This window comes from Chlamydomonas reinhardtii, chromosome 5 (genome assembly GCF_000002595.2).
Source record: "Chlamydomonas reinhardtii strain CC-503 cw92 mt+ chromosome 5, whole genome shotgun sequence".
Classification (NCBI taxonomy): Eukaryota; Viridiplantae; Chlorophyta; class Chlorophyceae; order Chlamydomonadales; family Chlamydomonadaceae; genus Chlamydomonas; species Chlamydomonas reinhardtii.
Genome location: NC_057008.1, coordinates 1272783 through 1335046, shown reverse-complemented (window position 1 = coordinate 1335046; position 62264 = coordinate 1272783). Strand labels below are relative to the sequence as shown.

The window sequence follows — 62264 nt, the reverse complement described above, 5'->3', positions numbered from 1 at the left end:
TTTGCAGTATGTGTGCGATGCGGGTGTGTCGGGGGTGGGGGCTGCCCTGGCGGCGGGGGCCTTCGTGTGCACCTTGGCCCGCTTGTGGTCGCTGAAATGGGAGAATCATCATAAGGAAGCACTGTGGCGTGTGGCCGCCAACGCTTGCTGGGCGTTTCCACGGCATGCTAGCGAGCGGGCGCGAGGCGTTACTGTTGACCCGTGTTGGGCGTGTGGGGTGGACATGCAGGATGGGGACCGGCGTCACTGGTTTTGGGACTGCACTGTTGCGCTGTCACTGCGGGAAAGTATGGGGATGGCTATGGGTTTCCTGCCGGAGGAGGCTCTAAGTGCCTTCTCTCGTGAGGAGTTGTGGTTAGTGCGCCCGCCTGCGGGGCTTGCGCCACCTGTGTGGGATGTGGTGTGTCTCGCTGCTATGTCTGCCCTGGACTTTGGTCGGCAGCGTGTGGTTATGGCCGGGTTGGCGGCGCGAGCGAAGCTGCCGTCGGCCCGGGTGCTGAGCATTGGACTTGCCGTCGTAGCTGACTTCTGGGGTCGTCTCCAGACGTTTGTGACTTTGGGTATCAGGCCAAAGGGTTGGGACGCTGTGCCGTTTGCGCATCCCTTCATATCTCGGGCTGTTGGTGACGGCATGGTTTTGCGCTTGCCGTATGACGCTGATTCCCCGCCCCCCTCGCCGTGAGAGGTTGTGCGTGGTTGGTGGCTCTGTGTGTGGGCAGGATGCACGTGTGGGCGACCGTTCTAGTACCTGGACGCTTGCGCCCTGGTTAGTGCGTGCGCTGTGCGTGTGTCCTGCGGCCTAGACGTTTCCCGGCACTCCTGTGCCTAGGCTTGTGGCGTTGAGGCACAGCGGTGGGGCTCTGGCGGGTTGAGGCTTGGCTAGGACTCACTGTGCGCGGAGTCACACGGACTTTGCCCGCGGGAGGGTTTGCAGCAAAGTCGGGGTTGGGCCCTGATAGCATGGCTCGGCGTCTTCGGGAGCTGGGACTGTCCCCTCTGTAACATCCGCATCCATAACATGATGCTTGCGGTGCACGCCCGCTTGCATCTTCCAGGGTTGGGCCACCGCCGCAGGCGAGAAGGGCCCTAACCACGTTCTCGCCCACGTGCACCCGGGGGCCCAAAAATGCCTAGTTTTTAGCGTTTAGCCCCCCCCCCCCCAAAACCCCCCCGGAAACGGGTAGTTGGCGAGATTCGGGGACCGTATGTAGCCCCACGCGGCGAGAATGCACCCCCGGAATCGCCCAATCTTTCTTGCCCGAAGGCCTACATTGTGGAGTATTGTGGCCCGCTTCTTGCCGCTCCCCAAAGATGCAAGCCCTGGGCACGCCCAATGGATTGCCAGGCGTCCCGCAAGCCAAACGTTGTGTCATGACCATGGAATACCACCTCACTTTTCCTCAACTCACGGAAGCTACCTCCCTTAGAGCCTACCACAACGGACCAAATGCGGATAACCATTAATAGCTGCTCCGCCGACCAGAAGTCCCTATCTACCTGGCAAGGAACACGCAACTGAATTGACTAGTGTTGCGGAACGAATGCGTACGTAGACCAGAGCGGAAGGCGGAGTGGCTTACACCTGAAGTATGTAAGATGCCATATGAACATATGAATTGCTGCTGTCCCAGGAGGGGGCTCTGTCTGCTGTACACGACTACTTTTGATGGGTTACCCCAGCAGACTCGCACGTCCTTTCCTTGCCCCAACCCGGCCCAAACCCCGGCCCAAACACCACGCCCATGTAAAACACGCGCGGAGCCCCATCTTGGACAGTGCGACTCAGGTCACAATGCAAAATGTTGTGTTTGCTGGGAAATGCAAGGCTAATGATTATCTTGTAGGCAAGAGCTTGCCTACACAGCTCCTCGACGTGTGCGCTGCTTCTCTATATTTGCCTGGTCGCCTCGACGCGAGCTAAGCAAAGCATGCTATAATGTGACATGGTAATGCCTATGAATAGCAGTCATCCGGGGAGTGAAGTTAAGATGGATAGTTTGAGAGTGTCAAGACCCTCCCGAGCGCTGCGAACCCTCCTGACCCTGCTAGCATGGATATCCTTAACAGGAGCAATTGAAGGTGGGCTCGGTATTGGCAGTGGGACAGTGCCTTGCATCCTGACACGCGCCAGAACCCCGCTGTGAGACGGAGTTGTCGCGTGCTGCTATTGCCTTGGTACACAGACATGGAAACGGAGGAGCTGTTGGTCGGCTGGCGGGGTGAGACCTATAACGCAGGGGTGAGTCTGCCCATCCTCCCGCAGTGTCCCAGACCAGGGCTGTGTCCCAGACCAGGGCTGTTGCAGACGTGCGTTTTCGCCTGCATTTGCAGTCCTGGAGGGGAAGCCGTCGTCGTCGCGGTCTAAGCGAAGACTGGCAGCCGTGGACTGCACGTGTAGTAACAATTTCTCAGCCATGGTGCCGATTCCCAAAACTCCTATCCTTCAACCCGCGACCGTTTCCAACGCCCTGGCGCAGGCCCACACAAAAAGCACGACGGTGCCTGCTGACTCTGGTGACGTGGGTGCGCCCTGGATCGAAACTATATCATGGGTGCCCCGCGCTTTCATCTACCACGGCTTCCTGAGTCATGCGGAGTGCGATCACCTGATTGGCCTGGCCCTGCCCAAGGTGGGGGCGTTGCGATGGCGTCAGAACTGGCTTGAATCCTAGGGTTTGCTGCAGGACACCAAGGCCCGGACAGCGGCAGGGCCCACTTGCCGTACCGTATTTCACTGGCTGAGATCCGTAGTTGGCTGAGATCTTTGTTGTGCGCTACCTGTCTGAAGCCCACCTGCCCATCCCCATCTCACCTCCGTTTCGCCTTGTGTCGGAAACACCACAGCTGGAGCGCAGTCTGGTGGTTGGCAACAAGAGCGACGAGGTGGATCCCATCCGCACCTCGTATAGCGCCAGCATTGGGTAAGGCCCTGAGGCTCTGAGGCTGACGCTGAGACTCTGAGGCTGACTCTGAGGCTGACTCTAAGGCTGAGACTGAGGCTGAGGCTGAGGGCGTTACAAGGCATTGTCAGCTCCAAACCAGCACACTGCATTCCAAACCCAAATGCGTGGTCCGGTCTGCGATTGGGGCCTGGTGATCTTGGGCTGGGGGTTCTACTCGAATGCCGCAACAGAGGGGCCGGTGAACGTAGCTATGCCTAAGGCTGAGGCAGGCAAGTTAGGCAGTCAAACCCCTGGGGGGTTCGCGCGAGATGGATGCTGGGCCGACCGCGTGACCTATCACGGCAGTGCCCGAGCTTCAACGAAGTCGTGCTGTTGCCTTCTCCAGTACGCAAGTTTCTTTTATCGTCGTTAAGCTTGAATGCAATACTCTGCGTGTACTGCCCCGTGCAGGTACAATGAGACGGATGTGGTGGCTGACATAGAGGGCCGAATAGCGCGCTGGACGGTGGGTCGTGCGTGCGTGCGCGCGCGCGCGCGCGCGCGTATGTGTGTGTGTGTGTATGTGTGTGTGTTCGTTACGCACAAGGAATGCGGGATGACGCGGTGCACGTGTGTCGTATCACCGGCACCGCGGTTGCTCAGGTCCGCGATTGGATACTGTCTGGGAGTACATTAGGGCTGTGTTATGCGTGTGCATGTGTGAGCATTTGCTGGAGTATCGGTGGCCAATGCTGGACATTGCACGAACCAAGTCCCGGCGTGCCCTTGCCTATCGCCCCGCAGCATCTCCCACGGAGCCATCAAGAGCCTATGGAGGTGGGCCGTGGGTGCGGGTGATATGGCAGTAGCCGGGAAGGCAGGGAGCACGTACGCATTGCTTGGCGATGGTGTGTGTTTAGGGCCAGGCTGGCCAATTCAGATGGGAGCCTGCTATCAGTCATACACCGTTCATGTTCTTCCCAATGCACAGGTGCTTCGGTACATCAATGGTCAGAAGTACGACGCACAGTTGAGTCACATGCACGCCGCAAAGACACGCTGTGGCCACCGCAACACACTGCGTGGTACCGCACTGTCTGCTACTTACAATGCCTTTATCATGCGGCCTCCGCCCGCAGCTGGGACTGGTTTGATGAAACTGAGACGGGGGGCACGGGCGGCGGCAACCGCATGGCCACTGCATTGATGTACCTGTCAGGTAGCCACGGGTCCGGGGGGGCAGGGGGCAGAGGGCTGGGTGGCAGGGAGTTGGAAGCGGTTGCGGGTCCAAGGAGGGGCCGGGCCGGGGGAAAGAGACGGGAAGGGGAGGGGAGGGACGGGTTGGGGAACCTGGCTTCCCAAGCCAGCCACATATGAGGGCGCGGTTGGGATCTCCCGCATAGGTTCGAATCCTGAGGGTGGGCTCAGGAAAGGTGGGCAGCAGCAGGGGCACGCAGCTGGGTGAAGGGGCTGAGCGGCGGTGGCTGTCAGAATGTACACGTCTTGGAAATGAATGCCCACCTGCAAGCCCATCCCGCCACTCCCTTGCTGCAGACATGGAGCCGGCGGCGGGCGGTGAGACGGCGCTGCCGCTGGCGCAGCCCCTGGACTGGGAGGTGCAGGTGGGCGCGTGTGCGCAGGCATTGAGGCGTTTGCAAAGCCGTGTGTGAAAACACGGGCAGAGGCATGGGTGTGTCGAGGGCGCGGGTGCGGGGGTCGAGCGTTGGAGTGCGTGAGCAGGAGGGCAGCTGAGACGGGATGTGTGCGGATGCTTGTGCTCTGTTGGGTGCGCACGCACGTAGGTGCTAGGATGCTGTGCCGAGCTCAGTGGAGGGGGCTGCTGAGAGGGGGTGGCTTGGCCTCTCTGTTGCATTGCCGATTATGTTTCATGGATGCATGGGGCCTCTGCCGCTGCTCGCTGCCACCTCCACGATGACTTCACACTTCACAGGGGGTGGAGGGACGCGGCTACAGCGAGTGCGCATCCAAAATGGGCATCAGCGTACGTCCGAAAAAGGGTAGGTGACAGGGAGGAGGGCATGCTTTAGGGAAAAGCGACGAAATAACGGGCGAAGTCGGTGGGCAAGCGGTCAGGGGAGAAGTGGCCGCCGGTAAGCTTGGGTAAAGAGGAAGGCGCCGTCGCCGACACTCTGCCCTCACTCCCCTCACTCCCCTCCCTCGCCCTGCCTCTCCCACAACCCTATTTACTCCGCGCACTCCCTTACCCTCGCCCCTCCCCTCTCCTCACCTGGCCCCGTCCCTCCTGCCCCTCCCCCCCCTTCTTAATTAATCATGAATGTAACCCACCCACCCCCCAAGCGCCTGCTATACTAATGTCCTGGCTATGCCTTCACTTCTTAAATAAGCATGAATGTAACCCCCCCCCCCAAAACAAAACCCACAGGCGACGTGCTGTTGTTCTGGGACATGGAACCGGGTGGCCGGGAGCCGGACCGGCACGCGCTGCACGCCTCCTGCCCCACCTTCTCCGGCACGAAGTGGACCGCCACCAAGTGGATCCACAACACGCCGTACGGTTGAGCGGTTGGCGCGGTTAATGCGGTGACTGGCGGCTGCTGGCTGGCATGATAGGGGGGAGTGAGCGTTAGTAATGGGGGCCGTGATTTACTGTCATGCTTGATAGCCCAACGCGAGTTTGGCCTGCGTGGTGGACAATTTGAGGAAACATTTGAGCCCCTGTGCGCAAGCCATGTAGTACCGTAGTGTGCGAAGACTTTGTTGCAGTAAGCACTGAGCCTAACATTGACATTCGGTGACGGTTTCACGGTTTCAGAGCGGGTAGCTGATGCACGTGCTGACGCCTTGGCCTCCCCATGCCGTGCCTGTGTGGCCCGACGACCACGGCGACGGTGTGACGTTGCGTTGACTGGGCGTGTACGTGTGTGCGCGGTGGTTTGTGGTTACGTGTTTAGCAGGGCCAGGGCCAGCGTAATGACGCATGGCGATTGCATGGCACAAAGGCTGACAGCCTGAGATAGACACGGCAGTGTACGGTAATAATGCGCGTGGGAACTGGCGGCTACTGCGTGCAGGGCCATGTACCGGCAGGCAAGCGGCCGGGGCTAGTCTCGGGACCCGGACATACCAGCAGGTCTGCCAGGCGTGCCCGGGTTCTTCACACCGATTCACCGAAGGTCCGAAGCTGCAGCTGCCTGCTCAGCCACTTTTAATTCAGATTGCAAAGCTTCACCACCGCGTGGTGCCACCATGCCTCCATCGGACATTCAGACCCAACACGGGTTCACTACAGTACTGGACTCCGTGTAAAATGCGCAATCCTCGCGCCCCACTCTTGTGGAGGAGCTGATTTAAACCCTACCCCCCACAATTCGCATCAGACCCAGGGATTCCTACAACGCATCGCCCCGGGTCCACAACAGCAGGCTTCCGTCCAAACCAACATGCCATCAAACAACAACTGACTATCAGCAGGTCCCTCTTGTAACCAATGCAATCTGACTGCCGGCATGCAAGCCCCGCCAGAGCAGCTGGCCGCACCCCACCTACCGGTATCGACGATGCTACACAATGCGAAAGCCAGCTGCAGTGCTCGTATCTTGTAGATGCCCTCAGGCACCCGGCATCTACACATGCGTAGATGACCCTGACCGCGGCATCTACAATTAAGCCCCCAAGCCCCCCAAAACGTCTACGCTTCCCCCATCTTTGCGCCAAAACCGGCCAAAAATGTCTACACCTGCGTAGATGCGCGGCACCCAAACCCAAAAATGTTTCTCCGCCTTCGGCGGATTTTGGGCAGATTTCTATGTAGATGGAAGATACGAGCACTGGCCAGCTACCTACAGCTCCACGCCCTCGGGCAGCTCAACCACCACCGGGGCGTACTCGTCATCCTCGTCCTCCCCCAGCAGCTGCGGCATCCGCGAGGTGGGGGAGAGGGGACAGGTGGGGTTTGGGGGCGAAGAGTGGATGGCATATGCGGTTAGGAGGGCAACTAACGATGAGAGGCCACGTAGATGTGGAGGCGGGGGTTGTGAATACCAGCCCAAACCCCAAACTAAACCAAACCAAGCGGGGGTTAGAAGGCCCCGGTCCCAATACAGCCACAAACATCGCGTAGCAGCCACTTGGTTGGCCCCAGGCAGAAACCCGTATTCCCCTGCACCTAGTCAGTTTCCCTCTGATCCCTTCTAATCCCATGTGTTCATGTCATACGGGCTGTTGCGGCACGTACCTCCAGCCCATCAAACTGCCAGCCCACCAGCCGCCCCAGGAGCGCCCGCAGCTCGGCCGCCTGTGAGCGCGCGCGTCACGTACCGGTTTGAGGGTGATCAGATCCATGAAATCACACGCCCGCATCCTTGCACAGCGCGGTATGTGTGTGCCACACGCCACGCCCCAGGCCACCATGCCCCCGGCACGCAGTGCGCAACCCCACCTGGCCCCTGCCTCACCGCTCCCCTCCCCGTCTCCCTCCTTCCGCAAGCCAGGCCCCGCCCCCGCCCCCGCCCCCGCCCCCGCTCCCCTCCCCGTCTCGCTCCTTCCGCGAATCCCGCCCCCGTGCCCCACCCCACCCCTCACCTCTGCCGCCAGCGCCGGCTCCACCTCGCCGGGCGCCGCCTCCCGCAGGACCGCCAGGAAGGTGGCCAGGTGGTGGCGCAGGAAACAGTCGCGCCCGCCGCCGCCCAGCAGCAACTCCTCCACAAGAGCCCCGTGGCCGGCGCCTGTGGGAGTTCGGAGGGAGGGGGCGGCGATGAGACGAGACGCAGGCCAAGGAGCTGCGCTGGCTCCGTGCAAGTTACGCGTATGCCGTATGCCCGCATCCAGAACAGCGTTCATTTGCACACGTCCACGTTGCAATGATATTACTGTGACATCTTGCTCCATGCTGTGAAACCTAAGGCGTACCTGCGAGCAGCGCATTCTCATCTGCCGACGCGCCGCCGGCGCCGCCCGTCGGCGCCGCTGCATCCGTGAGGGCGAGTGACAGCTGCGAGCGCAGTGCCGCCAGGAAGGCGGCGAAGGCGGGCGCGGACGGCGAGGGCGACAGCGCCGCAGACTCGCAATTGAGGAAGAGCGTGACCAGCGCGCGCCACTGCCGGAAGCCTGGGGCGGCGTGAAGCGAGCACGCGAATAGAGTTGGCGGGCGTGTATGTGGTGGTGGTTGGGAGCATTGGAGTTGGCAAAAGGGTCCCAAAGACCGAAGGCACATGCAGCCTGGGTACTATGTCCTGCCTTTGTCATTGCGTAGGCTGCTCGTCCGCCATCCCCTCGCTGTCCGCAATGCTCCTCTCCATCCACCCAGGCTCCCCTTCCCGCCTACTCAATCTTGCACACTTCCCTGGCCCCAGCCCCGCCCCGCTCTCCGCCCAGCCCCCCGCCCTGCCTCATGCCGCCTCTCCCCCCCCCCCTGCCTACGACTTCACTTCGTAAACTTAATGCATGTAACCCCCCCCCCCCCGCCCCTCCTCTCTTGGTCGCCCTCCCTCACCCTGAAGCGACTGCCCGAACACAAACGCCACGAACGCGAATTGCATCTCGCCCACCAGCCCCCGCACGTCGCCGCCCCAGTGCAGCGCCGCCGCCGCCACCAGCTGGTTGCTGCGGTCCATGTTGGCAGCCGTCAGCTGCGCCGGCGTCAGGCCTGCGGGGTAGAAGAAAAGCGGAAGTGCGGTGCAAGCTGGCAGGTTCCGAGCTGTCCGCGCACAGCAGCGCTGGTGCCACACACGCCCTTGGCGGCTTAGCGGCCAGCCCCAGGCGGCACGCGGCGCACACTGCTGCGGCCCCTGTGACCCGCAACATGAAACAAACTCGCCCATGCAGGCTCCCTCCTTGTACCGTTCTGGCGCGCACCTGCGGTCTTCACCAACCGGTGCAGCGGCGTGTAGAAGCATCGCCCAGAGGTGGAAGGTGCGGAGGCGGCAGCGGCGGGAGTGGCGGTGGCGGCTACGGTAGTTGCCGCCCCCGATAACGTTTCGAGAGCTGCTGCGGCTGTCGCTGTGGCTGTGGCGGCTGGAGGGCTGTCCACGTCCATGGCGCCTGCCGTGGGTGCTGCTGCTGCTGTTGCTGCTGCTGCTACCGCCGCAGAAGCAGCTGCTGCTGCTGCTACTGCCGCGGCAGCCGCGGCTCGCGCCGCGTGCCCCTCCTGCCGCGATGAAGGACAGGGGCGTGGAGGGCAAGGGCGTGTAAATGCTGAGGCGAATGTGTCTGAGGTATATTGTGTGGGAGGTGCTGTTGGCGGAGTTGCGCATGCGGCCAGCTGGAGCGCGGCGCCCGAGCGGCTGCTCGCCCCCTACCAAGACCAAGTGTCCCCGCGTTCAGCTCCCCGCGGGCACCCCTGCTGGCAGCCCTCGCCGCCCCAAACTCCCCAGCTGCCCCCAGCTCTGACACACCCAGCCCTCGTTGGCATCTTGCCTTCACCCCGTCTTCATATGCGTGACCGACACCACACGACGCCAAGCCCACCACACAGTTTACACAAGCTCACCGCCAGCTGGAGCCGCAGCCGTCCCTCCGCCTCGCTCTCTGGCCCCTCCTCCTCCTCCAGGCCTCCCACATCCACCTCCCCTGCCGATCCTGCCGCTCCCGCCGCCGCCACGCCGTCTGCTCCAGCTGCCGCCGCACTGCCGCCAGTGGCGGGCGCCGCCTCCGCCGCCGTACAAATGTTGCCGCCCACCGGCTGCAGCTCAGACACGTGCCGTACGTCGAGGTAGTTGGTCAACTGCCGCCACTGGCGCCAGGCGGTTAGGTTGTACGGCGCCAGGCCGGAGTCAAAGTCAAAGCGCCGGACGCCGCCCGCGTAGCGCTCCGCCTGTTCGAGGGCAAGCATTTGGTTTGAGTGCGTGCGGTAAAATATCGTTGGCATAATGTTTCTTGGCACAACTTCTGGCCTTTGGGTTGCATCCCGCCCGGCTGTCGGTGATACGGTGCGGCTTTCAAAGTCGGCCGCATAGTAGCAAACCGCAGGGCTGAGTGAGCTGATAAGGGTGCCGCCAAAGCAGCTCCCCTCCAACAACACCGCCCCACCCCACCCCAGCTGGTGCACGCGGCAACACGTCCGCCAGCCCGAGCTCACCCCTCCTCGGGCCGAGTTCCTCCCTCACCCACCCACCCGCCAACCCCAACTTCCCGCCAAACCACCCGCCCACCCACCTCCTCCTCCGGCATCTCCACGAGCAGCTCCTGCTGGCGGTCGTAGCGCCGTACCACCACCGTGCCGTGTGTGTGGCTGCTGCTGCCGCCGCCCCGACCTCCGCCCCCGGCGATCCCCGTGCCCTTGTCCACGCTGAAGAAGAACCCTGTGAGCGGCCCCATTCCGCCTCCATGGCGGGCAGAGCCCGGGACGCTGTAAGCCGCGAAATGGACTCCAGGCGGCAGCATTTTTACGCCCTGGAAGCGGGGCCCGACGTGGAAGGCCTGCGCAGCATGGATGGTGGGACTTGACTCGTGGGCATGTTGCCGACTTGCGAATACGCTTTCGTTTGCGAAATATATACATATGCGGTAGTGTTTGCCGAAATCACGAGGCCCCGCCCGCAGAGAGTTTTGCGGCATCCGGTTTTCCTCAGCGCCCGCGAGCTTCGCGACACTGCTTACCATGTGGTCTATCCCAAAGTATGAGCCTTCAGGCAGACCAAGCACCAGCAGCGCCCCGCCTTGCTCCGCCAGCTGCTGCGCGACATCCGCATCTAGATGCACCGTGTAGGGCGGCGGCCTCGTCATATTAAACACGTCTGCGAAGTATGCAACCGCTTGTCTGAAGGTAGATTGGGAAGTGAGGTAGGACCGCAGGTGGATCAAGGTTGGCGCCAATCAAGGATCGAGCTGGCACGAACCCCATGCGGACTCACGCGCGGACCTCCGCCCACAAGCCAGGGGACCGCGGACTACGCTTCGATAATAGACGTGAAGGCTTTACAGCAAAGTGACGTTCAAGGAGCATCGTAAGGCATATCCCAAAGCAGATGTTTCCACAACCGTCCTCCACTGCATTACAACGCAAACGCAAGTCTCTCGTCTATCCCGACAACCTCACGCCTCCTCTACGCGTCGTCCCCTCCACGCACACCGTATCCTCTCCGACATACGACAGACCAGACGCATGATATCAAATACTTAAGCAGTACATGAAAGAAATTGGATGTTGCAGATTTAGTAGTGGCGCGCACGGGCGCGAATCCAGGAGGGCTGACTGGTGAGGGTGCCTCCAGTCGACATCAAATTGCGCCCGCTTCCTCGACCCCTAGCCTTCTACTGCACGCGTTGCTTATGGCATGACACCACTCCGAACTCCAGCGCCAAAAAATATGGGCATTCCATTGTGTGCCATGGCACACCGAATATCATTTGCCTATCTACGTGCGATACCATAGTCCACTGCGGATGCATACCGGTATGCTACGGCATGACATCCAGCTCGGGCGCCCCACAGCGCCACTGAGCAACACACAGACGTTGATGCAGAAATGCATGGAACGGCACTCAAGCCGCCGCGGTGGCTGTGGGCTTGGAGGCGGCATCCGACGTGCTCACGCCCGCGGCCTGCAGAGGGAGAGTCGGGCCAGGTGGCCGGGGGAAGCGGGTCACAAACACGCTGCGTAAGCCTCCCCTCCCCTTCCCTTCCCTTCCCTGCCCTCCTAACTAGTCATGAATGTAGCCCTCCCGTGCCACATCCCCTACCTTTCCGCTATCCTCTCCACTCGCTCTTCCCCCTCCCCCTCCCACGCCGCCCCGTCCCCGTCCCCGTCTCCGTCCCCGTCCCCGTGCCCATCCGCGTCCCCGTCCCCGTCCCCGTCCCCGTCCCCGTCCCCGTCCCCGTCCCCGTCCCCGTCCCCGTCCCCGTCCCCCCTCACCGCCAGCGCCTCCACCTCGGTCTTGCGCCCCGTGTACACGCCCAGCACGGTGCGGCCCGTGACGCCCGGCCGCAGCCGCGCCTGGTTCAACGTGGCGAACCAGTCGCGGCGGGGGGCGCTGGGCTCAGGGCCGGTCCAGGGCTGGGAGAAGGGCACCGTGGACTTGACCTGGCGAGGGAGGGAGGGCGGGGATGCAGCAGGGCAGATAGAGGAGCAAGGAGGGGTTGCAAGATGTAAACATTGGAGGGGCGTGGGACGTGAGCGGCGGAAGGGGACCCATCAAGGAAATGCTGCCCCATGCTTGCGTGGCGGCCGTGTGCAGAACACGGTACCCACCGTGCCTCCCGACACCTAGTGCGACACGCCCGCCTGCCCCCCGCCTGCCCCCCGCTTGCCTCCCCGCTAGCCCCCGCTTGCCGCCTGCCTTGCCCAACTTCCAACATCCCAGTCATCCCACCAAACACCATCGCCGACACAAACACCGAAACCGGCATCGCCACCACCATAACCCTCTTCCTGCCCCGCCCCTTCCATCCCCCCTGAACGGTCGCATGTGGGTTGGCTTTCTAATGATGTTGGGGTGCATTCTTTGGGCACGGGCATGTACCCCCTTCCAACTTCTCCAAGTTCTCGATTCCATCCTCCATTCCCCATCCTCCATTGTCCATCCTCACCTCGAATGTGGTGTTGGTGGCGGCGGGGCAGCCCAGCAGCGCCACACACAGGTCCGCTACATCGTCGCGGCTAATCTTGCCCTGCGTGCGCGGTGGGGAGTGGAGTGGTGCGGGGCGGGTGGGTGAGGCGGGTAGGGTAAGATGCCGTGGGCCGAGGTAAACAACGGGTGACTGAGGAAGGGTGTCAGGGTGGCGGCGCAGGACCGGGTGGCTTGCCGCTGCAGCTCCGTGCGTGTGGGCATGGAGCCAGGGACGGCTTGGGGCAGCCAGGGGCGCTCGCGGCCGTTCCTCTCTACGCCGCCGTCAGGGTGCCGTCACCACCAGGCCCCGTGCATCAAGCCCCCGTCAGTCCGTACGCATACACACACGCACCCATGCACTCTCGCGTCTCCGCACGCTCCCCCCTTCCCCCTCCCCTCCTTCCTTCCACCTTGACTGTTGCTGTGCCCCACAAACGCCCACCCGCTTCCCTCCCCCCCACCCCCACCTTGACTGTGTCCCCCTGGTCCAGCTCCAGCGGCATGCCGCCCGGCTCCTCCGTCAGGGCCGTGGGGCGAACCACCGCAAACGGCACGCCGCTGTCCCGCAGGGAGTCCTCGCCTGAGGGGGCGGGGGTTACATTCATCATGCTTAATTAAGAAGTGAAGGCCTAGCCAGGTACAGTAGCATAGGGGGCGGGGGTTAAGATTCATCACGCTTATTTAAGAAGAAGCGGGCGGTCGAGCGGGGGAGCGGGCATACACACACAACACATGTCGTTTTTCCCCAGCGTTGCGCCGAACGGCATGCACGGCTCGCCCGGTGTTTCTGTCCCGTGTGCTCGCTGCACCCGCGCCCGACGCCTAGCCCTCCGGACCCACGCACCTACCCACCCACCCCTTCAAGCGCCCACCCACCCCTTCAACAAGCCCACCCCCACTGCCTACCCGCCAGCTTCCAGGTGAGGATGCCGCCCAGCGTGTCGTTCAGCTTCACGGCAGGCGGCTCCTGGTTCACGTCAATGCCGGGCCGGTTGGGCCGGGTCACGCCTGGAGGCGCAGGGGGGTAGCCGTTCATGTAAAAGAACGGATTGATTTAACCTACAAGTATGAAATGCCGACGTCATCCAGCGGGGGGAAATCAAGCGTGGGCGCAAATGGGCGGGTCCGGACCCGGGGGCAGGGCCGTGGAAACGAGGCAGAAGCAGCCGGCCGGCGCGAAAGGAGCCACACACCGTCCTAACGCTCTAGCGGGTCGCGGCCGCTGGCCATTGGAATGCCCGTGATGGCAATGTCACCGCCGAACCATAATTCCGCAAACGCCCCCTGGTCGCCACCGTCACCATTTCTGATCATGCTCAGCGCCCGATTGCGAACCGCGCCCACCAGCATCTTCATCGCAAGTTCCAGCCCACAAACCCCATCGGACCTCTCACCCGCGCTGCTGACGTGCACGAAGCGCGGCGGCACGCCCGCGGGCAGGTAGGCGGCGATGGAGGTGAAGGGCAGGCGGAAGGGGCCGCGCCGGAAGGCCGGGTTGAGGTCGCCGTCGTACTCGAACTTGGACAGCATGATCTGTTTCACCCCGGGGAGTAGCGGTTTGGTTGGGTTGGGGAAGAGCGGTCGGGGAGAGAAGGGGAGGAGAGGAGGTAGCGGCGGTGGTTAGTGAGGAATGGGGAGCAGCTTGAAGCTTGAAGTCCATGTGGCCACCTTCCAGCTCGTCACAACTTGTCCTGCATCCCGTGCCTCGTCCTGCCTACCGGCTAACCCCCTTCACACCCAATGGAACGCGCACGCCCCGCCCCGCCCCGCCCCGCACACGCGCACGCCCCGTCCCGCCCCGCCCCGCACACGCTCGCCGCCGTAGCCCCAGCCCTACCCCACCCCCGTCATCAGTACGCCTTGCAACGCCTGATACTTTTACTTGGTGTTCAATGTCAAACCCTTGCAACCCCCACCCATTCACCCCCTTCATCTTCAGTGCATTCTGTTCGCCGCTTTTCCAAACATCCCTGCAACACCCCCACCCCCACCCCACACACCCCACACACACTGGCGTCCGCACCTGGATGGAGCTGATGGCGGACGGGTCTAGCGGCGTGGCGGTGGGGCCGCTGAGGCGCTTGGCGCGGAACACCGGGAAGAAGTCGGCAAAGGGCAGGCGGATGGTCTGGAGGGCACGCAGGGGGGGGCAGGGGGAGGGGGTGGTTGGTACGGTATGCGAGTGACCGCGATTGGTGAGGGACAGCGGCAGGGGGCCGGCAGCGGCAGCAGGGCTGGCCCGGGACTGTCTTTTGCGCTACACGCGCAAAAGCACACACGTGCGAGGACTGAAGGGCAAAGCCCTAATCGTATTGTAACCAGCACCTGCCCCGCCCTCCCCCCGCTGCCCTTTGCCCACTCTTCCACGATCTTGGCGGGCTTGGTACGGCACTGCACCAATCCCTAACTCACCACTCGCGCCCTCCCCATCATGGCTACCCCCAACCAGCCACTCCCGAATCCCAATACACTCCCCCTCCCACCATTTCCTTAACTAATCATGAATGTAACCCACACACACAACCACAACCACTCCCGCCATGCGCTTGCCCCCACACACACCCGCACACACGCGCACCTGCCAGGTGCTGGGGGTGGTGTCGAAGGAGTTGCAGTAGGCAATGCCGTCCCAGTTGGAGTCGGGCCGGATGATAAACTTGTAGCGCTGCAGGGGGTGGCGTGGAGGAGGAGGCGGGGAGGGGAGGGGAGGGGGCGAGGATGGGCGTGGAGGGGCGCAGAAGAATGGCTGGTGAGGCGCCGGTGCGGAGCACGGTGCCAATGCTGGCCGCTGTCTCCTACCATCCAATCCCCCACTCCCACGGTCCCACCGTTCCTCGCCCGTCCACCACCACCCTTCCCCACCTCCTTCCCACCACCACCCCTTCCCTACCACCTCCTTCCCACCACCACCCCTTACCCACCGCCCCACCCCATCACCCACCGCCCCACGCCCCCACCTGGCCGTCTCCAAACAGGCGCAGCTGGATGCCCTCGTAGGGGCTCAGGTCCAACGGCGGATCCAGGTTGCGCGTGCGCACAGAGGCGAAGCCGCCGAAGTTGTCCGTGGACACGTTGCCGCTGTGTGGGTGGTGTGTGGGGGGAAGGTGTGTGTCCGTGTGTGGTTGTGTGCGTGTGTGTGGTGTGGGGGAAACGTGTTTGTTTGAGTATGTGGGCGTGGGCGTGGGTGAGTGGCTGGGTGGTGGAGGGTGGAGAGGTGGCAACGGAGGTGAAATGGCACGGAGAGGAGAGAGGGGAGGGGGGTAGCCATACAGCCATGCCAGTCAGGGGGGCACAGGCTGGCCTCATCGCCTTCCGCCCCCTGGCGTTGCATTGATGGTGCGGAGACCTCCCACTCGCTGGGGCGGCCCCCTAACCCCTCCCCCGACACTCGCATCTCAGTCCTGCAGCCCGCACCGACCCGCCCCTTCGCCTCCCCAAATCCGCACAGACCCCATACCCGCCGCCCTTCGCCGCCCTTCCCTCCCCTCCCCTCTCATCCCTCTTCTCCCGCTCATTGCCCACCGCAAGGCGCAGCCGCGCTCCTTCCACATGCCCTCCCACGTGCCCTCCGACATGCCCTCCCAGCCCCCCTGGTCTTTACATCCCCCCCCCACGCCCCCCCCCGAGCCCCCTCCCCCCTCCAGGCCACCTCCCTCCCCAAACCAACCGCCACCGCCCCCCTCCCGCCCGCCTCCCACCGCCCCCCTCCGCTTCCCCACCGCTCCCGCTCCCCTCCTCGCCGCCCTCACCTGAACACCCAGGCGGCGCCGCCCGCCTCGCCCGCCCCCGTGACCAGCTCGATGCCGCTGCTGCTCACGCCGCCCATCACCACGTCATCCAGCGGCCCCCACCGAGCCACCGCGCCGCCGCCCGCGCCCAGACCCGCCACGCCGCTGCCGGCACCAGCACCGGCGCTGCTGCCGCTGCTGCTGCTGGCGCTGGCGGCGTCCAGGAGCCGCACGCCACCTAGGGTGGGGGGCGGCGGATTACCGCATGGGTCAGCGGGGTTTAGATCATGGGTTAGGCAACGGTTGGCAGCAGTGAGTTCTGGAACCACCAGCGGTCCAGCAACGGTCAGGTTGCTTGTCCTGTCGCCCGGCCCGTATGATTCTGTTCGGGGTCGGGGTATGGACTGCTTGGACGTTTCAAACGACGGTCGCTGACCTCTATCCCGAAACCCTTCACCCCTCCCACCCCCGGCCCTCCCAACCCACCCTCCAACCCCCCAGCCCTCCCACCCACCCTCCAACCCCTTCATCCCTCCAACCCCCCGGCCCTCCCAACCCACCCTCCACGCCGAGCGAGTCCGCCACCGCGTCCAGCAGGTTTTCCATGCCCACGTACTCCACAGCCTGCGAGCAGAGGTTGCAGACGGCGTCGGCAGAGGAGCGAATCAGCGCTTTGCAGCGAATACCCGCAAGAGTAGCCATTACAACAACCGCCTCTTTGCGCGCGTCAGGTAAACCGCTTCACAGCGAGAATGTGGGGGTAAGGCGCTAACGACTGGGGTCCCCCGGGGTGGGGGCGTGGCGATAACCGAGTATCGGTTCCCGCCCGGCGACTGCCACCCCCCGTTCTATGAGCCAAGCGGTTTCTGCTGGCCGCCAGAACTCCGTGTACGACGTGTAATCCATCCGGCTCATCATGGCCGGCGCACCCCCACCTACCCCATCCGCATCCATCCAGAATCTCACCTCGGGGGTATCGCCCTGAATCTCAGGGTCGTAGAACTTGATCCCCTGTGTGTGTTGTGTGTGTGGGCAGTGTCATGTCAAATGTGCGTAATGGTCTACCCATCACGGCCAATACCTAGCCAAGCCATGTGCGCAAACCCTGTCTACTTACTACAGGCCTAGTGAAACACCTCGTCCACCGCCGCCCTAACCCCCCCCCAAAAAACCCACCACCTCCAACACCCCTGACCTCCACAGCTCCACCTCAACCCCGTGCCCCAACCCCCAACCCCCAACCCAACCCCCAAACCCATCCCTCCAACCCTTTACCTGGTAGTATTTGGATCGGTCCACAGTGTCGCCCTCCTTGGGAACCACCTTGACGGCCGTGCAGCACACAACCGCCCGCACACCCTGGGAAGGAGCGGGAAGGTGGTCGGTTGGATCCAGGGAGCGGGTTGGGGGCGGAATGGGGTGCAGTTTTGTTTGCGTCCATGTTTGCGCCTCTGCGTGTGGGCTTGCGCTGATGAAGGGCTTTTCCGCTGCCGCCCAAAGTGGTCGCTACAAGAGCACGTTTGTCAAGCCCTAGAGCCCACCCCTCATTAGCCATGTCCCGGCCATTGCCCCCGGGCGGTGACATTTATCGCCGGCGCCGCTCGCCCTGCTGCTCCACGACGCCTCGGCCCACATCCTCGGCCCAAATCCCGTTTTCGTTGGTTTTAGTTTAGTTTGGGCTGGTGTTTACAACCCCCCAAAAGAAATAGCACGCACCATCCACACCCCCTCGCCCCACCGCGCTCACCTCGAACATCTCTGGCAGCAGGGTCTGCCGCTGCGTCACGTCCGCCGCCGCCAGCTCCAGCTTGCCACCGGGCGCCACAGGCAGGTCGGACTGCGGGTGAGAGGGGCAGTGAGGATCGGCGCGTGTGTGTGCAATGCAGCAGCACGCAGGAAAGCGCCACGAAGAGAGGATGAGCAGCGTGCGTGTGAGCTGCGCAACCTATTACGGTAGTGCGCCTGCACTGGTTATACGTGCCCCCAGCCCCATCCACCCGCCCATTCCCGCCCATTCTCGCCCATTCCCGCCCAGTGCAACCGCCCGCCCCCTGACACCGACACCGGCACTTCCACTGCCACCCCTGCAACCCCTACCACCCTCTACCAGCACTGCCACCCCTGCCACCCCTGCCACCCCAACCCCTGCCACCCCTGCCACCCCAACCCCCGCCGCCACCGCCACCGCCCCCACAGCCGCCCCCACGACGCTCTCACCGCCCCCCCCCCCTGCGGCTCTCACCAGCATGCCCCTCGCCTTCTCCAGGTCGCGCACCAGCGCCCGCACGTGCTTGCCCGCGGCCAACAGCCGGGCCACCACCCGCCGCCCCACGCCGCCCGTGGCGCCTGGTGTATGGCGGGTTGGGAGGTTGGGAGGTGAGCAACACGTGTCGGGAGGTGAGCGCTGGGCCAAGCTTGAGCTTGAAGTAACGTTGGGCCCAACTCCCCGGCTTAACCCACGCCTACCCTGCCCCGCTATGGTCTAGTCCTCTATCCGAACCCACCAGCCCAGATCAATGCTAAACCCTGTCTCATTTCGCTATTCAGTCTGCAATTTGCGTTCGTCACAATTGCCTTCACATTGCAAACCCCCCCTCTCTCCCCTAACCGGTCCCCATGCCGCCCACAGCTACCTCTTAACCCTTGCCTCACGCCCTCTCTGCCTCTTTCGCCGCCTGGGCTGTGTGTAGTCTTGTCTTTGTTATCCCTTCTTTATCCTCTGCCGACACGCCTCGGCCCTTTCATTGTGCCCTGCCCTTCCGATTTTTGCCTTGCCCCTTTCCCACATGTCGTGCTCCTGGCCCGACGCTCCCTGCCTGGCGTCGGGGCTGCTTTCCTGGTCGCCAGGTAAGTCGTGGGTTTTGCTTGTCGCGTCCGCGTGCCTGTCTTGTGCTGTTGTGCGCGTCACCGAGCCCGGGCGGCGACATTTATCGCCGGCGCCGCTCGCCCTGCTACTCCGCGACGCCTCGGCCCACATCCCATACGTATTATCGCTCGCAACTAACGCCTTTGCCTGCACTCCCGTTTTCGTTGGTTTTGGTTTAGTTTGGGCTGGTATTTACAACCCCCCCCCCACACACACACACACACCCTTACCTGTGACCATGACGATGCCGGTGATGGGCACCTCCACTGCCCCGCTGCTGGACGCCTGAGGTAGCTCCACCGGCACGACACTGTCCCCCGCCCCCTGCGACCGATGGCGCCCAGCCGCACGGCAGCACACGCGTGTGTGTATACGCAATGGACATATGGTACGGTATACAGCCCCAGCCCCGTGCATGCGTGCGCATCGTGCGAAACGTCATCGCAAAGCAAACGGCCACCAACCGCCCTTGCATATCTGAGACGACACCCTTGAGCCGCCGCTCAGCCGCCGCCGCGAGCCCCTCCAACTCATGCCGCACTCCTGCCCACTCTACCCGCGCGACTGTTTCCTTACGGGATTGGTTCAGAGTTAAAACCCACTCTGCCCCTTTGGCTCGACCACGCGACATCACGGCCCCACCTGCGGACTCAGCTGCTTAACCAACCCCTGCAGCAGCTTGTCGGGCGAGGGCAGCTCATTGAAGTAGGCCACCGTCTTCACGAAGCGGAAGAAGTCCCACGGCTGGCGGCCGCCTGGGGAAGCGGGGGGTTGCAAGGGGGGTTTGCAAGTTGCAAGGGGGGTGCAGAAGGGGGGGGTGCAAAGAAGGGGCGGGAGGCCCCGCGGCCGTTTTTGGGGCAGGGCCAGCAAGTAGGTACCGTGCTCGAGAGCCGCAGTTCAATTGTGCCCCCGTGCGTGTGTGTGGCGGTATGCAAGGCCGAAGGGACGTGCCCGGTGCAAGGGTCTGTTGCTCGGGGGCCGCGATGCCACACGCGCGTGCGAGGTGTGAGGGTGTGTATGTGTTCTTCGACTTTCGCCCGCAGTGAACATACGAGCATCCCGTTGTCGTGTCACGTGTCGGGAGAGCAAGTCCAGAAACTGGAGATCGTAGCTTCCACGCCCGTGGGCGTTTGGTCCCCAGAGCTGCACGTCATAAACGCATGCGCAGAGCGCCGAGGCCCGAGCCGCGCGCATAGCCCACCGCGCGCCTCACCGTCTGCGCCATCAGCACGAGCTGTAAGCCTTGACTTTGATGCCGACCTCCGAGTGGCCACCCATTGCGCGGGGCAAGGCTGCAAGCTGGGAGGCCGGGATGTCGACACTCCTGCATCGCGTGTTTGAGCGTCAGATCATTTGGGCTGTTACTCTTGACTACTTTGTGATGCCAATGAACTATCCAGTAATGGGACTAAGCTCTATTCGAGCACGCACCCGCTGCGACGCCCTTGTGCAACGCGCGCATTTTAAACGAGCGCGACGAACGCTCTTGTTATCACTACTTATAGCTCGCAAATGGCGTCGCGGCGGCAACACGGGCAAAGCGTTGCGGAGTCTCGCAAGCAGTCGCGACTTTGGAGGATGGTGTCAACGGGTAATGATGGTTATACTCAAAATGGATTATAATATAAAACTATATTGCGCGCCGTGGGTGAGGGACGAATGAGAGTATGCCGACCCGCCCAAACGCTTGCCCTGGGACTCATTCCTACGTCAACAAAGATACTCGTGCCGTTCGCAGTATGAGCTGTCATTCAAGCACATATGCACGCCTACTGCCAGTTGACTAGAAGAGAAGACTGTGCCTTACTGTGACACGGTGGTGTGTTTCGCAATTCGCGCGTCACTGAGCAGCCGGCTTGTATTCGACCCAGCCTCTATGGCTATTTCAGGCTCGTTACAAAGTACAGAAACGCGGGAGCTATGGGGCGGCGCGGTGACGTGCTCACTGCCGGCAAGGTAAGGAGTCGCGCTATCGAATTCCCGCCTTGCGCATGGGTCCCCCCACCCCACCCCAAGGCCGCCTGCCGCCACGGCTGTGGCGCAAACACTTACACCGGCAACACGAATAGTATTTGTAATTGTATCTCTCATCGGAGAACTCGCTGCGCACAGCATCTGCGTATGCTGCGGCAAAGGGTCATCGTGAATGGCAGTTTGGCACACCATGACTCATACGCCCCAGAACCCGCGCCAGAACTTGCGCCGACAACTTGCAAACATAACAACAGGATGCTGGACGTGAGTGACATGAGGCCTGTGCCAGACCACCAGGAGATATGGGCGGACACGGGCGTCGACCAGGCAGTCATCTTCGAAATTGTGGTGCGTGTCCGACTGACTGCGGCCTGGGAGGCAGAATTTGTCGACGCTGTCGGGCTCCTGCCCCCACTCGCAACGGGAGACAACCCGCAATACATCGGGCACTTACCATATGGTCAAGTTGCCTGCCGCCCATTCTACAAATACGCTTCCCAAGGCGCAAACCAACGCACGCCCCGGTGCGTCTCTTGTTTCTGTACGTCGCCAGGAGCATGACGCTGCAGTGCCAGACGGCGAGGCAGGGCGGCACATGTTTGAAGACGCCGCGGTGGGCAATGAAGCCGTCGCGGCGGCCGTTGAGTCGGTGGCGGCATTGGGTAAGCAGGACATGACTGCAAGTGTTGCTGTGGGCATTCATCAATTCCACACATAGAGTGCACTTGGGCGTGGCGCTTCACACACAGTCTTTCAATCGTAGCCGATACGAAGTGCCAAGGTACCAACGGCATTCCATGACTCTTTTACAATACCGCACAGGCGTGCAGGACGTGCCGGGTGTGCCGGAAGCGAGCTACCGCTGTGTGGTGCGGGGGCGGCAGACCATGCGGCGGGGGCAGCAGGCGGCCGACACGTGTGTGCTGCTAGCCGTATTGCGCCTGCCGCACGTGAGCTCGGACCTGCTGATCACGCTGAGCACGCCTAGCGCACCGCAGACGCCAGTTGCGGGTGCGGTGGTGTCGGCGCCGGCGCTTGGGGAAGGCGAGCAGCAGGAATTGATGGCGGCCGTGCTGCGGTCACTGCGGGTGCAGTCGTGGGAGCTCTTCGGGTAGCGGCGGTAGTCGCGGTACGTATGAGGGTTGACCTTGACGTCTAACATTGTTACTAGGAAAGATACATGAATGAAAGTTATTGCGTGCCCGGGCGTAGTGCGGAGGTGGAGGTCAAGTGGAGCTTGGGAGGCTGACGAGAGGCGAAGTGTGGGGGAAACTGGTGCATGCGCCAGAAGCCCCGGGGAATGCTGCCGTAGTTTGGAACCCACTTCCCGAGGAGTGCAGCAGGGGTAGTGAGATGCAGGAAGATGGGCTGGACAGTGTCGGATGCGGCGGAGCGAAGAGACGTTGCCACTGCTGTTGCTCGGCCAGCGCTCGTATCTTACGAAGGCAGGGGCGGCGTCAGTGGCCGAATTCCTTAAAATGGCTTCGTTTAGTTGACGAAACAGGCTGCCGCCGGTTCGTTCACCCCAAAATTTTTACCGGGGGCTCCGCCCCCGACCCGCACGATGTCGACACCGACACGACACGCCCACTCCTCCCCTGCTTCCCGCCGACCCAACCTCACTCTCCCGCCAGGGGAACCCTGTCTCCCGCCGTCAACACCCATAGATACAGCCCTTTGAGACTTCTTACCATATGCCACGCAGGTTTCGGCCGTGGAGTAGCCGCTGGAACCCCCTGTCCTTGGCCAAAAGTGGCCGAAATACCAAAAATGTCTTCGTCTGTTTGCCGAAAGACCCCCCAAGATCCCGTGCGTTTTGGCCGAAATTCCAAGTCAAGATCAAAAACTTTTCGTCCGCCAGAGGCCTTTTTGGGCAAATTTCGTTCCGAACGAAGGAAGATACGAGCGCTGTGCTCGGCCCGCGCTATTGACGTGCGTTGCGGAACTAACGCGTACGTAGACCAGAGCGGAAGGCGGAGTGGGCTTGCAGGCGGCAGTGCAGCGCTGTTGTCATTCCGACCGCATTCTCCTCGGACTCGGGCAAGGCCACGCCACACAGACTTCAGGCCACGCGTGCGTTAGGGAGCAACGCGACGTTGCGACCGCGGTGCCCCTGTGACGCAGTCCCGCCAGGCCTGAGAGCTAGAGCGTGGGGCGTTGGCGTGCCGACTGCTGGAAGCCGAAACGTGTATGAACTCACTGCAGATTGCCACATGAATGCCGCACAAGCGCCGTGCATTGTGTGGTGCATCTGTCAGCACCAGGCGGTAACGGAACGTCGGAAGGCCTGATGCCGCACGACCGCAGACGCCGGCATGCGCGGCGTGTTACTCTGGTAGGTACACTGGATATGGAAATCACAGCCGCACAGGCTGGTCAATGACTTAATGTGATGAAGGCGCTTGCAGCCGATAGCCCGAGCTGCCTGACCGCCCCGATGCCGTGACTCGGTAAGCTGTGGATTCACTTTACGGGGCAGTCCACTGCAACGGGCAGTCCACATTGATGTGCCACACCCCTAGACGCCCCATGTGCCATGGCTGTGCCGCTGCGGCGCCGTTTTCGTGTGTTGATCCAGCAAAGGGCTACATGATGTCCGAACAATGCTAGGGCATCAAGTCACCGAACTATCGTCTTCCCTTGCGACAACCTGGCGCCAGCCTGGGCTACCCGGCGCTTCCGTCAGCCTCTGCCCCAGCTGCCCACCCATTGCATTCGAAAGCGGCCTGGCTGCCGCCACAGCTCACCCATAAGCTGAGCTTCAAGCTGCAGTCCTGTGACGGCCGCCGCTGCTGCTGCTGTGCACATGCCCTGCTGGCCATCCCCGGCATGGGGAGACATTAACATGGTGAGGCTGTGCGGACTGGATGCGGTGCCCATACCCTGTTTGCGCAAGGTGCGTGTTGAGGCATCCATACCCGTTACATACTTCCGTGCGTGCACCAGCACAACAAGATGCCCCGCCAAAAACTCCGTAGGCCTGGACTGGCCGCTGCGCCCAGCAGCTGGTACCCACCAACAGGTTCATTGTCTGCCACCATCCTCCCCCACGACACGAGCGGGCCACCGTGGCCACGCGCACTCTACCGACATGCGGCGCCTCACCGTCAGTTTCTAATTATCTACACCATATATTAAGCCATGTGAGCTCCGGCTGCACCAAAGCTGCTTGTCCTCGAGCGTGCAGTTCCAGCATCACGTCTCTATTTTCAGCAGCTCCGCACACTGCACTTAGTGGTGGTCCTCCTTTGGCTGGCTCTTGTCGTATGCGACATAAGCCAGGAACGCAGCAAAGCCGATGCCCACGCCTGGGAAGGCGTTCCGCTTGTTGAACTGCAGCAGTGGGTGGTGACGCCAAGCCTCATAGCGCTCCCACTGGAAACCAACGACTTTAGGCATGGCTGTGTCTCGAGGGAGGAAAGGCAAATGTGAAATGAAATGCGATTATAGTTGGTCGATAATTGTCCTATATTGTGCTAAATGTATCCTGAAGGCAGCGTTGTTGAAGAACATAAGCCCGACAGGGGCCGAGGCACACCGGCAAGCGGCACTTGCATGGAGTACCGAGTGCCACTTTCCCCCCTCTCCGGCTCTCCCCCGCAGGTTTCCGAGCTGTTCCAAACACTCCCGCCACACGCGTGAAAACATTGTTACACCGCACAAACCAGTTTATTGAACGTGACAACGGTGCAGACGTGGATTGCCAGACTCGCTTTTATTCACGAGCAAGCCTAAGATAAGCGGGGGCTATTGAACGGGGCCAAAGCCCCATGGCAGGGCTTGCTGGCTGTCCTCGGCTTGGTGCAGTGCGGCCAAGCCGGTCGACGCAACCATGCTGCCCTCCGCTTTGCGCACCAAGGGCCCACCTAGCGACCCCCAGGTGCCGGCTTCAAAGCCGGCAGGCCTTGGGAGTACGATGTAGCTCAAAGAACAGCGCAAGCCCGTCACCGACGAGTTCGGTTGACGCGTCAGCGTCTCCGACTGCATCTGTCGACTTCGCGCCGGAGCTGCGGACGCTGATCAACGCGATTCCGTTCACGAAGCTAGCCATCTGGGGCTTTACAGCAGCCCTGGCGTATCAGCTGCATGATTTTGCAGGGGTGAGAGGCCCGCTAAACGCAAATTGCACACGTGCGGCGTGGGCATCCTCTGTTCGCTGGTCCGCAGCCCCCTCAGCTCTCGCCGGGCTGACCCTGACTTCCCACGCGCCTCCCGCTCCCTCGCAGATGGTGCTGGGCACCTTCATTGTGTCCTTTATCGGGAACTCGTTCGTGCAGAACGCGCAGGAGGCGCAGCTGGTGCAGTCGCTGCTGCCGACGCAGCCGATGCGCCGGCAGGTGCTGGTGCTCCTCTATTTCTTCATGATCCTGGGAATATTCACGCTGCTAGGCGTGCTGACGATACCAGACATTGCACGGGAGGGAGCGGACTTTGTGAACCGGCTACAAAGCGACAACATCTGGGTGAGAGCACGGACCGGGGCTGGGCTGGGCGCAGGGGTGGGGGCCGGTGGCGCGCCGCCGCCGCGGGGCCAGAGGATCGTGCTCTCACCAGAGACCAGCCGGACGTTATCTGGGCTACATGTCAGGCTTGGTTATGCTACACCCCAGAGAAGCCCGACGCTGAGCCACTGGAGCGCTTGCAGCTACGAAGAAAAGCAGCAGGGCGTTGCGTCAGGTTGACAGCGGCGGCATGTGTGGGCTGGCACCTGGGTGGAAATCGTTGCCAGCCAGTCAACAGCATCGGTGTAGCCGACTGGTTGCCGCTTTCTCGATTGACGCTTCACATGCACACCTCAATGACGCCACAGGTGATCCTGGTGGAGAAGATGCGGCGCGGCGTTGGGTGAGCCGAGCGTTGGGCGCCAGGCGTGGGAGCGGGGAGGTGCATTGCGGGCATGCAGGTTGAATTGGGTTGGCTAACTGGAGTCAGGGAACCGGACACAGGGCGGGATGTACCTGTGGCCATTTGCATGTACGAGTAACGTGGCGTGTGTAGGAGGCGCGAGTGTGATGCCAACATGTGAAGGGGAAGGGGAAGGGAGGCGAAGCGATCATGGCTTCGATGCGAGCATGCACCGTCTTTCCTCCCCGCCCGGCATTGTTCACGCGCTCGGCCTACCTCCACACGCCTGTTGCGTGCGGCCACGCGGCCCTCACATGCGTGCTTGTCCTTGCACGCCCGCCCCACCGTGCGCCCCTCAAACCAATTGCAACAACCTAAACAGCGACCAAGTGATGACCAGCCTGGAGAAGGCCGTGTACCTGGCCACCAGCAACGACATCGCGGCGGCGGCGCTGCAGGAGCCGCAGGTGCGAGCTGGGCGGGGCACGGCGGGGTGAGGGTGGCGGCGACGCTGATTACATGGGAGGCGTAGATTTGGGGGGGGGGCGAAGGCGATGCGGTGTGCAGAAACGCTGTTTTAGGTAGGCGGTCTCGGCACTCCGTGGCTTTGGTGGGATGGATGGAAGGATGATGAAGCACGAGGAATGCGGCGTCGGTGTTGCAAATAAGGATATGTGGGCCAACGGAAGCGCGGGGCACATGGAGAGGGGGTTGGCCTGTCATGGAGGGTTGTGTACGGCGTTATGCCCGTGTCAGCTGCCGAGGGTCGGCGGGGCCCCGTAGCTGCGTGCCATGCACACAGCGCTGAGGCTCCATTCTGCCGCGATCGTCGCTTGAGCCGCCCCCGCCTCAGACATGAGCCTCCCAACCTCTGTGCCCGGCCTCCGACTTCCATGGTCATGACTGAATCCATCCCTCCACCCCTCCACCCCTCTCATGGCCATACAGGTGTGGTCTGCGGAGCGCAGCACGCAGCTGGGCCTGGCTGTGAGCTCCATGCTCAAGGGCTACACCAACACCGCCGCCAAGTACACGGGGCTGTTCCTCAAGTCCGTGGCCAAGTTCAGCCTGCAGGTATGTGGGAGAGAGGGGGGCGAATCCCCGAATACATGCATCCGTATAGGGTAGTCGGTTGCTGTTGCTCCATCATCCTTGCAAAGTACCAACCCACCCACCCCGGGCGCCGCTGCCGCCCCCACAATCATGCCGTCACACCACCAGGCGCTGGTGTCGCTCATCCTGGGCTTCCTGTTCGTGTGGGACATGCCGCGCATCTCCCGCGGCATCTCCAGCCTGGCCACCTCCCGCCTGGCGCCCGTGTACAACGAGGTGGCGCCCATGCTGCTGGTGTTCGGGCAGCTGTTCGGGAAGGCGCTGCAGGTGCAGGTGAGAGGGGCGCGTGCGGCGCGCGGATGGTGGAGATGGTGGGGAAGGAGGAGGGATGGGTGCAACGGGTGTAGATGGAGACACGGGGGGCAGCTGACTTGACAAGGTGCACGGCGTTGGTTGCTGGCCGGGGAAGCTGCACTGGGAGGATCGGCACTCAACCCTGGAGACCTAAGTACGAGCAAGCATATTGCCCACGCCGCTTTTCCCCTGCTCGCCGCCCTCCATTCACCCACACCCCGCAGGCCCAGATCGCGGTGGTGAACACGGCGCTGACGGCGGCGGGCATGTGGCTGCTGGCCATTCCCGGCATCGGCCTGCTGAGCCTGTTTGTGTTCCTGTGCTCCTTCATCCCCATCATGGGCTGCATCATCTCCACCGTCCCCATTGGATTCGTGGCGCTGACCGAGTACGGCTTCGTGAAGCTGGCCATGGTCATCGTCATGGTGGCGATGGTGGGTAGGGCGCGGGGCAAAGGTGCCGCACCGCCATTGGGTTGGGACAAAGCTGCAACGGCCCGAATGGATGTGTACCGCACCACACAAGTCCTTTTTCCGAGCTGGGGCCTGAGTCTTAGGCTGCATCGGGTTTGAACCAGTACAGCAGTATGATAGTTGCTCGTTGCTTGACGCTTTCCGTGACCACGCGCGCAGGTGCACTTTGTGGAGGCGTACGCGCTCAACCCCGCCATATACTCGGCGCACCTGAAGCTGCACCCGCTCATGGTGCTGTCCGTGCTGCTGATCGCGGAGCACAACCTGGGCGTGTGGGGGCTGCTGCTGGCCGTGCCCTCCACCGTGTTCGCGCTGGACTACGTCATCCGCTACCCGGAGCACAGCATACGCGAGGTGGGCACCCGCAGCCGCCCGCTATAGGAAGTGGCCAAGGGGGCGGGGCGGGTTTCATGACCAAGCCCAGCGCGTTGGTCCCGGCACGCAGGGGGATAGCAGGGTGGGCAAGCACAAAGGGAATGCGAGGACTCATGGGCGACGCGGAAACATGTAGAAACGAGTTGCGCCCTGCCAGCAATGTGTAGCCTGTATGGCCAACCATAGGGCCGGCCGGTCTCCCGTGGGTCGTGTTTCGGAACTAGGCACTGTAGGGGTTGGGACACGGGCCAAGGGGGTATGGACACGCTCGTGATGGTGCCGGCATCGGGCCGGGACGCTGCTGCTCCGCGGGCAACGCATGATGCAAGTTAACGGCGATGCGTACATACCTCTATTGTTGCAGGTGGGCGAGCGGGAGCTCAGCGTTATCAAGAAGCAGCCCAAGGCAACGTCCTCGCAGGACGTGCCGGCATCGGATGACGGGCCAGGCGGCTCGCCCACTGCCCTGAAGCCCGCCCTGCAGGGCAGCTAGTCAGGCAGCGGCTAGTGGGGCGGCATAGCTCGGGATACGGGCGCGCCAGCTGGGCGGCCCTAGAACAGGCGTAGCATTTAGCATTAGAGGCTGGCATCGAGGGGCGGCCGAAGCGTCGACCAGCGATGCGAGGAGGCATCCGGAGCAGCAGCAATGGCTGCGAAGCAGATATACGGTACCGCTTCGGGTGGGCAATTACCGCAGGCAGTAGCTAACGGCGACGGATGGAGGCCGACCTTTCGTGGCAGCAGTAGCAACAGCAACGGCGGCGGTAGCTCAGGCTGCCAGTGGAGGACTGGCGCGCGCACGGATGCTGCGGCGGCAGCAGGCATGGTCATGTGCTGTGAAGCTCCATCCGCAGCCGCAGCAGCGAACGCAATGCGGGCACGGGCGCGGCTGTGTACAGCCGAGCAGGCTGGGAGACCCGTTGGCGCGCGCGCACGAGGTGCCTTCGCAGCGCTGGGTTAGGATAGGCGCTCTCTTGCTGACAGCGTGGATGCACCGCTGGGCTGGACAGAGGGTGGAGCTCGCAGCGATTGGGCAGGGAGCGAAGGCCTGGCGTAAAGCTATGCATGGCCAGCGTCCGCATTGAGTTATTGTTCCTGCGTGATGTGTGGACACGTACGCGCACTGTCTGTATAGTTTTTACGAAGGCGTGTGGGGGTACCTCAACAATGGACAGGCGGTTGCAGGCACGAGTTGGCAGGCGTACGTCCTTGCTTAGGGCGCTCTTGACAGGAGCTGGCAGGTAGCGGCGCGCGCGGACTGGTACATAGGGCTCTGGAGGAGAAGAAGTGCAAGTTCGCGGCAACGTGCATGTTGGATCGGGCTGTCGACAGTTTTGACGTGGAGCGCTGCCACTTTCTAGTAGGCGGCATCATGACAGCATCATCAGGCATCATGACAGCATGCTTGCTCGTTTCCTGAGGGCTATTCGTGCTGAACTTACGTGCTGAACGAACTTGCAATAGTTACGATGACTTCGGGGCTGTTCTTTCGCATCCTCCTTTCCCCCAGGTACGGAGCTGTGTTACGGACGGGCATGTGTGTGCGTGTGTGTTCACAAGAGAGCCAAAGAGAAGAAGAGTGATACAGCAAACCACGTGAGGATGTGCGCCCGTATGCCTCTTAAAGTAACTCTGGTTCTGTGGAGGCACAACTCAGGAGTGGAGTGCCTGGAGGCCAAGCAGCATGGGCCATAGCGCGGACGGCAACGCTGAGCAAGGCATCCCATTGCGCGCCAACTCTGCACCCACGCCACGTCAGCGTGAGAGAGTGGCAACTGTTGGTGTAATACAACTTGCGTGGCCCGTGTGCGCTGCGGTGTACGCTGAAACCTGAACCCTGAGCCCCTGACATGGTGCGGTCCCACCCGTGCCGATAGACGCGAGCCGCCCACCTCCCAAGGACAGCAGTGACCGTTCAATCGCTCACATTTACATAGCCAAGGCCAACACTCGTGGCGCATCACAAGCACAGTCAGTGTGTCCAACCAGCCGTCAGAAGGTCGTCGCAGTCAGTATTGTCACACTAGTCCGAGTTCCGATTGGGGTCAGGTCATGAGGCCTACAGGTTGAGGTCATTTGCCACCGGCCGATTCATTGCAGGCCAGGGCTCCTAATCCTAATGGCGACAATGCTGCGCCATCGATCCTATTCAGCTTTGGGGCGCTGGGCGCCCCTTGCGGCAAGCGCACCCTATCTAGATCCCCGCCTGAGTGGGTGAATGCACCACACCAGGCATCGCACGCAGCAACGGTTTGCTCAGTGCTACCTCCAGGCACGGGCAGATACCGTTGGCCGGCTGATACTACGCGGTGGTGTCCTGCCCATGCTATTAAGCCGAACACAATGCAGCCTCATAGCCCTGACAATCGCAGGACATGTGCTGCTGTGCTCCGTTCACGGCCGCTAATGCTCCACCGCGCAGCCAATAGCCAGCCGCCGGCGCCGCTGCTAGTGGCCATGCACGCCACACGGCTGCTGCAGCACTAGAGCTGCGCTGCACAAGGAGCCCGACATTTAGTCGTCCTTGGTGAGCTCCTTGTAGGCGCGCTCGCGTTGCCGGTCCTTGTTCGAGGCCTTCACCTTCTTCACCATCCAGTTGGCGCCCAGGGCAGTGCCGATCGTGCCGATCACGATAGCCAGGTTGCGCCAGTCAGTGGGGGTGCGAGCAAAGCCCAGGCTGGCGTACGTGCCCTGCACGAAATAGAGAGGGCACGCACAACAACCGATGAGCACGTTGGCAGGAACAGATGCAGGAGAAAGGAAGGGGCGCCGCATTCCCTGGTTTACAGAACCGCTGAGGTTTGAGGCCGTGTGCGTGCCATGGCTGAGGTTAAGCTTATGGATGCGCTCAGAGCCGGGTCAGAGCTCTGCCAATGCCCTGTGGCGTTTGTGTGGACAAAGGGCCCCGAACGAGCGCGCGTTCCGCCGCTTCACTCACCGCCTGCAGGGCGTAGCGCTGCAGCTGCTGAACGGGGGTCAGCACGTACAGGACCTGGGAGGACGAGGCACCCAGCTGCAGGTGCATAAAACACAGGCAAGGTAGGGTGGGTAAAAACAGTGCCGGGGCGGCGCACAGACAGGCACGGCTGTAGCACTCGGAACTGCTAATACCCGCCCACACCCACGGTGAACCCGCCCACGACAGGCCCCAATCCCGTACTTTTGTGCTCGACAACACAGCAATTTTCCCATTGCAACTCACAGTAGGCTCAGTGGAGTCAGTCTCAGCCAGGTAAGAGACCAGAGCGGGGGGCAGCTGGACCTGGACATTGCCGGTGGTAAAGATGACGACGTAGCTGTGCTTGACGTGGCTGCCGACGGTAATCTTGCCGAAATCAACCTCCAGGGAGCCCTCAACCAGGGTAGCGTTCTCGGGCAGGACGTCGGTGTACTTGACGGACGATGCGGTGCTGCAGACCGTCGAACACCACGGGACCGCGCGATCAGACCACGCCGAAAGCCGCTCTACCAGCTCAATTAGGCCTACCTGATGCCAGAGTTGAAAATGTCCACCTCCACAGTCACGTTCTTGCCCTGGACGACGATGTCCTCCTTCGTGAACTTGCGTACAATTAGCATAGCGCGCGCGGTGTCAGCGTACTCGTCATCATCGACACCCTCATCCTCGGCACGGACGATAGGGTTGATCAGGAGCGCAGACGCCAGCAGAAGCGCGAGTCCGAAGCGCGAGATCATCGTGGACTTCATTTTAACACACCAAAGACTCAAAATGACCAAGCGCAAGTTATGAACGTTGTCGTGAAAGTATTGTGACTGGGTCCCTGGCGAACGGTGCTGGCCTTTGACGTTGGGACGTAGCGCTGCGGAATGAGTCTCCATGCAAGGACACCGAACCCCTCGCCGAAGGCTATGCGGTAATCTAAGTGCGCTACCAATGTAGTATTACTGCATATTTATATATGGCTCAGCCTAGGACCTTCTGAACCCAACCTGGGAAATGTATATGACGTGCACCGGTCCTCTCAGTTTTCGTATTCACGGTGATGGATTGAAGCGTCATCGCAATTCACCAGGGATATAAGCATGGCCAGGCGTGGAGAATTGGTGGCGGGGGTTGTGGGCAGGGGCGGCACCGGGCATGCGGCGATGGAATGCGGCTGGGGCTTCAAGGACGGACACGGTGTGTGTCCGTCCCTGTGTAGTACGTGTCGCCGCTACCAATGGAATCCACCTGAAATTGACGAAGATAATGGGAGGGAGGGTATGGAACGTCGCGGCAGACTGAGGGGTGAGTACAGGACTACTTCTGCTGTGATGTTGCAAAGGTGCTTGTCTGTCACCCGGTCGTTACTGGACACAGCAATCGCCCTATTAGTTTATGGCAACCTCGATTTGGTCTTGGAGCTTGGAGGCCAAGTGGCTGCGGCCGAGGGGGTGGGGGAGGCGGAGAGCGGGGTGAGGAGGGACAGTCACACTGTGTTTGCCAACCTGCCTTGAACCCTGTCCCCATCACACACTGTGTTTGCCATTCCAATCGGACTGTGGTGCGCCTGGCGCTGGTGCTGGACACCAAAGAAGCTTAACGATTTGGCTGCAAGTGTGTAGCAACGACCGTAGAAGCACACGCACGCGCAGGACTACGTTGTAGAGCGAGCACCAACATTTTGCACAGCGCTGCTCATCGCGGGATCTCCGGCCATACACGATGAACACAATTTATCAACTAAAGCCTTGCCGCGTCCTGCGCGGCGCGCGGCCTTTCGCACCGGTCGCATCACCGCGCCTTGCACGCATCGCCGCGCTGATGGCCTGTGAAGCTCGTAATCGTTTTCCGCGCCTGTGCACGAAAACGACAAGGGAACGTCATGTTTTCAGCGCTGGCGACGGGCCGACTAGCGATGGCCCCTCTACTAGCAGCTCAGGCGTGCAAAACAAGGAGGCGGAGCTGGAGCGGCTAGAGGCGGCTATCCGCGGCAAGGGGCCAGCACCGGGACCCGCAGCCTCCCGACCGCCCTCAGCGGGCATGCCCGGCGCCAAGCCGAAGCCCATCCCGATTCGCGGCATGACTCAGCAGCAGGCAAGCGCGTATAGGAGCGTTGTAGTGACTTTCGGACGCTTGGGAATAGGCGCGGGAATGGGTCGGTTGCCGTGAGGGTGGAAGCAGGCGCATTCTGGGGACGGGTGTTGCAGGGTGGTGTTGCGGGGCTGGGCACATACCATAGGCTGGCGCCAGAATGCACGTGACCCAGATTGCCAGCGACCATGACATTGAAACTTTTGGAGCGTGGAAATTGCGGCGTTAGCGCTTAGCCCTCGCCACCCCGCCTCGTTGCCCAACGCCGGAATGCCGCCCTCCCCTACCGTTCCCCCCACCCCTCCTCGGCCCCCTTACCCCGTCCCTCCGTTCACATACCGTACGGTATTCCTTCCTTCCTACCTGCTCGCAGAACAAGATCGACAGTCAGTATGAGAACATGGCGGCCTGGTCGGAGGGCCAGCTGTTCCCCGAGGGCTGGGAGCGCATGGACCTCGGCACCAAACTGACGGAGTTGTACCTGGGCCGGCGCGGGGTGCTGTTCTGGGCCAACAAGGCCGGTGGGTTGGAAAAGGGGTGAATGAAAAGGAGGCAGAGGTTGGCCTATGAGGGCAGAGAGGTGGGGGCACAGGCGGAAGAGGGGCGAAGAGAAGGATGGAGGAGAAGGGCGGAGAGGCTGGAGAGGAGGGACGGGTTAGGAGCGCAGCGATTGGCTGAGGTTGGGGATTCGCCATGGGTGGGGACTTGGGAGCTCATGAGTGATGCCGGTTATGCAGCTGCTTGCCAGTAATGAACAACTGGTGCAGCAATGCCGTAGAAACGTACGGAAGCGGGGCGCTCCGTGGGGACGCACCACCCGCTTCGTCCGCGCTACCAGGCCGGGCCAGACCCCGGGTCGACCCCGCGGTGCAACACATACTGATACCCGCCTTCACGCCATACCACCAACCCTCCCCCGCCAACCCGCAGCCTACGCCTCCGTCTTCGTGCTGCTGGGCGGCTGGATCGCGTTCCGCTTCGTGGGGCCGGCGCTGGGGCTGTACAAGCTGGCGGGCGAGTTCGCGCCGCCGCCCGTGTGAACACGTTTCGGCATTTCGCAGTGGAGGTGGGAATGGAGGTGGGAGTGGAAGTGCGAGTGCAGGTGTGGGGCGGCAGAAGGGGCCAGGAGGGTTGTATTGTGTCGCCCTGCGCAGCTGAGAAGGAGGGAAGCGAGGTTAGTACAGGGCGTAGATGGCGACAGTGTTCTGTGATCGATGGAGCTAGCGACGGTTAGGGTCCGACCCACGGGGCAGAAGCAGGCCAGGCACAACGAGCCAGTCGCGATGCGGACTGGCTGTGCGGCGTAGCTGCAGTTAGGTAGGCGCGTGTGCTGTTGCTGCGCGTGGTGGCGTCTCGGTGTCCCATTCGGGTAGTGGGCCGGTGCACAGCAAGCGACCGAGGCGACGTCGACGCGGATGGGCAGGCGAGGCGGCTATCCGTTCAACTGTGTTCTTCCTTCCGCAAGGCATGCAGAATTGTAACAGTAAAGCCGTCTGGTGACGTGTACGCAAACATCCTTCACGCTTAAACGAGGACGCGCCCTCGGCCTGGTATTGACCGCCACGTTGGAAAAGTACAGTCGGCATTTCCCTACTAGGTTCTCGGCTTCCCTCGTACGTCGCTCCTTTGCATCTTCGTAGCAGCAGTCACTGGGCAGCGGCGCCGGCATGAACAGCGCGGCCGCGGGCGCCGCGGCCGGCAGCAGCAGCAGCAGCGCCGCGGCGGGCTCGGCGCCAGCGGACGACGTGCCCTGCTTCGAGTGGCTGTGGCTCAACCCGCAGGTGAGAGGAAGAGATAGACCGAGACTGCAGGAGATAAGGGAGCCGGGCGCAGAGGGTTTGCAAAGCTAGGCGCGAAACCTTCGCGGCGACTCCTTCGGTCGGCTTGCCGGTGCCTCGACCGCATTGTGTCGGACTGCTCGTGTTGAGGTCGCTCCTGCGTGTCTCGCCGCCGGCCTAATCACCGAGGCGGGCCGAGCCCCCGCCTTCCCGAGCCGCCATGCCCCTCACCACCCGCCCCACGTGTCAGCTCATGACTATGCCCGACTCATCCGTCCCTACCGCACATCGCAAATCAACGCAGTTTTCGGACTTCACACTGGAGGTGCGGCTGCACCCGCACCTGCAGCCGCAGCATCAGCATCAGCTGGCGGAGGAGCAGGAGAACGGGGAGCAAGAGCAGGAGGTGGGTCCGTGGGTGCGGAACTTACGGTGGGATATGCGGGAAGTGTGGTAGCGTGGCGTGTCAGGCAGGGCGAGGAGCAGCTCAAGGGGAAGAGATTTACAGTGCCACCGGGGAAACTTGCAGTGGATGCATGTAACGGTATGTGGTGGTGACCCGAAACGAGTGATGTTCTTGCCTTTGAAGAATTTGACGTATAAACAGTGGTCTGGCCTTACATACGATACGTGCAGGATGATGATGACATCAGCTCTGTCGATATGAGTGAAGAAGCGGTGGAGCCAGAGGCAGCTGCTACTGCCGCAACGCAGCAGCAGCAGCCGCTGGCGGCGGCTGACAGCGGTGGTGGCAGCAGTAGCATGGTCAGCCTGACGGCGCCTAGCCCTGTGCGCCGTGCTTGCACGCCTGGAGGCACTGGCAGCGGTGCCGGCGGCATTCATGATGACAGCGCTGCTGGACCGGGCTTAGCAGCAGTGGGCAATGCGGCGGCGGCCTATGCGGCGGCCTATGCGGAGGCCAATGCGCGCGGCGGCGCCGCCGCCGGTAGTGGTGGAGGCGGCGGCGCCGGTAGTGGTGGAGGCGGCGGCGCCAGGCACGCGACGCTGCAGTCTAGGGGGCAGCGCAGTGGCCAGCAGCCGTCAGGGTCAGTGCCAAGGGGCACAACGGCTGCAGAGCAGCCGCCGGCAGAGGGAGCCCAGAACGAGCCGCGCCAACAGGCAACACGGCCGCCTGCTGATGAGAGGCAGCAGCAGCTGCAGCAGCCGGCCCAGCAGCCACCACAGCTGCAGCAGGCAGCTGGGCAGCAGCTGCCAAAGGCGCAGGCATTGGCGCACGCGCAGGCTCACGCGCAGGCTGTCGCAGAGGCTGCACAAGCACAGGCTCGCCGCCCGCATGCCACTGGGCAGCGCCATCCCGCCGGCAGTTCCACTCTCTCAGCCATGGGTGCTGCCGCAGCGGCCGCAGACACCGCTGTCGGCGACGCCGTAGGCTATGCCGCTAGCACTTCGGATGCTGCCGGACGTTCAGAAGCAGGACCGGCAGCAGCAGACCGCGGTGGCGACGGCTTTAGAGGTGGAGGTGACGAACGCTGTGGCAGCACTGGCAGAAATGGTAGCAGGGCCGTCAGAGCTGGCGGGAGCAGTAGCTGGCCGCGACCGCCCGCACACGGCAGTAGCAGCCGGGCGGGAGGCAGTAGCAGAGTCGGCAGCAGTAGCAGCACAGCTGGCAGCGCTGGCGGCGCTGGGCCGGGCATGGCTGCGCTGGCAGCCGCAGTAGCAGCCGCTACAGCGGCCGGCAGTAGCAGCGGTCACCAGGCGCAAGCGCACCACCAGCACCTCCGCCCCTTCCACCATCACCGCCACCACCAGGATCAACAGCAGGAGCCGCTTGATGCAGGGGCCGGCTGCGCCGGCGAAGGAGGGGATCACGGGGAGCGCGGCACAGGCGGCGCTACCTCGCACCAACTGCCGCCCGCCGCCATGTCACCGGATGCTGCATCCCCGGCCGACACCTTCCTAGACCGCGACCAGCGCGCAACGGCCACGTCGCCGCCTGCCGGAGGCACTGGCATCGCCACCGGGAACGGCAGTAGCACCCGAAGCGCAGGGCCGGGAACCGGCAGTAGCAGCCGCGCCAGCCCGATACGTGCTACAGCACCGGATGTGGACCGGGCTCTCTGGCCCGCGGGTCCTGAGACATCGTTGGAGCCGGCGTTGTCAACCTGCGGCGATGCAGCACGCCCCCAGTTGGCTGAAGCGCTCACGCAGCCAGAACGCTCCCACCCCCAGCCGCCTCCCCATCGCCACCACCGCCCTGGAGAGGCCGAGAGCTGCGCCAGTCGCGAGCCGGAGGCAGAGGAAGTGGCGGAGGCGATGGCGGGGGCTGTGGCGGCGCTGCCGACGGAGGCGATCGGCCCAGGCGGCTGGCGCCATCCTGCGCCGCCGGCAGGCGGCGGCGCCCAGGCTGCGGGCAGCCCAAGCGGTGACGCCAGCCGCGGGCAACGGCCATCCGGGCAGCTGCTACAGCAGCTACCGCCACTGCAGCCGACACGGCCGGCCCGGCCTCAGCACGCGCTGCTGAGGCCGCCGGCGCCGTCATGTGCCGCTGGCTTGACACGGGCGTCTTCGGCCCCCGAGCCGCAGCGGCAACACGACTTCCCTGCTCTTGACGCTACAGCCGGCCCCACAGCCGGTGGCCCCTCAGCAGCCTGCGGCCCTTCAACAGCCTGCGGCCCCTCGGCTGCCGCGTCTCGTCCAGCCCGCTATCGTAGGCAGTCGCAGCAGCAGCCGTCAGCGCGCGACGGTGCGGCCAAGTTGGGAACACGGACGGCGCCGGAGGTGGAGGCGGGTCCAGAACAGAAAGCAGAGGAGGGGCAGCAGGCGGAGGGGCCGCAGCCCGAGTGGCAGCCGCCGGAGGGGCAGCAGCCGGAGGGGCAGCAGCCGGAGGGGCAGCAGCAGCAGGGCGCCCCGAGCCGGTCTGACAGCTGGGCCAGCCTTAGCAGCAGCCTACCTGCGACCGCCCCGGTGCCCCCGCCGGCGTCGACATCGGCGTCACCGCCCCCCAGGCCACTGGCACCAGCGGCTGCAGGGGCAGCGGCTGCAGGGGCAGCGGCTGGCGCGGCTGTGGGTGGGACAGGCGGCCACGACACGTCCGGCCGGCGCAGCTCATCGGGTGACGCGGGTGGTGGCACGGGTGATGCGTGCGGAAGGGGCGGTGGCGCCGGCGTGCTGGCAACCGCCACACACTCCCCACCCGCAACAGCGGAGGCGGACTCCGAGCACCAATGGAAGCATGTGGACCCGGATCCAGACCAGGACTCAGACCAGCAGCAGAAGCGACGGCGGCAGTCCCGGCGCCGCCGGCCGCGCCCCCCGCGCCCGGCGCCGCCGCCGCCGCCGCCGCCGCCGCCACTGCGCACCTTCCGTGTGCATGCGGCCGTACTTGCCGCCACGTCAGACTACTTCCGAGCCCTGCTACAGAACTGGACGCCCTCCGCCTCAACCGCCTCAACCGCCTCAACCGCCTCAACCGCCGCCGCTCCTGCTGGCTCTGCCTCGGCGGCTGGGGCCGCGGCCCCTTCGGCGGCCGAGGGGGATGATGCCGCCTTCGGCAGTGGCAGCAGCATGGCCGGCAGGACAGGAGGAGGAGGAGGAGGAGGAGCAGCAGGGGGAGGAGCAGGGGGAGGAGTCGGGGGCGCAGGGGCCGGCAGCAGCGGCGTGCTGACCATGTATGTGGGTCCTGACGAGGTGGAGTGCGCCGAGCTGATGCTCAAATTCATGTACACGGGTGGGTGGGGTTGGGCGGACTGAGGGGGCTGCAGGTGGGTGGTTGGGTTTGCGTGATTCCAACCCCAAGTAAAGCAAGTGGTGGCTCGGGGACTGGGAGGAGGAGGCACGTGCGTAGGCTGCGTGTGTCGGTTTTGCGCAGGCGTGATGAGCGCGCCTTGCTTGATGCACAGTACAGGCTCAGGGCTGCTCATGCAGCCATCCAGCCGTCGAATACCGTACACCGCACGCGACAAGCCCGCTGGGTCCCCGAATCCTCTCCTCTGAGTTGTCAACCCATCAACCCCGCCCGCCCCCGCCTGATTTGCCATTGTTCCTGGCTACGCCTTCACTTCTTAAATAGTTATGACTGTAACCCCCCGCCCGCCCCACCGCGCCGCCACTCACAGGCCGGCTGCCGCCGGGCCTGGACCCGCCCCAGCTGCTGTCGCTGCTGCTGCTGGCAGACCAGTACTCGGTGAGCAGCATGGCGAGGTTACATTCAGGGGGGGGGAGGAGGAGTGAGCAGCGGTCTGGTGGGGGGGCTGGGGCTGAAGGTCAACATGGTGTGTGGGCGTGCGAAACGCAGCGTGTTCATGACTACCGGTACCGTCAAGAACCGCGTGACGCAGCCCACGTGGCGGGTGGATGGGAGGGGTTCCGGAAGGATTTGTGATGCTGAGAGGGGCTTGCCGGCTGATAGCGGCGCACCTGTGGTTATGAAAGCAGCACGCATGTCTGTCGTATGGGGGCGGGCGTGTTTATTCCTGAGTCGGGACAAGCACACCCCATAAATCACAAATAAACACACACACGCCTGCGTCTCACCACCTCTGCTCTTGCTTGTACTAGGAATTCAGCCGCTTGCGCCTCCCCCAACCCACCCAACCACCCCGCCCAACCACTCCTCCCAACCACCCAACCGCCCCTCCCAACCAACCGCCCTCCCAACCGCCCAGGTGGGCCGGCTGCTGGGCGCCGTGAACGCGGCCTTTGCGGGCCTGCCGCTGCCGGGTCTGTCGCTGTCGCAGCTGCTGCAGCTGTACCAACTGCCCGAGCTGCTGCACACCGGGGGACAGCTGGCGGGTGAGTGGGCGGTTGGTGGGGGGGTATTGTAAGTACCAGCCCAAACGAGAGGGGGAGGGGGATGCACGGGTGAATAGGGGTTTGCACGGATCAGGATGCCGGGTAAGTAGGGTGAGTAGGGTTCAGAAGGGTAAGGGTGTAGGGTAGGTCGCAGCATACGTTGCAGGGAGGGGGTCCCACAAATCGCGCTCACACACACAATCCTCTTCCACTTCCTCTTTACCCCACCACACGCGCACACACACACGCCTCCATCCACCGCCATACATAAACAATCCCACACAGGCGCGCTGTCGCGGCTGGTGGACAAGCTGGTGTCGGAGCTGGGTGACCTGGAGCTGGTGCTGGACTGCCCGGGGCGGCGGGGGCAGCTGGTGGGGCTGCCGTACGAGGCACTGCGGCTGCTGCTGCAGGTGAGGTAGGGGGGGCAGCTCATTTTATAACCCAGAGGAAGCCAACAGAACGAACCCAGAGCGTGGAGGGGGGTGGCAGGGTTGAGGGGAAAGGGGGAGATAGGGGCTGGGTGGCAGAGACGGGGAGAGATGGGGGATGCGAGTGAGGCTGCAAGATGTGGGGCCGGGGTGGGGTTGCGATGCTGTCGTATGGCTGGAGACATGAGATGTTAGGTTGAGAGGTGTGGAGATGTGGGGCCGGGGTTTGAGACGTGGGGTGCGGGGAGGCAGGATGGGAGGCGCGGGTTGGGGCTGAGAGGCAGGGCGCGTGATGGGACAGTGGCAAGGCAGGTTGGTAAAGTCCCTTAGGGCGCAGCTAATTCCCATACCCAGCAAAAGGCAAACAATTGGCAGAGGCAGGGCAAGAGTGCGCGGCTGGCCTAACGCCGGAGTTACTGTACCGACGAGTTGCTGGCTGGCTGGAAGTTTGCTGACGCGCATTCCTCACGCTCCGGGCGCCCGGCCAGGCGATAGCACCACACAGACACACCGCAACGCCACACTCGCGAGGCAGAGCCGCATCGCACCTGCAGGAAGGTGACCAGCGTCCACGGATGAGCACGAGAGGCAGCCGCAGAGAAAATGCAAACGGAGTGCAGCAAAGCAATGGCCGGGCGACAGCGTGACAAGCAGGGGCGCAAACAGGGCGAGGCAAGGCAGAAGAGGGCGCCCGAATGTACGGATGAGTGGCGGGCGAGTCGAATGCAATTGCGAGACGAACACACCCGACAGCTAGTGGCTGAGAGGCAGGGCGCGTGTGGTCGTTTAAGTCCCGAGGCCCGCGCGCGGTTGTAGTCGGTGTTGCAGGTGGGGTGAGGGGGGGTGGCGGGGGGAGGGGCCGGTACACATGTGGTACAGTTCTTGCAACCCTCATGGGCGGACATGTGGCGACAGGCCTGGACAAAATCCCGCGCATCTCAATGGCACCCTGCTCTCCCCGTTCCCCTTTCCCATCTTTTCCCTCACACAGAGTCCCGAGGTGCGGTGCTGGAATGAGAACACAGTGGTGGCGGCGCTGGTGGAGTGGGGCGCGGGCCCCGTGGGTCACGCCGCCAGCCCTGAGCAGCGGCGGCAGCTGGCGGGCTGTGTGCGGCTGCAGCATTGCACCCACTCCTATCTGGCCTACGTCATTCCACAGGTGAGCACGTGCGTGTGTGCGTGTGTGTCCGGTTGAGTTGTCTGGGTGTCTGGGTGGCGGTCTGTGTGTCTGGGTTGCGGTCTGTGCTGGCTTCCTGCTTCTGATGATGCATACGGTATTGCCTGATCACTTGTGAACAGGTAGGCACGCGCCGCCGACCTTACTCGCAAGCTTTTGAAAAACCCTACATCATTACATCGCGCCTTGCCAATCCTCCACCCCCCACATCCCTCCTCCCTCCAACTCTCCCCCCTTCACACACACGCCCCTCCCACCCCCGCAGGTGCCCTGGCTGGTGTCGGCTCTGGACCCGTGCCGCCTACTGCTAGCGATGGCCTGGGCTCGCGCCGACCCCTCCAGCCGAGACGTGTACACCGCAGAGCGCTTCTTCGAAACCACCACCTCCCCCGCGGCACAGCAGCTACAGCTGCAGCAGGCGCAGCAGCAGGCCGCGCAGCAGCAGCACGCGGCTGCAGCACTGGCGGGAGGGGCGGGAGGAGGGCCGGCAGTAGCAGGGGCGACGGCTGTAGCGGCGGGCGGTGCGGAGGTGGAGGCTGCAATGGGGCTGGCCGCCGCCGGATCCAGCAGCGGCGGCGGCGGTGCTGGCGGCGGCATGACCGGTATCTCCGGCCCCAGCACTGGCGGCGGCGGCGCCACGGCTGTCGACTTTGCGGCGGCGCCGCCGCCGCCGCCGCAGCTGCTGCCTGTGTTTGTGTCGCGGGCTCGGCCTCTGTCGCAGCGTGTCACGTTTGACTGGTCCATCGACTTCGCCACACTGCAGCAGCTGTATGCGGACTCCAGGGCCACGCGCTCACTGCAGGTGGGGGTGGGGGGGGGGCGTGGGGGGTGGGGGGGGGGGAATGGGCGTGGGGGTGGGGGTGGGGTTGGGCACAAACGCAATGACACCGGCACGGTTTCACGCATGGTCACTCGAAGATGCAGTGGCACACAGCACGCCAGCTCCCACACGAAACCATGTGGTCCTTGTAGCAAACACACACACACACACACACACGCGCATGTGGCGTCCATCTTCTCCCCTTGCGTTTCAAACACACGCCTTTGAATACGCACACGCCCCACCCCCAACATCCTCCCTCCTCCCCCCGCCCTTCCCCTACCTCCCCCATCCTCCTACCTTCTCACCTTCACCTCCCCTTCCCCCAGGTGGTCACCAGCGAGCCCGCCTTCTTCGGCGGCTTCCACTGGTGGCTGCGGTACGACCTGGACGCATCGCAGGTACGGGAGGCTGAGGGGGCGAGGGAGGGGGAGGGAGGGAGGGGGGCGTGTGTACGGTGAAGAGGAGGGAGGGAAGGGGAGTAAGCCGTTCATGCAAAATGGAGTGTGCAAATCACAAGTATGAAGGTGAAGGTTGAGTTCTCATGTGAGTATTTTGCCTGGCGTGACCCTGGAAACGACGCTCCCCGCGCGTCCAAGCCGCCCGGGACTGCTGGTGGTTCCCCTTCCACCCGCCGTCTTTCCCCCACCCCGCCTCTCTTCCCAAGCGGCCCAACCCACTCCCGCCCCCCACCCACCCACCCACTCCCCCCCCCTCTCAGCCGCCCGAGTACCGCGAGCACATGGGTCTGGCCTGCAACGTGCGGCTGGCGGGGCGCAAACACAACCTGCCCTGCGTCAAGGTGCGTGTGTGTGTGTGTGTGTGTGTGTGTGTGTGTGTGTGTGTTTGTGTTTGTGTGCGTGGGTATGTGTATGTGTGCGTGTGCGTGTGCGTGTGGGCAGGGTGTGTGTGTGTGCCCGGGCCCAACGGAAAAGTCCCATCATTCTGAGGAAGCCAGGCAGGAAGGCAGGTCGGAAGCTGAGGTGGCAGGGGGTCTCCGCCGGTGGTTGGTTGATTGGGGAGGGGCGGAACTGGACTCGAACCCATGTAACAATGTTGTTGTTGAAGGTGTTGGTTCGAACGGCGCGGCGCCTGTCTTCCTCGCTACCTGTGCCGGCCACCTGGATGCCCGTCCACCATGTCGTTCCGGAACCCGATACCGTGTCATACTGTTACGGTATCCGACTATTTCACGGCGAACCCCCGCCTTCCTCTCTCGCGCGCGCCGCCCTCACGTTCCCACGCCCGCACGGCCCCACCCCCGCACCTGCACCTACACCCGCACCCACCCGCACCCCCACCCCCGCACAGGTCAAGGCCAGCGTGTGCGCCCGACAGGATGCGGGGGTGCTGGGGGAGGGCAGCTACAGCCTGCGCAAGAGCTTCAGCTACCACGGTGCGTGTGGACGTGGGGAGGAGCTGGACTCCTTGGGGTCGGAGGAATCTGGTGGGGTAAACTGTGCATGCCTGTGCTACCCCTTGCCGCCCTACCTACCCCGCCCCCCCTGCAACCCGCCCCCCTTAATCATGAGTGTATCCCCCCCTCCCACACACACACACACACACACACACACACACACACACACACACACACACACACACACACACACACACACACACACACACACACACACAAACCCACCCATGTACCTTTCCCCTCCTGCGGCTGCACCGCTGCAGTGATGAACGCCTGCCCGGTGGGGCTGTGGGGCTTCTTCGGCCTCACGCCCGACAGAGGCGAGGAGGGCTGGCGGCGCTTCGTGTTCGAGGGCCGCGTTTGGCTGAGGTGTACCATAGAGGAGTGCCACTAGCACCACCCGCTGCAACTACCGCAGGAAGATGGCGGAGAGCGCGGAATAGCGGATCCGGCGGAAGGCACGCAGCCAATGTTTCACGCGAGGCCTCTGCGCAACATGGCCGCGTGTGCCGGCATGTGCAGTGCATCGGTGCAGATGACTCCAGAGTTGCCATACGACGCATGCCGCATCAGATGCAATTGAGCAAATGCCGACTGCCGACTGTCGCATGGTCAGTTTTCGAGGGGGGGGGGGCTTTCTGCCAAGGGCTGTGAGTGCTGTGAGGCTTGGAGGCTAGAGCTTAGCAAGAAATTGACAACAAAGTGGCCCTCCATTTCAAGGAAAACATGGGATGCGCCCACGCCACGTTAGTGCGTGTCTGAGGCTGAACGTTTTAGAACTAAAATCTGGATAAGAAATGGAAGATATGTTACGGCGGCAGAGCTGACGGACGGAGTGGGATGCACGGGTTGGAGCCCCCCGCTGTCCTGTACGACTGGAGCAACTGGTGCGCGAGAGGAGCGCCCGTATGGGATGCGAGGCAGTTGCGTTGTTAGGTTTATGTAAAGTTGTACAGTGCCGTATGCCAACGAGTGTCCAAACTGCAACCCATGGCTATACGGTTGCGCGCACCCGTCCAGTACTATCTCCTACGCAGTAGTCATCAGACCCAATCCAGCCTGACCTCCCTGGCATTGTCAATGCATTCCAGGGATGAGGTGACGGCGGCGCCGCCCCATGGGCCGCTGCTCCTGCCCACAATCACCCATCACTGCTGCGTGCCTGGCTGCTGCTTCCTACCCTCCACCACCTGGCGCATCCAGGCCGCCAGGCCCCGCCCACCGTCCTCGTCCACCTCCGCCCGCCGCCGCAGCGCCACTGCCGCAGCCAGGCGCTGCCAGTCGGGCACGGGGCAGCCGAGCTCCACAAGCAGCCGCAGCGTGCCTACCTGTGCCGCACACAGCGCCCGGCCGCCCCCCGCGCCACCGCCTCCTGCTCCTCCTCCTGCACCGCCACCACCATCTCCACCACCACCAACAACAGTACCGTCATCACAAATGCTGTACACCGCACTGGCCAGCACGTGCATCTCATCGGCCGGCGGCGGCGCCCGAAGAAAGGCTCCTGCGCCAGCTCCAATGCCACCGTACCCATCCCCATCACAATCATCACCACCACTCCCATCAACTCCACCTCCACCCTTATCACCACCATCGCCATCCGCAGCGTCCGCCGCCGCCGCCGCCAGGCCTGCTGCCGCCGCCAGGCCTGCTGCCGCCGCCGGGCCTGCTGCCGCTGCTGCCGCCGCCTCCGCCGCCTGCTGTTGTGTCCCTCCTCCTCCTCCTCCTCCTCCTCCTCTTCCTCCTCCTCTTCCTCCTCCTCCTCCTCCTCCTGCTCCTCCTCCTGCTCCTCCTCCTGCCGTCCAGGGGCAGGCCAGCTGTGTGGCCAGGTGCCGCAGCAGCAGCAGGTCGTCATGCCGGGCCGCGGCCAGGTACAGCGACGGACGCTGAGGAGTGAGGGCGGGGTGGGATGCAGAGAGCGACAGGGAGTGCGACAGGGAGAGCGACAGGGAGAACGACAGGGAGAGCGGCGGGATGAGTGGCGGAATGAGCGACAGGGTGGGTGACAGGGAGAGCGGCGGGATGAGCGACAGGGCGGGCGACAGGCAGCGGCAGCAGCACATGAGCACGTAGCCACACAACGCATTCCGTTGTTGCCGGCACCGCAAGGGCTTGCGTGCCCCACCGACGCACCCACCGGCCTTACCAGGGCAGCCTGCTCCACCGCCGCCGTCAACAGCTGCACCGCCGCAACGCAGCCGCTCGCCACGGCCCCCGGCAGCGCTCGTTGTGCATCCCCAGACGGCGCCGCCGCGCCCAGCCCCGCCATTCCGAACTCCATGTCGGTCGACAGCAGCCGCCGCAGCAGCCACAGAGTGCCCGACCTGGCGGCAGCGGGCAGCAGGACGTGGGCGAGCAGGTGGAGCGGCACACGCACCGCGCCGCAGTCCACAAGCCACCTGCGCAGGGGACGCGACGGGCACCGCCACTCAAAGTGCAAAATGCGTCACGCAGATGACAGCACACAGCTGTGCCTATGCCACACGCATGTGGTGAGGATACTCCGTACGCGCTCGCTCGCGCTGTGTTATGCCGCGCTACCAGGCATGGCGCCCGCACCTACCTGAAGCACGGCATGTTGCCGCCCTCAGCCGCCAACGCCAGCAATCGCCAGCCCATGCGCAGGAGCCAAGGCTGCAGCCAGATGCCGTCTGCGACATCCACCGGGCCCCCTCCCATCCCGTCCTCCCACTCCTCCTCCAACGCCACGGTGCCTAGCAGCTGAAGCGCCGCCAGCCGACCGCCGCGCGCTGCAACAGCCGCGGCCTCAAACAGCACCGGCAGCGGCAGCGGTCCAAGAGGCAGGGCCGCCGCCGCCTGCTGCTGCTGCGCCTGCACCTGTTGCTGCAAATGCATGCCTCCGCCTCCGTCCTCATCGCCCTCACCGCCACCATGCTCGCCTTCGCCTCCGCGCATCTGTCGCCGCCGTGTCGCCGACATGCGCTGTAGCACCAGCCGCAGCACTGCCGGATCAGGCGCCTCCACCGCCGCCATCACCGTGCCTTCGTCCGGCTCGTAGTACCCCTCCTTCTGACCCCGCCACTGATCCCCCTCCCCGTCGGCCACACCATCCCCAGCACCGGCACCGGCGGCTGCACCCATGGCGGCGGCGGCGCCGCCTGCCGCCTGTTGCGCCTGCTGTTGCTGCTGCGCCTGCTGCTGCTGCGCCTGCTGCTGTGCCTGCTGCGCCTGCTGCTGTCGGGCTCTTCGCAGCTCGTCACTGCGGGAGCACAGCCAGGCAAGCCGCTCCGCACCGTCAGGCCGATGCGCGGCGCGATACGTGGCCTCGGCACTCGGCACGTACCCCCGCCCCTCCAGCCACTCCACCTTGTCCCGCCAGTCCGGCCGGGGGCTGCCCGCCGCCGCCTGCAGCAAGTACGACCGCGTGTGGGCGTCCAGCTCCAACTCTTTGAACGGCTCCAGGCACGGGTGCGGTGCGGCGCTGGCGGCGTCGCGGCCCCACACGTCCTTCTCACTGCCAGTATCACTGTCGTCCTCGTCCTCCGCTGCCTGTAGCGCTGCGGGGGCGCTTGCCGAGCCCCCCGCCACTGCGGTGCCCAGCGCAGATGCCGATCCCACCTGAGGCAGAGCCGGCTCCACGGTAGGCCGGCTGCAGTAGAACGCCTCCTCCTGCTCAGCCAGCTCGACTGTGGCCGCAGCCAGCTTGCGCGCGACGTCCGTCAGGGTTGCGGCGTTGCTGGTCGCCGCGACCCTGTCCTCCTCCACCTGCTGAGACCGCTCGCGATCGTGTGTGAGCGCCAGCGCCGCATTGACGGCCTGCTCTGTGGACGCCACAGCGGCGGCGGTGGCTCGCAGTGAGGTGAGGGCGCGGGCGGCAGCGGCGCGACGCGCCTCCGCCTCCGCCGCCCATGTGCCTTCCAGCCGCTGCAGTGCGGGTAGGTCCAGGCCAGCCGCCACCGCCAGCAGCAGCTGGCCTGTGGGACCGGCAACGACAAGACGCAATACGAGGGCGCGCGGTGTGTCACGGTACTCTACAGGCGCAGTGCCCCAAGCCCAAGTACAACTGGAGATCCAGTAGGGAAAGCCGATGGATCACGCAGACTTGCAAATCTGCAAACGCCAGCCAGCGATTTCGGGCGGTTTTTTGGCCCGCCCCCATGCGAGCACAGCCCCTGCGGACAGCCGGCACAAGACGCACGCACCTACCTGCGTGGCAGTCGCGCTTGCCTGCGGGGCGCCGGCGCCGCAGCCAGCGCGCCAGTCCCACGTGCCCACCTCGCGCCGCCCCCCGCACCGCCGCCTCGCTCCAGGCCGCGCCTCTGCGCAGCAGCAGCTCGCACGCCGCCCGCTGGCCCGCCTCCGCCGCAGCGCACAGCGCGTGCGGCCGAGCGCGACCGCTACTGCTACTGCTGCTGCTGCTGCTGCTGCTGCTGCTGCTGCCGTCTGCCGCTCCTGCCCCTGCTGCATCTGCCTCATGCGCCTGCTGGGGCGCTGGCGGCAGTGTGGCGGGACAGGCCAGGTCCAGTAGGTGCTCCATGAGGGGCAGCGCGCCCGCGGCCGCGGCGGCGCCCAGTACGGCGGCGTCGGGCAGGCAGCCTGCGGGCCGGACACGTAATGTCATGTGAGTCCAACAGCCTGCTAGTCAGATTCCATCCGCACCTCACACGGCATGTTGACAGCAATCCAATGGCATTGAGTTTTCATTCAGGTTGCGGCTCCAGGTGCGCGTGACCGTCGTGTGATCCGGCATCCAGCCTCCGGCCACTCGCACCCGGCTTCCCGCCTCCGGCCTCCCGCCTCTGGCCTCTCGCACCCTGCCTTCCGCCTCCCGCCTCCGGCCTCCCGCCTCCGGCCTCCCGCCTCCGGCCCCCCGCCTCCGGCCCCCCCGCCCGACACCCCCGAGACCCCAATGGCACCTTCCCGACGCTCCCAACGAAGGCCCCCACAATGGCCGCGTGCCCGCGTCACCTGCAGCCGCATGTGCGGTCATGTAGTTCTCAAGTACGCCCGAGCTCGCGGTGAGTGTGAGCAGCTGCCGCCGGCGGGCCAGCGGCATGGTCGCCGCCCGGGCAGCGGAGGCCGGGCCGGACCAGCGCCAGGCAAAGGCGTGGGTCGGCACGGGCTGGGAGAGGCGGATGGTGGTGGCGCCCGCAAATAGCTGTGGCGGTAAGATTACCGAGAGCATGAGGGGCGAGCAGGAGTCACCACGGGGGCGTGATTTGTATTCGTTGATCGCCTCCCAACTCCCAAGCAGGCCCACTCCAGTGCTCTCGCACGGCCCGCCAGCGCACGGAGCCGGCGTCGGTGCACTCCTCAATGATTGTCCCTCGCCTGCCAGTCCGCTCCCACCTGGCGGCAGCTCCTGCTGAGCAGCCTCATACTGGCTGCCACGTCGTTGGGCGGCAGGAAGGCCGCGATCGCCTCCAGCAGCTCCGGCTGCGGGATGTGGGGTGGACGCCGGAAGGCGTGTGGGGAATCAGCAAGATTGTGAGCAAGGTTTCTGGCCTTCCATACCAGGAAATATGAGCTTATGCCAAGCAAGCAGTCGACAGGGTCAGCCCGTGTCTAGGGTTTGCGCTCAGACGGGAGGGTCGCATTGACACAAATTTCCTTTGCTCGGCCACTTACGCTGAGGTGGCGATCCACATCCTTGTTGTTCATAATGGAAGCACTGCAAATCTCGATATGTGGCCAGCCAAATAAAGTTTGGTGAGCAAGACCCCAGCCACTTCCAAAAGCTTGCCGATAATTGGAGCTCTTACGTACTAAACGATGTCGGGTTTTGTTTTTGCAAGCGCCGACCATGCGAAGCCCCACACATCGCAACCGCCAAGAGTCACGACGCGTGTTCACCATGCTGCAACCCAGCCTCGAGCAGCCCCTCCCCTCCCCTCCCAAGCAATGCCCTCATCCATAAGAAGTTGAGAAGCTTCGCGCGGAAGACATAGCACCCAGCTTCACGCTATTTACCACAGCAGCACCAGCATCCTGCACCAGTGTCCATGAGCAACTGTGCTGGACCGTTCAGTCCAAACGTACAATTCACAATCAGTCATGCATACGTGTGTCATTGTCATTCCACCCTACTATCATCGTCAGTCCTGCTCAGTCAACAGCTGTGCGACCCTCTTGCACTCATGCCTGCACGCGCAACTTTTGAGTACAGTCCACACCCTGTCCCGGCCCCGCGACCACCAGCGTACACCTGGCGCTGTTTGGAACCAGCGCTGCTGCATTCCATCGCCTGCTGCGCCAGCTGCAGGCTGCCACCCCGCTGCCCGCATCGCCCCTTGGCTCCAATGCCCCTCAGCGCCCTCACCGCCTCGTTGGCGTCGCGCCGGACCCGCTGCTGCTGCCCCCCGCTGCCGCGCCCGTCAGCCCTGGTAGCCCCAGCATCCCAGCCACCGCCTCCGCCGCCGCCGCGCCGCTCGTGAGCGCCTGCTCCACCCCCGCCCCGTTGCAGAAGTCGCCCGCGGCCGCCCACCTGAGGAGCGAGCACATGCACATGGGTTGAGTGAGTTGAAAAGGGCGGCAACCTCTGAGTGAGACACGGCGGTGTGGGCATGCAGGCATTCGGCGAACAGGATAATGCAGAGGACCCACCGCACTGAAGCCGCAAGTAGCCCGACAAGGCCTAGCTTTGCAGTCCCGAAATCTCATGTTACCGTAACGGCACAAGACATTGCACGCTTATCTGAACCAACGCCCACGTTTCGCGCTGCCCCTTGGAGCGTGAAACCGAAACGCCACCCAGCCAGCCCCGCCCCCGCCGCACACCCACCTGCCGTCCGCCTCCCACACCGCAGGCACGCCCAGGGGTGTCGAGGTGAAGGCGCTGCCCCAGCGGTGCGCCGACAGGTACTTGGGCCGGTTGAGCGGCCGGATGCCTAAGCAGGAGCAGTGGAAGGCACGCGATATAATGTATATGAGCGATACGGTTGGCGGGAAACGAGGTCAGCTAGGTAGAGGAAAGCGGCCGTGTGTGGTGCTGCACCCTATCTAACAGCGTGCCGGCGTGTGTGTGTGTGTGTGTGTGTGTGTGTGTGTGTGTGTGTGTGTGTGTGTGTGTGTGTGCGTGTGCGTGTGTGTGTGTGTTGCGGCCTTGCGGGACTTGATGCATATTGACCAGGTGCCCCCACCCGCCGGCGACGCCCTCCTCCTGCCGCTCACCCATGGCTGCCCGCAGGTCCGCCTGCATGCCCGCCCACACCTGCACACATGAGCGGGAGGGAGAGAGGAGGGGAGGGAGGGGAGGAGTGGGGAGTTCCAATTATAAAGGAACTGGAGAGAGGCGGACGCGTGCTCGTGTGGGTGAAGTCATTCCGGGTGCGTGCTAAAAGGGGCACGAAAGCCACAGACCTTGTAGGTTGAGGCTTTGTGTTGACCAAGCATACATGCAGCCTTATGTGCGCTTTGTACGTGCTCAGTCCTTTCCCCTCCACGGTCCAGATCTTGCCCCACCCGAGCAGCTGGACAACGCCGTCTCCATCCACCCTCCATCCCCATGCCGCACGCAGGCTGCGTGTGCCGCTCATGCCGCTCATGCCGCTCACCTCCTGCGCCTTCTTGGCGTTGTAGTCCGGCCCCGCGGGCGGCAGCGACGCCAGCGGTCCAATGTCGCCGATCAGCTTGGCCGCAAATTCCCTGTTGTGAAGTGGTGAAATCGGAAGGTCGCCGCCGGAATCCAAGGAAAGCAGATAATATGCCCCACGCCCCGTGCTAGGCCGCAAGCTGGGTGTCGCGCACTTAGTACTGCATTGCCTGAGCCGACACCGCACGACAGCTGCCCGCCTCCTCCTGACTCACGGCTTGGTGACTGCCACCCAGCAGGTCAGTCCGTCGTCCCGCTCGCGGCCCTGTGTCACAAAGCACAAGGAAAACAATAAGCGCAGGACAATTGTATTGCAATGCACAAGGAAAACGATAAGCGCAGAGACCGTGTATGTGATGCAGAGCGACGGCCGCGGCACTGTGTGTGAGCAGGAGTTTGTGAATGAGCGCAAGGACACAGGGCGGTGACCCGGGCTGCACCGCCGAGCAGGTCGGGGGACGTTCCACGGCGGGTGGCGGGCCATCTGGCAGCTGTCGTGTGGAGCTGACTCCAACCACCCTCCAAGACCCTCCCTACCACCTCGCCCTCGCCCTCGTCCCCTCCTGCCCCTCCACTGCCTCCTCCACCTCCTCGCCCTCCTCCCCCCCGCTCCCCTCCTCCCCCTCCTCCTCCTCACCCTCCCTCCCTCTCACCGGCTTGCTGGTATCGTTGGCCACCCACTGCACGGCACTGCCGCCCACCACGTGCACCGCATCGCCCGGCAGCAGCGCACCCGCCACGTTAGGAGGCCAGCCCACCTGCCCGGCAGTGCGTGCGTGGTGTGTGTGATCATGAGTGGGGGCTGCGAGGACCGGGTGGTGGTGGTGGTGGTGGTGATGGTGGTGATGGTGGTGATGGTGGTTGGTTACATTCATGATCAATCAAGAAGGGAAGTTGTAGCCAGGCACAGCGGTACCGCAGGCGGGGGTGGGGTTGGGGGGGGGGCGGTTGTAGTGCTTGCAGGCGAGGCATGTCGCAGGGCGGCTGGCTGGGAGTGGGTGCGCACGTGATCGGCGTAAAGCTCCGTGGGTGGATGGTTGACCCAAGACAAGCCGCGTCCCGGGCGTCAGTCGGAAGACCGTGGGCCCCGCCCTCCCAGCTCCGGCCCCTCTCTCGCTGCCACCCGCTCACCCGCCCACGCCCCACGTACCTCAGGCCCAATCCCTGCCGCCCCGCAACCAAGCACCCACTAGCCTCCTCCCTCCTGCCTCCTCCCTCCCCCTCCTCCCTCCCCCTCCTCCCTGATGCGCACCACCAAGCCCGGCCGGCGACATTCATCGCCGGTGCCGCTCGCCCTGCTGCTCCATGACGCCTCGGCCCGCTCCCATAGTTATAATTGCTTGCAACTGTCGCCTCTGCCTCTGCTCCACTAGTTTGGTTTAATTTAGACTGGTATTAACAACAACCCCTCCCTTCGCACTGCCTCACCATGAGGCTGAACAGAGGCACTCGGGTTAGCGCCGCCAGCCTCGCCACCAGCGCACTCAGAGCCGCGGTGCCGCCCTCAAACGTGATCTGGCCAGGCGAGCCTGAGGGAGAACGGGTCGGAGAAGGGCTTACTCAGCGAGTGCGGGAGCAAGTTGGTGCGTTAGTGCGCGGGTATGCGTTTGACAGAGGTCCCCGCGAAAACCCCACCTCCCCCCTGCTGCCCCAAACGTCACCCGCCACCCGCCCCCCCTCTACGATCATCGGTACGCAACCGCTTGCCTTGCAACACCTGATGTTTTACATGCTCTCCCCTGCTTCCCCTGCTTGTATTCTGTTCCCAATGTTTTAACGTTGCAGCCTCCCACTGCCCGCCTCCCCCCCTCTTCACATACCCTCCTCTGACAAACCACCACCACCTCATCTTGCTGCCGTTCCCCTCACTCCCACACCCCACCACCACCTCCTCCTGCTGCCGTCCCCCCCCTTACTCCCACACCCCACCTGGCCTCGCCACCTGGCTGTCCCCCCCCCCCTCCCCCACGCCCCACCTGGCCTCGCCACCTGGCTGTCCCCCCCCCTTCCCCCACCCCACCTGGCCTCGCCACCTGACTGTCCCCCCCCTTACTCCTCCACCCCACCTGGCCTCGCCACCTGACTGTCTGTGATGAGCAGCGCGTCAAACACGCCCAGGTTCCACAGCTCCCCCGCCGGCAGCCCAGGGTCCACGCCGCCGTTGGAGCCCACCTGCAGCAGGCGACGGGGTGGAGCGGAGCGGTTGGGTGGTTGCGCGAGTGGGAGTTTGGGAGGTTAAGCGGTTGGGAGGTGGAGCACTTGGGAAATGGAGCGGTTGGGGTTGGGGTTGTATTGGGGTGGGGTTGGGGTTGTATAAATGCGGATGTTACAGAGGGGACAGTCCCAGCACCCGAAGACGCCGAGCCATCACATGCTATCAGGGGTGGGGTCGGAGCCAATTCCATTCATACCCAGGAACCCGCAACAAGCCAGGGAGGAGAGGGGGGGGGGATTAGCCGTCCACGCAAGACATGGGGTGGTGGGGTCGAGCCGGCGCGACCAACACCATCACGCCGGGCCCCAACACTACTTGGGCGGGCCGGACAAACCTAGCGTATGGCGCCCGTCCGCCCTGCCCCGCCGCTGGTCCCTCCACGCGCAACAGGCCCCTTCATAAGCGCCACATCTCACACCACAAATGGCACATCCGCGTGCCCTGGCCACGGGCCCAACCGACCATGTTCCCGCCTCCCTCCCTCCCTCCCTTCCCACATTCCCACATCCCCGCCATCCCCCATTCCCCCCTTACCTGCACGCGCTCTCCCGCCAGGTACCACTTGCCGTCCGTGAAGCGCGCCTTGCGCACCCGCGTGTTCAGCCGCAGCGTGTTGGCGCCCTCGCCCCACCCGCCTCCGCCCTCGTCCTCGTCCCCCCCTGCGCCTGCTCCTCCCCCTCCCCCTGCCGCTGCCCCTGCCGCTGCCCCTGTCCCCCCTCGTGCCGGGCACTGCTCCAGCAGGTGCGCTACCAGCGTGTCCATCGAGGGCTTGGCCACGTACATGGGACCCGAGGCGGGAGACAGGCTGTCGAAGAAACTGCACGTGTGTATGTGTTGCATGTGGAGGGGGGAAAGGGAGACGAATGGGTCCAGGGGCATGCGGGGAAGGGCGTTGGGGAAGGTGGTCGAGCCTGGGAGCGGCAAAGCCTCAAAGGGGAGGGGGGTGCCGTACAGCACGGGCCCGGAACCTGCATGTCCCCGATCGGGTCCACTCGCCAGCCCCCAGTCCTGCTCCAAGGCCCTAGTGCACGGCCCCAACCCCACCAGCCCTCCCGAGGCCGATTACCCGCTTCCTGCCGCCTGTAGCTCCGCCGCGGACAGCTCCTCCCGCCGCTTGAACACACCACTGCTGGCGTCATACACACCCAGCTTGGGACGCCACTCTGCCACCACACCTGCAGGAGCGCCGGCGCAAGCCAACCCTTCCTGAGTGGCTGGTAAATGCTTGCCACAGAGAGGACTGCACCCGTCCAAGCAGCCCCCAACCTACACACGGGCACCGGCTGGAGCCAGGTTGCGCACAGCTGCATGACACAGGACATGTCGATCCTTGAGGAACCCGAAACCCCCCTTTGCGAGTCCAGTTGAAGCCAGCCTTGACAGCTAGGCCTGCAGCCCCGCTAGCCTCACCCGCAGCCACCCACTCCGCCACCAGCTTCTTCATGGCTGGGGATGTGGCTTTGAAGAACTGACACCCGTGGTCATACTGGTGCCCCCCGCTCGTGAAACGAGTAGACATGCGCCCGCCTGCGGCCGCGCCGCAACAAAAGGAAGGGCGCGGGGGCAACCTTGACCATGGCGGGCCGCTGCCCCGGTGCCAGGCGCACGCACTCGCGAGCAGTAACTCCGAGCGGCAAGCCAACCCAGGCGCTACCGTTCCGTTCCTCATTTGTAAGTCAGCTATACCCGTTTTCGTGGTTCCACGCCATCTCAAAGACCCCCGACAGGGCGAATTTGACGCCTCACCAGGCATGTTCTTGCCCATATCGACCAAAGTAACATTGGCCCCGAGATTTGTCAGCTGCACAATACCAATGGTGTGGTTAGCAATGTTCCGCACTTGGACCGAGCCGTCACCGCGGCGAAGTCCCCACCCGCCAAGTCGCGATTGCTCCAGCAATGCCGCCTCCTATTACCGCCACGCGAGGAGGCGAAAGCTGATAGTAGCTCATCTATGCTCTATGTCTTATGTATCGGTCCCTGCGCGTGGTGGGCCTCTAGTCGCGCACAGGCGCGAAATGTCAACCCGAGTCAGTGCGTAAGGCTAATTGCTAAGCAGACATCATATGTCAGCATGGAAACGATTACTGCCCAAACTGTACGTGAGGCTCATCCACTCGTCCACTCCCAGCTGACCTGGCCCCATTCGGCTCACCCCAGTGGCCCAAAGCCTCCAGCCCAGCTGACCTGGCCCCATTTGACTAAGTTACGTCTTCCCAAATTCGTAAGCCAATACAAGCCAGGAATAACTTGCAGCCGAGGGAACCAGCGCTCGTGTAAGGTCGCGACAATACAATGTACCGGTCCGCCACATAGGGCCACATCCATCTCCACAAGATGGGCGCCGCAAGGGTGCATCCCACGGGTGCATCCCGACGAGAAATCGTCCTGCCTCATCCACGTTCCACGTCCTTGGCTCATGAAATGCGTCAGCAGGTCCCTCTTGTAACCAATGCAGTATCCCTCATTTGTGTCAATCCAGACGTAGTTCTCCGCGTCCCCTACCTTCTTCTGCGGGACTTCACCAACCTGCCTTGACACTGTCCCATCGCACACCCCTACCTTCTTCTGTTGGCTGGCTGACTTGATTGGCTCGATACAAAGCCCGTCCAAATCCCTGCACATACGGTATCGCCAGGGGGGGGGTAGGAAACAAAGTGCCAGACCCCATGCCCCGAAATCCCCCGGGACCCCCCTTGAAGGGACGACCGACCCCCCGACGGACAAAACCTTGTTGTTCAGGGGTTAAAACCCCTCCATTTTATACCAAAGTGGTGTCAATCGACTCCTCTTGACGAGCACTATCAATCCGTGCCATCAGCGGTCCTGTTCTGAGACTTTGGTCACGGGCGGGATCCTATCCATGGAAATCCCCTCGACCCAGACCACCCCGCGCTCAACTCTCTGCAGCGTGACGAATGGACAATGTGCATCGGCAGCCTTGTTAGACGTGAACTCATGCGCACCAGCGCTTCAGAGCCCAGCTGTGTCAGTGCGCATGTGTTGAATGTGGAGACATGTCCCGACATATCCACGCCCGGACGCGCAACTTAGCCCTCCCACGCTTTGTTTGTGCTTATTACGTCATAACGTTCACATATGAGCCTCGTACTGCTGCGTTTGGCCCCTAGTTCTGCTTGTGGGGCGCTTCCCGAAATCCGCCAGGATGGGCTCCCGAAACCCGACGTGTAGCTGCTTCGCGTGTGCCGACGCATAGCGCTGTCCGGACGCTTATTGCATTGCGTGTCCGCCCGAGCGCGCTGTGGGCACTTTAGTCCGCACGCGGGGCTACGCACGCATTAAGGCACCGCGGTCACGACTAGGGTATGTGCCGGCGGTTGAACCTGAGAGTGCATTTCAAAACGAATACATGAGGCAATAACACGTAAGCCTCGGGCAACTGGCTAGACGGCGGAAAGGGAGGGAGAGACATAAGGAAAGGCCGTGACACGATGGTGTGACGGAAGGGGCAGGAACATGGACTGCCACCAAGTGCTCGGCGAGATGTGGGCACGATACAATATGGTCTTACGGAGACCACTGAGATGGTATTGGCCGGTCTGAGCAGTGTTTGTAGACGCGGCGAGGAGGAGACGTAGGCATCGGTAGAACTAGGCCCTGGACCCTGACAGTACGCGGCCAGAAGGGCACAGGGCTACGCGAGTGTGATTTGCACATACATCTGTACATAAGAATATGGCATAACGAGGAATGGGCTGCAGTCTGTCGACGACAGTCCGGGCATGGATTTGCGGAAGCTCGCTGCATAGGGGACTTGATTGCTCGAGTCCTACGGCGACGTGTGAATACGATAATTGATTAGGTTGAAGCGGTAGGAGCGTTTCCCCAATGGGCGCTCGTTGACGCGGAGCCATTCTATGCGGTTCGGCCCTCCGGCTACCCTGGCCGCGGCGACGGTCTTTGGGCCGCCGCCCATGCCCGTAGTCCGGGAGCCTAGCGCGCTTGCTTTTGTGTGACTTTTCTAGGCGGCGATAGCGTTTGCAGGCCTAGACTTTGAGGGACGACTAGAGAACAGGGCGGGTTGAGGGATGGAGACTGGGCATTGATGCTCACACTCTTCCCTAGCTTGCCCCGTGCCCCTGGTGGCCCTGGGGCGTTGTTTGAGCTACGGTGCGCATTTCCAAATAGCGACGCAAGCAGGGGGTAGTCCAGGCGCTGCATGGGGACGCTGCATGAGGGCAAAGCCTGAGTGGAAGCTGGCCCCTGCACCTTCCAGGCCTAGCTCCCCTGCGCCAATCGCGATGGTGGAAGGTGCCCGGGGCAATATAGGACCGCTCCGGAGCGCCAAGAAAGGAACCCGGCACTCCTGTGTAATACGCCACGAGTAATTGACAAGCACGAACCTTGCTCATACCGGAAGAACAGTCTCCCAGCCCTCAAGGGCTCTTCTCCCCTGACAGCGAGCCTGTCCGCAAGTTTCCAGCGCCAAGGCGCGACAGTGATTGAGGCATCGGCCTTCAGCCCGAGCCTCCGTTTCAGCGGGCCCCTGTGCCCCGGCTTCCGCATCCGCACGCCTGGTCGCATCGACCCCGTGCGCGACTCTTCGTGACCCGTCTGCCCCTGCGACGCGGTCCTGTGGTATCATACGCATCTCAACTGCGTAATTCGGCGGCTTCAAGCGCCTGAGCGACGTCAACGAGCCTCGCGAGCCCCTTGGCCAAGGTCATCGCCACCTGCCGACAGCTCTGCCAAGGCTTTGACCTTCTTTCTGGATTCAGCTATCCTTCTGGTGTATCTTCTATTTAAGACTACTCTGAGATTCTCCTGACGACCCCAACGTGAAGACCGGCTTGCGAGCATCGAATCGTCACCGAGTCCACTGGGTCAAGACCCTGAGCTATTCAAGACCTCCAACAAGACCTCCAGCTCACATCTGAGCTCTGTTTGGGAACAACGGACTGCCTATTGAGATTCCGGTTCCATCTCGGTTGCATCGCCAGCCCGACGCTTGGCCTACAGCAGCCAGTTTGTGTTCATATTACGGGAGAAGGCAGCTGAGTGAGACAGCGCCCAAAGAGTACCGTTGCTTGGACTTGTGTTCGGCTTGACACGCTCGTGTCATTGCCCGCAGTCCGCCCCGGCACATTCTCTCTCAGGCATTGCGCGACCCCAGCCCTCCTGGCTCGGCGCCCAAGCCTACAACTATATCCTGACCGCCAACGACGACCCAGTGGATTTATCAAGGCCTGGTTTACTTTGGTGCAATACCTGACATCAACGTCGGACATTACCAGCAACATCTGTGTTCAAGCGCATCCCCCTTGCGACGAACGTAACAGCCGCAGGCGTCGTCATACGACTGCCGCTGGGAGAAGCTCCGGTGTAGTCGGGCCCCAAACTCATCGCGCTGCAAAAGGTGTCCGCCCAGCAGGACGTGGCCGGCCCGCGCAGAGCTGGTTTCGCTACCGGGACTTACGACTCATCGACTTCTCTTCTTCGTCGTCAAGTTCAAGCTATTCTGCATTTACAAGCTTGAGTATTTATTGACTACGACTTCTTTTCCGACTACAGACTACAAGTCTATACTTCTGCAGCCTACCTGGCATAAACTACTCACACGCACCAGTTGGTGTTGTGTGTGACAGCTACGGCAACCCTGACTCTACAGCCGTCTGGTACCCCCTTCGCCTCTCCAGATCTGGTATTGGGTCCCCCAGACCCCGGTGGCACTCCGACCAAGTCGGCTGCCAACCGGCCCCGCCAGGGGCCAGCCCTCAGCACTACACCCCCCCGGCCCAGTGCACCCGCGGCACCCAGCATGGCCACGGACATGCTAGCGGTTTTCTTCCGCTGGCAGGGGGTCACCAGTTACAACGGCTCAGCAGACCCACACGAGTGGCTGGAGGATATTGAGGAGGAGATGGCACGCCTGGGCTATCGCCCGTGTGACTACGTGGACAAGGTGTCAGAGAAGCTGGAGTCCGCTGCCAAGACCTGGTACCGTGCATGGAAGGTTCTGCAGCTGGGTCCACTTCTATGGGACAACTTCAAGACATCATTCCTTGAACAGTTTGGCTTTTCATCTTCGGACTGGACTGAGCAGCTGCTGGATTGTGCGCAGCAGCCCGGTGAGGGCGTCGCAGCGTACTCCAACCGTTTCCTTACCCTCGCCAGGCGGGCCCAGCAGCTGACCGACCCCTCCATCGTGCGAGCCTACGTCCGCGGCCTGCGCAAGTCAGCGTCAGTTGCTCTGGACTTGTTCCGTCCCGCCACTGGCTCACTGCAGCAGACTATCCGGGACGCCATCGAGCTCATCAGCAAGCATGACTGGCGGGCGCTGCTCCTGGATGACGGCCTGAACGATGGCGACTCCACCGGCAGCGAGGACGCCGGCGACCGCCGCGTGCGCTTTGAGGACGAGCCACGCACCGTGGAGCGCCCGCGGTCTTCGTGGAGCCGCGGCTATCGCGACCTGCATCGCGATGAAGAACGCCGCCCATCCCGATCAGAGGGAGGCGGCAACGACAATCACAGCCGCCGCGGCAGCGGCGGCGGCGGTGGTGCCAACGGCAGTGCTGGTGTTGGTGGCGACGCGGAGCGCTCCGGCCGCAACCTCGCCACCCCACACGACCTGGCACGGCTGCACACCCAGATGGCGCGCCTGAGCCTGAACATGCGCGACCGCAGTGACGGGCGGCGTGACCAAGGCCGAGACCGGCACCGTCGCGAGCTGAACATGATGTGGCGTGACCACAACAGCTCGGAGTGTGGCAGCGTGTATGACTCCGACAGCGACGTGTCGGAGGGCGAGCTCCTGGCCAGTGAGCTCAAGCGGATCCGGGACTTCGACCTGGGCCAGCGGCTGCCCCGCAGCCGAGAGCCCCTCAGCCCGGATACACGTATGGAGGTGGACCGGCGACCGCCACGGCACTACACCGCTGGCGGACGGTTCCAGGAGGAAGCCGCGGCCAAGTTACCGCGCCCCTACCAGACGGGCGGTGACGGTTGGACCAGACCGCTGATTGAGCGGCCGGTCAAGGCTGCTGAGCCACCGCCCCGTGTGGCGGCGGCGAGCCTACCGCGGGCACCGCCGGCGGGCACAGCCTCAGCGGCAGCAGCGGTAGGACGGGGTGTGCGTGAGGCGGCGGCCAGGCCGCTGCCCGACGCGGACAGACCCCGAGCTTCAAACAACACGAGGGCAGCAGGGCTGGCGCCGCTGCCGGTGCGGGAGGAGCCACGTGCCGCACCGGCGCGTGCGGCGGTGGCGGCCCCGCCAGTGGTGCAGGCTACGAGAGCCGCGCCACCCGACCCCAAGCCAGCAGTACCCAGAGTGGCGGCGCGCACAGACCCAGCAGTAGCGCGTACCGAAGAGACCCAGGTGGCAGACGACGTCTTCGCCAAGATCGCGGCCCACTCTATCTCTCTGGCCAAATCAGTGCAATGTGACAGCCGTGCCATCCTTGCTAAGGTGGGCGGCAAGTGCTTGGGCCTGGCGCGCAGTGCTAGTGGCGGCGCGTACGGCAGCAGCTCCGGCGCCAAGGGAGGCCTGCTGGCAGAGGCCCAGCCAGCGGGGGTGCAGCACGTCAGCACCTCCGAGGAGGACACTCCCAGCTGCAGCCTGCAGCAGCCTCAGTTCCAGATATGCCGTGTCTCGGCGGCGTGCTATGACGTCAACGGCGGCGAGGTGGGGCTACGCACGTGCGTTGACACCGGCGCCTCCAACTGCGTCATCACGCGGCACGCCCTGTCAGAGCTGGGCCTTTTGAACAGCATCCGCCCCACCCGCATTAAGTTTTACCACGCCAACGGCACGGAGGAACCCGCCAGGGGAAAAGTCAAGGTGGTGGTGTGCCTGGCCGGGCTGACACGGACGGTGGAGATGTACGTGCTGGACGCAGCAAACTATGACGTGCTACTGGGCAACAGCTTCCTGGGCCCTATCCGCGCGGATATCAGCTATAGCCGCGGCGTCCTGGAGTATGACGATGACGAGGGCGGCCGCCACACCACACCCATCGCCATCACGCGTGGCGGCGGCGAAGATGAGCCGCCAGACCTGCTCGCACGGCTGGGTATGCACGTGTACGTGGCGTCAACCAGCCCTGGCAGCGGCACCACAGGCACGCTGACGCCTAGTGTGGGCGGGCCTGGGCTGTCAGACGTGCAGCACCAGATGCCGGTAGCGACGGTGGCAGAAGCTCGCGATCAGCAGCCGCGCCAGCGCCACCGTGACAGCCACACCCGGCTGTTGCTCATGCTAGACGGCTCTGAGCCGGACGAACCCTTGTCGCACCCAGTATCTGCGCTTGGGAGCCAGCAGCAAGCCTGTGGGCCAGGCAGTCACAACAGCCCTACCGGCGCCGCGTCCGGCGGCAGCAGCGGTGGCACCAGCGATTACCACCGCAGCGGTGGTGGCGGGCTGGCGGCCGGGGCAACAACAGTGAAGGCAGCAGCAACGGGAGCGGTGGTGGCGGCGGTCACTGTGACACGCCGCGGCCCACGGCAGCCTGCACGCAGCAGGCGCCTACCTCACTATCACTTACTAAAGCAGCAGGCAGTGCAGCGGAACCTGAAGGAGCTTCGCAAGCGGCTGGCGGCCAAGCGCCCCCCGCAAAACCCTTCATATAAGCCGCCCAGCCGCGTGTCTCAGCAACAGCCCCCGGACTAGCTGCCAGCTACACGAGGGCAGGCAGCGCCGGGAGCGGTGGCCTTCGGGCGAAATTTTGTATGACGGCAAGAGGCTTGGTGACATAGGGGATACCCATGAGAGTTAGTGCGTGGGAAAGGTCCACACATTGGCCCCGCCCCCACATGACTAGATGTATGATTGTCAAGCCCAGGGTCTGGGGCATTTGGTTTTAAAGTTATGGTGGCGAAGCCACAGCCTAGAAGCGAAGGCGAAGTGGGCAGGCGAATGGCTCCATACGGTATGATGCGCAAGGAAGCGGGACACGTAGTCCCCAGGGAGGGGGCATTGAGAGGTTTGACCCGGTTGACAGGTGTGGCTGTGTTGTAATATAAACAAGTGCAGCCATAATGTGGTGCACT

General features: G+C 63.5%; 11 protein-coding genes across 11 annotated transcripts; 5 read left to right on the top strand and 6 right to left on the bottom strand.

Annotated features, from left to right (window-relative positions):
* Positions 1 to 1788: 1788 nt before the first annotated feature.
* On the top strand, positions 1789 to 6084 carry CHLRE_05g244700v5 (uncharacterized protein). The gene is made up of 11 exons (XM_043062484.1): positions 1789 to 2079; positions 2184 to 2239; positions 2478 to 2630; positions 2845 to 2921; positions 3354 to 3408; positions 3687 to 3719; positions 3874 to 3911; positions 4022 to 4101; positions 4437 to 4504; positions 4834 to 4900; positions 5287 to 6084. Exons 2-11 carry the CDS (start codon positions 2186 to 2188, stop codon positions 5421 to 5423), a joined length of 762 nt encoding a protein of 253 aa, XP_042924663.1. The 5' UTR covers positions 1789 to 2079; positions 2184 to 2185; the 3' UTR covers positions 5424 to 6084.
* A 2-nt stretch (positions 6085 to 6086) lies between these two features.
* On the bottom strand, positions 6087 to 10648 carry CHLRE_05g244750v5 (uncharacterized protein). The gene is made up of 9 exons (XM_043062486.1): positions 10461 to 10648; positions 10017 to 10280; positions 9352 to 9675; positions 8718 to 9009; positions 8356 to 8508; positions 7773 to 7970; positions 7446 to 7588; positions 7099 to 7158; positions 6087 to 6775 (listed from the first exon to the last, which is right to left on the bottom strand). Exons 1-9 carry the CDS (start codon positions 10584 to 10586, stop codon positions 6704 to 6706), a joined length of 1632 nt encoding a protein of 543 aa, XP_042924662.1. The 5' UTR covers positions 10587 to 10648; the 3' UTR covers positions 6087 to 6703.
* A 118-nt stretch (positions 10649 to 10766) lies between these two features.
* CHLRE_05g244800v5 (uncharacterized protein) lies at positions 10767 to 20628 on the bottom strand. Its single transcript, XM_043062487.1, has 19 exons — positions 20436 to 20628; positions 20218 to 20328; positions 19647 to 19759; positions 19235 to 19328; positions 18381 to 18484; positions 17886 to 17975; positions 17414 to 17497; positions 17105 to 17149; positions 16699 to 16762; positions 16160 to 16376; positions 15368 to 15488; positions 14989 to 15075; positions 14434 to 14538; positions 13805 to 13943; positions 13317 to 13418; positions 12878 to 12990; positions 12391 to 12471; positions 11717 to 11884; positions 10767 to 11405 (listed from the first exon to the last, which is right to left on the bottom strand). Exons 1-19 carry the CDS (start codon positions 20464 to 20466, stop codon positions 11346 to 11348), a joined length of 1929 nt encoding a protein of 642 aa, XP_042924661.1. The 5' UTR covers positions 20467 to 20628; the 3' UTR covers positions 10767 to 11345.
* Positions 20629 to 20728: 100 nt separating this feature from the next.
* Positions 20729 to 23624, top strand: CHLRE_05g244850v5 (uncharacterized protein). The gene is made up of 5 exons (XM_001700693.2): positions 20729 to 20960; positions 21233 to 21326; positions 21532 to 21640; positions 21801 to 22423; positions 22684 to 23624. Exons 1-4 carry the CDS (start codon positions 20881 to 20883, stop codon positions 22091 to 22093), a joined length of 576 nt encoding a protein of 191 aa, XP_001700745.1. The 5' UTR covers positions 20729 to 20880; the 3' UTR covers positions 22094 to 22423; positions 22684 to 23624.
* A 263-nt stretch (positions 23625 to 23887) lies between these two features.
* On the bottom strand, positions 23888 to 24508 carry CHLRE_05g244901v5 (uncharacterized protein). Its single transcript, XM_001700868.2, has one exon. The coding sequence runs from the start codon at positions 24375 to 24377 to the stop codon at positions 24210 to 24212; it is 168 nt and encodes a 55-aa protein (XP_001700920.1). The 5' UTR covers positions 24378 to 24508; the 3' UTR covers positions 23888 to 24209.
* A 100-nt stretch (positions 24509 to 24608) lies between these two features.
* CHLRE_05g244900v5 (uncharacterized protein) lies at positions 24609 to 29877 on the top strand. Its single transcript, XM_001700694.2, has 9 exons — positions 24609 to 25078; positions 25205 to 25441; positions 25789 to 25823; positions 26206 to 26290; positions 26772 to 26897; positions 27045 to 27209; positions 27455 to 27664; positions 27863 to 28057; positions 28443 to 29877. The coding sequence occupies exons 2-9, from the start codon at positions 25205 to 25207 to the stop codon at positions 28569 to 28571; spliced, it is 1182 nt and encodes a 393-aa protein (XP_001700746.2). The 5' UTR covers positions 24609 to 25078; the 3' UTR covers positions 28572 to 29877.
* A 118-nt stretch (positions 29878 to 29995) lies between these two features.
* Positions 29996 to 31958, bottom strand: CHLRE_05g244950v5 (uncharacterized protein). The gene is made up of 4 exons (XM_001700869.2): positions 31566 to 31958; positions 31281 to 31488; positions 31017 to 31091; positions 29996 to 30769 (listed from the first exon to the last, which is right to left on the bottom strand). Exons 1-4 carry the CDS (start codon positions 31784 to 31786, stop codon positions 30593 to 30595), a joined length of 681 nt encoding a protein of 226 aa, XP_001700921.1. The 5' UTR covers positions 31787 to 31958; the 3' UTR covers positions 29996 to 30592.
* Positions 31959 to 32606: 648 nt separating this feature from the next.
* Positions 32607 to 34606, top strand: CHLRE_05g245102v5 (uncharacterized protein). The gene is made up of 3 exons (XM_001700695.2): positions 32607 to 33116; positions 33487 to 33634; positions 34044 to 34606. The coding sequence occupies exons 1-3, from the start codon at positions 32844 to 32846 to the stop codon at positions 34151 to 34153; spliced, it is 531 nt and encodes a 176-aa protein (XP_001700747.2). The 5' UTR covers positions 32607 to 32843; the 3' UTR covers positions 34154 to 34606.
* Positions 34607 to 34668: 62 nt separating this feature from the next.
* CHLRE_05g245101v5 (uncharacterized protein) lies at positions 34669 to 44274 on the top strand. Its single transcript, XM_043062489.1, has 13 exons — positions 34669 to 34894; positions 35196 to 35297; positions 35528 to 37985; positions 38055 to 38579; positions 38968 to 39035; positions 39517 to 39643; positions 39929 to 40056; positions 41066 to 41233; positions 41517 to 42053; positions 42401 to 42472; positions 42793 to 42873; positions 43383 to 43467; positions 43752 to 44274. The coding sequence occupies exons 1-13, from the start codon at positions 34781 to 34783 to the stop codon at positions 43880 to 43882; spliced, it is 4596 nt and encodes a 1531-aa protein (XP_042924660.1). The 5' UTR covers positions 34669 to 34780; the 3' UTR covers positions 43883 to 44274.
* Positions 44275 to 44416: 142 nt separating this feature from the next.
* Positions 44417 to 49158, bottom strand: CHLRE_05g245100v5 (uncharacterized protein). Its single transcript, XM_043062488.1, has 7 exons — positions 49078 to 49158; positions 48799 to 48885; positions 48418 to 48607; positions 47656 to 48045; positions 46052 to 47423; positions 45635 to 45887; positions 44417 to 45374 (listed from the first exon to the last, which is right to left on the bottom strand). The coding sequence occupies exons 1-7, from the start codon at positions 49108 to 49110 to the stop codon at positions 44637 to 44639; spliced, it is 3063 nt and encodes a 1020-aa protein (XP_042924659.1). The 5' UTR covers positions 49111 to 49158; the 3' UTR covers positions 44417 to 44636.
* A 48-nt stretch (positions 49159 to 49206) lies between these two features.
* CHLRE_05g245150v5 (uncharacterized protein) lies at positions 49207 to 55458 on the bottom strand. The gene is made up of 13 exons (XM_043062490.1): positions 55130 to 55458; positions 55002 to 55056; positions 54666 to 54782; positions 54322 to 54430; positions 53790 to 54072; positions 53107 to 53212; positions 52469 to 52569; positions 51694 to 51798; positions 51256 to 51305; positions 51003 to 51093; positions 50620 to 50659; positions 50231 to 50336; positions 49207 to 49933 (listed from the first exon to the last, which is right to left on the bottom strand). The coding sequence occupies exons 2-13, from the start codon at positions 55018 to 55020 to the stop codon at positions 49765 to 49767; spliced, it is 1296 nt and encodes a 431-aa protein (XP_042924658.1). The 5' UTR covers positions 55021 to 55056; positions 55130 to 55458; the 3' UTR covers positions 49207 to 49764.
* Between the last annotated feature and the right edge of the window lie 6806 nt (positions 55459 to 62264).

What these genes read in the sequence shown, in the direction of transcription:
- CHLRE_05g244950v5 (XM_001700869.2), bottom strand. Translation starts at nt 31,786, where the DNA reads ATGAAGTCCACGATGATCTCGCGCTTCGGACTCGCGCTTCTGCTGGCG. An exon ending in ATTTTCAACTCTGGCATCAG is followed by an intron (nt 31,489 to 31,565) that starts GTAGGCCTAATT and finishes GACGGTCTGCAG; the next exon opens with CACCGCATCGTCCGTCAAGT. An exon ending in AGCGCTACGCCCTGCAGGCG is followed by an intron (nt 30,770 to 31,016) that starts GTGAGTGAAGCG and finishes TATTTCGTGCAG; the next exon opens with GGCACGTACGCCAGCCTGGG.
- CHLRE_05g244700v5 (XM_043062484.1), top strand. Translation starts at nt 2,186, where the DNA reads ATGGAAACGGAGGAGCTGTTGGTCGGCTGGCGGGGTGAGACCTATAAC. An exon ending in TCGTATAGCGCCAGCATTGG is followed by an intron (nt 2,922 to 3,353) that starts GTAAGGCCCTGA and finishes TGCCCCGTGCAG; the next exon opens with GTACAATGAGACGGATGTGG. An exon ending in GCCGAATAGCGCGCTGGACG is followed by an intron (nt 3,409 to 3,686) that starts GTGGGTCGTGCG and finishes ATCGCCCCGCAG; the next exon opens with CATCTCCCACGGAGCCATCA.
- CHLRE_05g245102v5 (XM_001700695.2), top strand. Translation starts at nt 32,844, where the DNA reads ATGGCCTGTGAAGCTCGTAATCGTTTTCCGCGCCTGTGCACGAAAACG. An exon ending in GCGGCATGACTCAGCAGCAG is followed by an intron (nt 33,117 to 33,486) that starts GCAAGCGCGTAT and finishes ACCTGCTCGCAG; the next exon opens with AACAAGATCGACAGTCAGTA. An exon ending in GTTCTGGGCCAACAAGGCCG is followed by an intron (nt 33,635 to 34,043) that starts GTGGGTTGGAAA and finishes GCCAACCCGCAG; the next exon opens with CCTACGCCTCCGTCTTCGTG.
- CHLRE_05g244800v5 (XM_043062487.1), bottom strand. Translation starts at nt 20,466, where the DNA reads ATGCGCGCGTTGCACAAGGGCGTCGCAGCGG. An exon ending in AGAAGGCGAGGGGCATGCTG is followed by an intron (nt 17,976 to 18,380) that starts GTGAGAGCCGCA and finishes TCTCACCCGCAG; the next exon opens with TCCGACCTGCCTGTGGCGCC. An exon ending in CCACCAACACCACATTCGAG is followed by an intron (nt 11,885 to 12,390) that starts GTGAGGATGGAC and finishes CTCCCTCGCCAG; the next exon opens with GTCAAGTCCACGGTGCCCTT.
- CHLRE_05g244900v5 (XM_001700694.2), top strand. Translation starts at nt 25,205, where the DNA reads ATGGTGCTGGGCACCTTCATTGTGTCCTTTATCGGGAACTCGTTCGTG. An exon ending in CGGCGCTGCAGGAGCCGCAG is followed by an intron (nt 26,291 to 26,771) that starts GTGCGAGCTGGG and finishes ATGGCCATACAG; the next exon opens with GTGTGGTCTGCGGAGCGCAG. An exon ending in CGGAGCACAGCATACGCGAG is followed by an intron (nt 28,058 to 28,442) that starts GTGGGCACCCGC and finishes CTATTGTTGCAG; the next exon opens with GTGGGCGAGCGGGAGCTCAG.
- CHLRE_05g245150v5 (XM_043062490.1), bottom strand. An exon ending in TGGCGGGAGAGCGCGTGCAG is followed by an intron (nt 53,213 to 53,789) that starts GTAAGGGGGGAA and finishes CGCCTGCTGCAG; the next exon opens with GTGGGCTCCAACGGCGGCGT. An exon ending in ACGCCAAGAAGGCGCAGGAG is followed by an intron (nt 50,660 to 51,002) that starts GTGAGCGGCATG and finishes TCATGTGTGCAG; the next exon opens with GTGTGGGCGGGCATGCAGGC.
- CHLRE_05g245101v5 (XM_043062489.1), top strand. Translation starts at nt 34,781, where the DNA reads ATGAACAGCGCGGCCGCGGGCGCCGCGGCCGGCAGCAGCAGCAGCAGC. An exon ending in ACGGGGAGCAAGAGCAGGAG is followed by an intron (nt 35,298 to 35,527) that starts GTGGGTCCGTGG and finishes CGATACGTGCAG; the next exon opens with GATGATGATGACATCAGCTC. An exon ending in TGCTGGCAGACCAGTACTCG is followed by an intron (nt 39,036 to 39,516) that starts GTGAGCAGCATG and finishes CCAACCGCCCAG; the next exon opens with GTGGGCCGGCTGCTGGGCGC.
- CHLRE_05g244901v5 (XM_001700868.2), bottom strand. Translation starts at nt 24,377, where the DNA reads ATGCCTAAAGTCGTTGGTTTCCAGTGGGAGCGCTATGAGGCTTGGCGT.
- CHLRE_05g244750v5 (XM_043062486.1), bottom strand. Translation starts at nt 10,586, where the DNA reads ATGACGAGGCCGCCGCCCTACACGGTGCATCTAGATGCGGATGTCGCG. An exon ending in TGGAGATGCCGGAGGAGGAG is followed by an intron (nt 9,676 to 10,016) that starts GTGGGTGGGCGG and finishes GCCCTCGAACAG; the next exon opens with GCGGAGCGCTACGCGGGCGG. An exon ending in TGAGAATGCGCTGCTCGCAG is followed by an intron (nt 7,589 to 7,772) that starts GTACGCCTTAGG and finishes GAACTCCCACAG; the next exon opens with GCGCCGGCCACGGGGCTCTT.
- CHLRE_05g245100v5 (XM_043062488.1), bottom strand. Translation starts at nt 49,110, where the DNA reads ATGAACAACAAGGATGTGGATCGCCACCTCAGC. An exon ending in CAAGCGCGACTGCCACGCAG is followed by an intron (nt 47,424 to 47,655) that starts GTAGGTGCGTGC and finishes CCGGTCCCACAG; the next exon opens with GCCAGCTGCTGCTGGCGGTG. An exon ending in CGGTGGAGCAGGCTGCCCTG is followed by an intron (nt 45,375 to 45,634) that starts GTAAGGCCGGTG and finishes CTCACTCCTCAG; the next exon opens with CGTCCGTCGCTGTACCTGGC.
- CHLRE_05g244850v5 (XM_001700693.2), top strand. Translation starts at nt 20,881, where the DNA reads ATGGCTATTTCAGGCTCGTTACAAAGTACAGAAACGCGGGAGCTATGG. An exon ending in ACGTGCTCACTGCCGGCAAG is followed by an intron (nt 20,961 to 21,232) that starts GTAAGGAGTCGC and finishes ACATAACAACAG; the next exon opens with GATGCTGGACGTGAGTGACA. An exon ending in CAGTCATCTTCGAAATTGTG is followed by an intron (nt 21,327 to 21,531) that starts GTGCGTGTCCGA and finishes GTACGTCGCCAG; the next exon opens with GAGCATGACGCTGCAGTGCC.